Source organism: Ailuropoda melanoleuca, chromosome 7 (genome assembly GCF_002007445.2).
Source record: "Ailuropoda melanoleuca isolate Jingjing chromosome 7, ASM200744v2, whole genome shotgun sequence".
Taxonomy (NCBI): domain Eukaryota; kingdom Metazoa; phylum Chordata; class Mammalia; order Carnivora; family Ursidae; genus Ailuropoda; species Ailuropoda melanoleuca.
The window spans coordinates 41,662,896-41,733,474 of record NC_048224.1 but is presented as its reverse complement, the minus strand read 5'-3'; the positions used below and the strand labels follow the sequence as shown (position 1 = coordinate 41,733,474).

At 49.0% G+C, this 70,579-nt stretch overlaps 2 protein-coding genes across 10 annotated transcripts; both read right to left on the bottom strand.

Moving 5' to 3' along the window:
* Positions 1-10,320: 10,320 nt before the first annotated feature.
* TMEM268 (transmembrane protein 268) lies at positions 10,321-44,358 on the bottom strand. 9 transcript variants are annotated; one of them, XM_034664383.1, is made up of 11 exons: positions 41,886-44,358; positions 41,669-41,776; positions 37,946-41,057; positions 32,187-32,374; positions 27,295-27,404; positions 24,489-24,596; positions 23,247-23,396; positions 19,562-19,672; positions 17,415-17,495; positions 16,299-16,484; positions 10,321-13,291 (listed from the first exon to the last, which is right to left on the bottom strand). In XM_034664383.1, the coding sequence occupies exons 3-11, from the start codon at positions 38,005-38,007 to the stop codon at positions 13,112-13,114; spliced, it is 1,176 nt and encodes a 391-aa protein (XP_034520274.1). In that variant the 5' UTR covers positions 38,008-41,057; positions 41,669-41,776; positions 41,886-44,358; the 3' UTR covers positions 10,321-13,111. The 9 variants fall into 9 exon arrangements, with proteins under 9 accessions (XP_034520274.1, XP_034520272.1, XP_034520270.1 ...); XM_034664381.1 differs by having other exon boundaries at positions 37,946-38,968; positions 39,127-44,358; XM_034664379.1 differs by having other exon boundaries at positions 41,669-44,358.
* Positions 44,359-44,508: 150 nt separating this feature from the next.
* ATP6V1G1 (ATPase H+ transporting V1 subunit G1) lies at positions 44,509-52,435 on the bottom strand. The gene is made up of 3 exons (XM_002915775.4): positions 52,252-52,435; positions 48,463-48,563; positions 44,509-45,329 (listed from the first exon to the last, which is right to left on the bottom strand). The coding sequence occupies exons 1-3, from the start codon at positions 52,331-52,333 to the stop codon at positions 45,156-45,158; spliced, it is 357 nt and encodes a 118-aa protein (XP_002915821.1). The 5' UTR covers positions 52,334-52,435; the 3' UTR covers positions 44,509-45,155.
* Between the last annotated feature and the right edge of the window lie 18,144 nt (positions 52,436-70,579).

The window sequence follows — 70,579 nt, the reverse complement described above, 5'->3', positions numbered from 1 at the left end:
GGTCGGTGTCCTGGACATTCTGACTGTTTCTCTTGCCCTGTTAACTTCCAAGACTGAAGTCACTGGAGACAATGAGGTAAGTATAAAACCAGGATATTTCTATCCACTCCTATGAGCAGGGAGTAAGACGTCTGTCAATGGAAGGGAGAGCAGGGATAATAGTGTGTATATTGTCCAACAGTCAGAGGGGGCTCGAGTGTTTCTCAGGCCACACTAAGAGGGCACCTAAATCCGTGCAAAGCCCTGTGCCCAGCGCTGGGGTCAAAAAGTGAATTGGGAGCGCCTGAGTGGCTCAGTCGTTAAGCATCTGCCTTCAGTTCAGGGCTTGATCCCAGCATTCTGGGTTCAAGCCCCACATCAGGCTCCTTTGCTGGGAGCCTGCTTCTTCCTCTCCCCCTCCCCCTGCTTGTGTTCCCTCTCTCTCTGGCTGTCTCTCTCTCTCTGTGTGTGTGTCAAATAAATAAATAAAATCTTTAAAAAAAAAGAAAAGTGAATTGGACACATCCCTCCTCTTTGAGAGGGGGAATCTCTCACTCATGTTCGCTGCTATACCCCTCACCTAGGGTCTGGCACCAGCAGTCCTCAATAAATATACGCGGAACAAATTTTTAGAATCACAGATTGGAGTCTAGATGCTCGCAACTAAGCAGGCAGGGAAAATAGCGTCCATTCAACAAATATTTATTGAGCACCTGCTATGGTGTTATGCAAAGATAGACAATGGCCATGACCCAGGGAAGCCCAGGGGTCTGTGGGAACACAAGAGAAGCCCCTAATTCCTCCCAGGTGGAAGAGAAGGCTTCCAGGAGGGAGCAGCCCCTGGACTGAGTCTCCAGTCGGAGGGGTGAGGGAATGAGAACATGGAGGTGGGAGAACAGCATGTGCAAAGGCACAGTGGTGACACACTGAGAGCAAGGGGCGAGGCTGGGAGGGAATGAGGCTGGCAGAGATGGCAGGGCCAGACCACCAAGTATTTCCAAGTGGTAGAACAGGGAGGGCTCAAGGAAGAGGATGATGATGGGATTGGCAGTGGAGGCAGATCGGCTTGCAGGTGAGCCGGGGGCCAGCGGGGAAGCTGTGGTCGTTGGGGTCCCAGCAAGGGCAGGGGCTGGAGGGTGGCAGGCAGTGCAGGAGATATTTGAGGTAGAATCACAATGCCTTGATGAATGACAGAATGTGGAAGGAAGGGGAGGCAGGCCCCAGAAGGAGAGGAGGATCCCCTCCTCTGACTCCAGACACAAAATGAACACTGGGACTTCATCCCAGTATAGGGGACATGGGAGGAAAAGAAATAGTTTCTTTAGGGGGAATAGGGGAATAAATAGGGAGAGTTAAATAGGGGAGACAGGCTTAAATAGGGGGAGAAGGCCTCACAAGAAAAGGTGACCTTTAGGCCAAGCTTTGGAGGAGGGGAGGGATGAGTTCATGGATCTCCAGGAAGAGCATCCCAGGCCGAAGGTGCAGCTGGAACAGAGGGAAGGGGAGGGTGGGAGGAGACGGCAAGGGAGGGGTGGGTGAAGGTAGTGCTGAGATTATGGATTTTTTCAAGGGAGGCCCAGGGAAGGACTTCAGCTTTGATTCTACGTGATATGGCACGGGGAGACTCTGAGCAGAGGTATGACATGACGTGACTTACATGCTAAGAGGATTCTGCTGTGTTGACAGTAACGAAGACCAGGGTGGAGGGAGCATGGAGACCAGTTCGGAGGCCATTCCAATGACCCGGTGAAACATGGTGGTGGCTGGGAGAGGTGGGAAGCCAGTGCCCAAGGGGGATGCCCTGCAGTGAACCCAATGTGCAGGGAGTGAAGAGAGCCGCCATGATGGAAATTCCCCAGCGTGGGGTTTTGGCCCCAGGGAAAGGGCAATGAGAGCAGGAGAGGGCCAGAGGCCTAGGAAAGAGAAAGAAGTTTGGGAGTAAGACAAGGATGTACAACCTTGGGTCATCAGAGCTTGGAAGTATCCTTGGAAAAATGGTGCAGCCCAACCACTGCCTGTTAGATGGGAGCCTAGGTCCAAAGACAGACATGGATAAGCCCAAAGCCACACAGCAAATTAGTGGCAGAGCCAGGACTTGAACCAACAAGGTTGAGCTGAGTTATCAGCCGATCTGCTGACTCAACAAGGCACCCCTACAGGTAAAGACTGGCAGAGCAGAGGCTTCCAAGTCCTTTCCATGGGTAAGACAACTGTGGACAGAAGAGGAAGCCCTGGTCAGAAGCAGGCTCACGTAGGCGGGTCTGGACGTGCTGGCCACAGGGAGCTACAGGAGGTTTGGGAGGGGAAGGGGCATGATAGCTTGGGAGAGGCTGGCCCTGTATGACGCAGCGCTTAAATAACAATGGGCTTCTGGGATTGGGGCTGCAGAGCCAGACGCCCCAATGCCCTTTCCTCTTCCCACGGCCCACCAAGACATGGCGTCAAAGATCTTCTGTTGTTGCTGCCAGGCTGGCGAGGCGTCCTCTACTACTGTTGTCTCACGTAGTCCAAGGATATCCCAGCAGTATCCACCACGGTCCTTCAGTAGGTAGCTGGCAAGAACGCTGGAATTCCCCCTCCGGGCTCCGGTCTCCCCAGCCACCCCCGGCTGGGACACATCAGATTTCTTTCCCTCTTTTGGGGGTGTGGGACGAGTCGCTCAAGCCCATAGCAGTGTAGCCTAATGATTATTTATTCGATATGAGACATTAGTTAAGATCACTGGTATTAGTCCTACATCCTAAATTCTGCCTCGGCCACTTCCCGAACTCGAGCATGTCACTGAACCTCACTTTCTGAGCTCCCGCATCCTTCTTTACAAACTGGGGGATAACGATAGTTCATTACCTACCTTTCAGGTCATAGGGAGGACAAGATGAGGCAACCTATAGACGTGCCTAGAGTATGGCCCCGCGTGGAGAAGGCATTCAGCAGACGCGGACTATAAATGCGTTCTGGTCAGGACTAGCGAGGCTATGCTGATGTAACAAGTAAACTACAAAATCTCATTTGCTTAACCCAGTTTGGGGTATCTTTCTGAACTTTTTTTTTAAAGCCACCAATAACATGAGCAGTCCCCACGTGGGATGTGACCGAGACTGTTTATTCCCATGTACCTTTTTTGAGGATCAACATTGTCCTTCACTCTTTCAGATCTGAATGCAGATTCTCGCAAGAATGGTTTCCAAAAGAGATGCGCACAGCACCCCGCCAACAACCGGATGCTGAAAGCATGCACTCTTGGGAGACCCTGAGCATTCTAGTCGGCAGCCCCCGTGCTGTGCGGCTGCCGAGCAGCTCCCCCGGGAGGAAGAGCGCTGTGAGCAGGAGCTATGAAGGCGGATTCAGAAACTCCCCTGGCGGAGGAGAAGACGTCTGAGCCACCCTGTGCCACCAGTAAGAGTCACTGCAGCCACACTGCGGGAGGGGCTGCATCCAATTAAAGTCTCTGGTTGCATCACAGGACTGTGTCCTTCCTCCTTCCCTTCCCCGCCCCCGCCCTGCTTCTGAGATTCCTTTGAATGTGGAGCCATTAGAACCTGGGATCTCTCGTAAAGAAATGTGGTTTAATCATTCTCAGGCGTTCTCAGTCACCCCTAACCAACCTAACGAGGACGTGCTTAGGAGAGGCTGGCGAGTGTGACAGGTGGCTCTAAAGGGATGCTGTAATAAATGGCAAGAGCTTGAGGGCACAATCCTCATCTGCTGTGGGACACCACTTGGTGCTCAGGGCCACAGTGAACCGTGGGGCGGGTTGTGCACGACTCTGCGACCAACCAGGAGCCCTACACTGATGCAACACACCGCCGGTGGAGAGGGACAGGGATGTTTGCGGAAACATGAGTCATACGCCGGAGACCCCACGTGGCTCCAGCTTTAGCCCGTGAACCAGGCACGGAGGCATATCAGCTCAACATAATAGGACAATGTGGGGGAGCAAAAGAACGGGACGCACATGGCAACCAACATGGGGGCTTGGGGAAGGCTTCCTGGAAGAGGTGGGTGCTTGAGTTTTCTGAGTGTTGAAAGGGAAGTCAGCAAGCAGACAGGAGAGGGAATGGTATTCCAGGAGGCAAAGCAAAAGCAACGAAGTTGGAAAACAGAGGCACAACGTGGTGGGGGGAGTGAGGGTAGTGAACTTCCACGTTTGGAATGACTAAAGTGAAAATGCAAGCCAGGGTGTGGTGAGAGGTGAGCGGGGCAGAGGATTGTGAAAAGCTCCAGATCCTGGGAAGGCAGTTGGACCGTACCCTGAAGGTGATGGGGGCAACACAGATGAGTTTCAGGCAACAAAATGACATCGCCCTACTTCTGATTTTTGCAATATGAACCCACAGAGTTGTTAAGAAGGCAACTTCTCCTACTGTGCCGGCCCTTACCACAGAAAAGAGAGGAAGAAAGAAAAAGGATGTCTTATGTCATAGCAGTGTCAAATAAAACTCACACCTGCAACAGAAAGCCCATCCTGGCTGCGATTTGAAGGATGTGGAATTTGAAGGAGGGTGTAAATTCTGGTATGTCGCTGATTCTTCTAAGTGCTTTATAAAGATCCACTCACGTAGCATAACCCAGCAAAGTTAGTACAATTACGGCGCTGGTTTTAGAGTGGGAAACCGAGACACAGAGAGCTTCTAGAAGTCTCTGAAGCTTACACTAAAAGCAGTGGCTGAGCTGAACCTTGAACCCAGGAAGCCTGATTCTGGAGTTTACACCCCATAACCAACCAGTTATGCTGCCCTTCACAATGATGGGAGAGGGACATCCGGTTATTGCTCTTGGCTCCCAAATGGACAATTTATTGCCTGCCCTTCAAACAGGGAGCTGGGCCCTGGAAATCTTTTTCCTTTGGCAACTGGTGCAATGTTAAGGTTTGTCAGTAGGAGGCGCTGGAGACACCGGGGGAAGAGGGCTTTCCCTCCTGGTTCTGGTGCACTCATCTTAGCAGGCTCCTGCAGCCCATGCAGTTCCTCCAATCAACTGATTTTGGTAGTGCACATGGCTTCCCGAGCACCCAGTTCCCGCTGTGCAGAAGCTTCTCCAACATCAGGCTCCTGCAGTGTAGACAACTTTCCAGCACCCAGATCCTGCATGGTGGTAGGTAGTACTTGGCAGGCCAACGGCTTCTCCCAGTGCCCATCAACAAACTGGGAAGGACCTCCATCTCTCTGTGATAGCTTTCCCTGGCACCTTAAAGTGCAGATTTCTACAACATTCTATCAACACGGCAGCTCAGAGATTTCTCTGCATCCAATAAACCACAGCTATGTCCATCCCAACAAGGTCCAGATTTCAGCTGGGGATGGGGTGTGGAGGGATCGTCCTTGGGGGGTTCTATCTCCACCCGAGGGGTGGTGTCTGCTCCTTCCATGTGTTCTTCCATACTCTTTGGCATCTCTTTACTTCTTACTTACCAATCCATTATTCAACTTCCCTGTTACACTTAATCATTCTTTCTATCAAACTTCTCATATTCAAATGACCACGTAGTTTTTGCCTTCTGATTGGACCTGGACTGACACAAACAGCTCAGGAGAGGCGGCCGGGGTCTGAACTACGACAGCAGCCCAGGGACGGAGAGGAGAGCCCCGCGTTATAGTAGCTTTCTCAGGCAAAGTCAGCCAGTTCCTAACTCAGAACCACACAGAGAAGAAGATTCTGGGAAAGGAGGTTCTTGATTTCTTCTGCCACTCGGAGAACCGAGAAGGGGGGTGGGCTTGGGGCCAAGTTGACAACACACAGAAGATCATTTCATCTTGGGCTAGGTCGAGCTGCTGGAGCATATGGGATGTCTAGGGGGCCAGCACCAGAAGGAGGCTGGAAATATGTAGCCAGAAAGGGTAAAGGAACAATGGCTGAAAGGAAGCAAGAGGGCTTGCTAATTGCATGTGCGTTATCAATTCACAGGCTCAAGTGCCTCTTCCACTCAGGGGACCCCTCCCCAGCAGCGTCGGTCAGGTGGAGAGAAAATACGTTCCCCTGGGGCCTCTTTATCCTCGGTCCTCATCTGCTGCCAGCTGTCACATTGCACGCCCGGGACCCCCCGCTCCCACCCAGATTCTTCTCATCCTATGCCTTCCTCCCCACCTCCCATGCCAAGGGCCCACCTTCCTTCCCCAGGGAGCCCCCATGTTCCTGATGTGCTGGAACCGCTTCCCATAAGCACTTCCTGTAGCAGGTGCTCTGCACGTAAAAGATGCTCCTGAAATGTCACTTCCTGCTTTGATCATTTAGCAGCCTCTCCGCAGAGGGATGAGAAGAGGCTCACTTCTTACGAATTTGTCAGAGGGTTCTTGGCCTCGAGGTGATCTCTTTCTTTGAAGGATTTTCAAATAATAACAGTAAAAATAATAACAGAAGCCACAGTTGGACTTGACCTCTGACTAAGGCAGACTAGTTTTTATCAGACCAAGCCTCCTACTAAGAGCAGTTTAAAAAGCTGTAGTTTGGGGTTTTTTGTTGTTGTGCTTTTGGGGAGTTTTCTTAAATCTGTTTGAATGCATCTGAAAGCTCCTAGTGCAGTGAGGACTTGGACCAACATCCTGGAGAGAAGAAGTGCACAGGGATGAAATGCACATTGAGGTCTGACCGCCTCGAGGCACCTGCCAATTCCTAAGCAGGGTCTAAGAGGCTGAAAAACTGGAGGGAACTTTCAACAGACACAGCACGGGGTAACAAAAATTGGAAGTTGAGGGCTCACCCTGAAGGAGGAATTCACAGTCCTGGATTTAAAAAGTTCAAAACAACAACAACAAAAAACAAAAAAACAAAAACAGATTTTCCATTAAAACCCCTGAAAGGGGAAGTCAGAGCTATCCAGAAATAGACCGGTCCTCACTAAGGACTGAAACCCAGAGTCAAATCTATCCCAACCCTTCTTTTCTCAGAAGCAAAAGCAAATCCACTCTAAAGGAATATCTAGAGTTTTGTATATCTCTTCAATTGTTCACTTTTTGAAAAGAGCCTAACATTCAATCAAAAGATACCAAGAACACTGGAAGATAAGAAAGACCAACTGACCGAAAAGCAAAAGAAATACATCTAACGGAAGGACCAGAAACTGGAGTCGGCAAACATGCCCTTTAACATATTGAAGAAAACAGGCGATGAGACAGGTAAATTTCATCCGAACACTGTAACCTGTATTAAAAAGTCAACTAAACATTTTAGGACTGGATCCCAGGCAAGCTGAAATGAAGAACTCAATCGAAAGGATTAACAACCGATTGTAACACAACGGAGGGCAGGAGGAATGAAGTAGAATGTATCAGTAGCAAACGTTCAGACTGAATCATGAAGAACCAAAAAGCAGGGGAAACGCAAAGAGCCAACGAGATGCAGAGAAAGGGTGTTCGACACAAGGCATGAGAGCCTCAGAGGGAGACGAGGGAGAAGGGGGTAGAAGCTGTGTCAGGGATTCTGGATGCGCCGAGGAGCCCAAGCAGGAGAAGCGGAAAGGAAGGTACACCTAGATTCAGGAACCACACCTGCCGAAGCCCCCCGCAGACAGCAGATCCAAACAGCAAACACCAACAAGAAAAGCCAAGGACATCTTCCAAAGTCGGTGTGGTTGTGAGGTTTTTTTGCCCCAAAGTTTTAAAGAAGATAGCTGTAGTGCCCTAGAATTCTTGACGCACCAAAAATATCTTGCAAAATTCGAGAAAAAACAGAGGCTTTTCGGCAAACAAAAATTCCACCTGTCACCTGAGGGTCTGTATGGGAAGGAAAATACCAAAGGTAGTTCCAAATGTACTGAATGCTCTCCTGCACGAAAGAAAACTTCCAAAGATAGTTCCAGGAAAAGGAGAATCGTCACGGATAAACGTGTGGAGATGCAGGAAGAAACAAAAAGTAAGACAAAGGTAACAGAGTAACAAAAAGTAAACATGGGGATGAATCTAAATGAGTGCTGGCTATAGAAAGCACGGATAATAATGTCTGTTGTGGTTTAGGACAGAGAATTGAGGGGTGACTGGGTGGCTCAGTTGGTTAAGCGTCTGCCTTCAGCTCAGGTCACGATCCCAGGGTCCTGGGATGGAGTCCTACATCTGGCTCCCTGCTCAGCGGGGAGCCTGCTTCTCCCTCTCCCTCTGCTGCTCCCCCTGCTTGGGCTCTCTTGCTCTCTCTGTCAAATAAATAAATAAAATCTTTAAAAAAAAGAGAGAGGGGCGCCTGGGTGGCACAGCGGTTAAGTGTCTGCCTTCGGCTCAGGGCGTGATCCCAGCGTTATGGGACTGAGCCCCACATCAGGCTCTTCTGCTGTGAGCCTGCTTCTTCCTCTCCCACTCCCCCTGCTTGTGTTCCCTCTCTCGCTGGCTGTCTCTATCTCTTTTGAAAAATAAATAAAATCTTTAAAAAAATAAAAAAATAAAAATAAAAAAAGAGAGAGAGAGAATTAAAACCCATGATAACTGTACAACAGGCAGATGGTGAAAGGGTTCGAAGGTCTTTGGATTGTCCAGAAGGCGGTAGATGTGCTGTTTTGGACTTAAGTAAGTCAAGGATGCACGCCTAATCTGGGGTGACCACTAAACGTGAAGAATACATACCTCCTATGCTACCAGAGGAGAGGCTGCAAAAAGCAAACAAAAAATCTCAATGCAAAAGAAGGAAAAAAAAGGGGGGGGGACAGAAAAGGAGAACCAATGGGAAACTAAGATGGTACGTGTAAACCCAAATCTATCTAATTATCTGCAAATGCACTCAACATAGCCTAAGGAATATTCCAGTTAAAAAGCAGAGAATTGGGGCACCTGGGTAGCTCAGTCGGTTGGGCGTCTGCCTTCAGCCCAGGTCATGACGCCAGAGTCCTGGGAACGAGCCCCACATCGGGCTCCCTGCTTGGTGGGGAGTCTGCTTCTCCCTCCCCCTCTGCTCCTCCACCCCCCCCATTTATGCTCTCTCTTTCGCTCACTTGTTCTCTCTCTCAAATAAATAAATAAAATCTTAAAAAAAAAAAAGCAGAGAACTGATTCTTTTTAATTCCACATGTCCACAGGAGGGGAGTCTTAAATACAAAAACACAGATAAACTGAACGTAAAAAGAGGAACAAATATATACTGTATAATCCCTAATCCAAAGAAAGCTAATGTGTCAGACAGAGTAGATTTTAAGGCAATAATCTAATAGAGATAAGGAGAGACATTTCATAAAGTTGAAAGGGCCAACCTACTGGGAAGTTTTAACAATTCTAAGTTTGTCTGCATGTGACAACAGAGGGAAATTGTCAGAAGTGAACTAAGAGATACGTTCACACAACTCACAGAAGCCAAAAAGTAGAAACAACCCAGCTGAAGAAGGATAAACAAAATGGGATATATCCACATAATGGAATATTATTCAGGACTAATAAGGAATTAATAATTAATCATAAGGAATAATAATACATGCTGCAACATAGAGGCATCTTGAAAATATTGTTACTGCTAGAAAAACCTGACACAAAAGGACATATACTGTATCATTCCATTTATAGGAAATGTCCAGAAGGGGAAAATCCAGAGATAGTAGGCAGATCAGGGGTTGTCAGGCCTGGGGAGAGGGGAGACAGGTTGACTGCTAATAGGTATGGGGTTTGGGGGGGAAGGGAGAAGGTGATGAAAATGTTCTAGAATTAAATAGTTGTGATGGTCATGAAATCCTGTGAATATACTGAAAACCACTGACTGCATACTTTAAAATGGTGAGTTTTGGGGGTTGCCTGGGTGGCTTAGTCAGTTAAGTGTCAGACTCTTGGTTAAGGCTCAGGTGGTGATCTCAGGGCCATGAGCTCAAGCCCTGCATTGGGCTCCTTGCTCAGCATGGAGTCTGCTTGGGATTCTTTCCCTCTGCCCCTCCCCTCACTCACATGCACACAGGCTCTCTTTCTCTTCTGGAATAAATAAATAAATCTTTAAAACAGCGAGCTTTATGCTATGTGAATTACGTCTCAATTTTTTTTAAACAATGTAATAAAAAAATATGTCAGAAGTAAAAGGCAAAACAGAACATCTACAATCATACTTGGAGATTTTCCTCCCTCAGTCACTGATAGAACAAACAACCCGAAATGGGTAAGGATGCAGATTTGACAACGCAGGTCTAAGCCGGCACTAACAGACACCGGGAGCAAACAGCACGCAGCAGCTGCAGAGAAATGCGGTCATGGATGGAGCCCTGCCTTTGGACCATACTATGGACCAGACCGTGTACTTCCCAAGCAACACCTCAGTGAATCCCGTATTCTCATACCCTCCCTTATGGGTGGGAAAATGGAGGCACAGGAGGAATGGAGAGGGGGAGCTTCTGGCCCAAAGTCACCAGCTTGCTGCAACACTGTCTCCCGGTACTGAATTTCAGAGAGATTGCACTAGAAGCTTTATTCACATAAACACACCCCACGGTGCTGGAGTAACTGAGGTCTGATGCAGACCGAATAAACATTAACTGTTAATGACCTACTGCATCAATAAATATATATCCTGGGCATCTGTGGTATACAAGACATAGTGAGAGATTAAAATATATATATATATATATATATATATGTATATATATGTGTGTGTGTGTATATATATATATATATATATATACACATAAATATACATCAACAATTTATTGTGCTCTTACTCAAGCTTGCAACTCAAAGTTGCAAGTGCTTTACATTTAATCTTCACAGTACCTGCCAAGGGGGTACTCTTATCCTCATTCCACATGTGAGGAGTGACACCTGAGGATGGGAAGGACGCTGCTCCAAGGTGCAGAACCTGGATCTGAGTCAGTCTAGATTCCAAGCTCTTAGCCACGCCCTCCACTCCCACGTCAAGACACAGCAGGGCACGCACCGCCCCGTGCCTGTCCTGGGCACACAGCCTTCAAGCAGAGCGCGTGTCCATTTATGGATTCCGATCCTCACACAACCCTGGGAGGTAGGCAAGGCAGCGATCACAGAATTTTCTAAATGAAAAACCGAGGGGCAGATGCAGAGGAAGCAGGTGGGGGCGCACCTGAATGCTCTGCCCACCAGGTGAGACCAGCAGAAACTCTGGAGAGGAAAGGCAGGAAAGAACACCTCCAGGAGGGTCTGTAAGTAAGCCCTGAAATGGAAGAAGAGCTGCTCTGTCATTTAACAGACACATTTTTATTCTCTTACAAGACTTAGCAGGGTTTTACGGGGGGATGATAAAGACCGGCTTCTGCAGACCCCGTTCCCAGCCCGCATCTCCCCTGCAGCAGTGAGAAGGGCACGACTGCCTCCATGGGTTACTCCTACTGCACAGAGCTGCCCGCAGAGAAATGGCTACAGAGAAACATCGTAAGGTGCCCATTCCCAAGGGTGGGTCTACGGGCACCATTTCTCTTCTCTGGCTCAGAGAAAGCAAACGGTCAGACTGGTCTCTTACACAGCAAGTCACCCACACGATTACCTTTCATGTTCACCAGATCCGTTCGTAAAGGAGTAAACTGGCCCTCGGACAGGGTGAGTGGCGTAGCCAATGGTCGTGCTTCTAGGAAGCAGCGTATCTGGGATGAGAAGCCAGGTCTCCCGCTCCCTAGACCCGTGTTCTGTCCAAAGGCCCATCAGGTCTGGGACACCTCGGTCACGCAAGGCTAGAGGACCTTCTGCACGTAGATACAAACGTAACAGATAGGCCAAGGGCTAGACTGAAACAGAAAAAGCCAGAACTTTGGCTTTGGAAGGGCAATCAAGAATCATCCAACCCGTCTACTATATACCCATTAACATAGAGAGGAGTAAACTGAGGACTGACCAAAAGCTGTGCAGCTGGAAATGTCAGTCAGGACCAGAACCCAGGTCTGGGCCAACCTCATCATTCAACTGATAGAGAGGGCAATCTGCAAATGTTACTATGTAGATGACAAAGCACTCAATCTACCGGGTTTTTTTTTCCTTAGCAGGTCCAGGCCATGCACAAAAATTATACGGTGAGATCTTTGTCCTTCAGGAGTTTAGTCTAGCTGAAAAAACACACGTGTGCACAGGAAAACAGAATAACATAAAAATTCAATAAAGGCAGCAGCTACGTTAAGAATTTAAAGGAGGCAGAGAAGCAGGGCATGTTCTATGTGGAAAGGCTTCCTGAAGGAGGGCAAGTAACGCTGGGCTTTGAAGCATGCACAGGAGTTCAACAGATGCAACGGAATAGACATGTTAGTCCAGGAAAGAGTTTCAACTTAGCAAGAAGTTTTGTGGGAGATGAAGCTAAAACTACAGATAAGGGCTGGATCCTGGAGGCTGGGGAAGCCTCTGCCTGCCAGGGCAGGTCTTCTGGATTTGGGCCTATGGAATAATTGGTCTTCAAACTTGGCTCAGGAGCAGAGAACCCAGAAGCCCCCGAGCTCTTCATGGAACGCCACGAGTGACAGATCGCTTCATTGCAGGACAGTGTTAGTGTCAAGAAACAGAGGACTGTGGCTCTAGGCCTGAAGGAAGAAACCACAACCACGAGCATGCATGCCTTTAAACAAAACACATCCCCGGAACAGACAGACCGATCTTTTCCAAAGAGTTCCATCGTCAGTGACATGCTGTTGGTCTCGTTCTTCTGTCCCCTGGAAGTCTGTGTGCCAGCAAACAACACGGAGTTTTTCATAGGATACAGGGCAGGAGAAACTTAAAAGTGGAGAACATTCTGAGAATTGACTTCCTTCCCTCAGATTAGGACTCCAAGAGGCCCAAGGCAATGCTACAGAGAGCAGAGTCCTCTCCAAGGCTCAGTTTCCCCATCTGACATGAAGCAGTTGAGGACGCGAGCATCACCTGAGACCAAGCTTTGGACACTTGGGTTGGCCCAGTAGGGTCCTCTTCACATTTCCTGGTTTCTCCAAACCATGAAAGGCATACGAGTGCGGCCTTCTATCCACGCCCCGGTTCTAAACAACACTGGGAGTACCAGCTCGGCAAGCAGCAGCTTCTGAAAAGGCCAGGGGTCAGCATGGGATGTCAACAGACATTTCGGGGCAGAGTCCTGGAGTGAGCACAATACCCCTGCTGCTGACATGACTGACACTCTTCAGAGCGCTCCCAGATGCTTCTCTCCTCACCTGGGGCTCGCCTTCAGCCGGCTGGGGCTCCTAGCCTTCCGGATGTCTCACCTTGAGTCTTGCAGGAAGCCGGGTGCCTTCCTCCCGAGGTCACCTGGCCAGGAAGGGGCAGCACCCAGTACCCAAGATATGGGCTTCTATGAGCTGGCAGGGGCAGGGAATCCCCGCAGAGTCTGTGTGTCGTGTCCCCACTGCCTGGGGGAGCTGCGAGGTCACCAGGAGCCGGATGTAGTAGCCGCCAAATACCGCCAGCAGTTGCTGGGCCATCTCCTGGAAGAGGCAGGGGGCAGAGTGAGGGCCACCGAGAAGCATCGAATGCATGAGGGCAAAGCCAAGCGGTCCTCACAGCCTTGGACCAGCAGTGAGGCTCACCGGGAAGAACCCTGCCAGCTCCTCACCTGGGGCTCTTGGGAGACGCCTGGACTGGTCGGGACCCCCAGCTCCGCTACTCACCCGGTGGGGTGCCTGCAGCCTCAGCTTCCCCACCTCCAAGGTGGGTGACCTACCTGATCAGAAGCAATAAGAATAACCATAAAAAAGCTACGGAGCCTCAAACACCAGAGAAGTGACCACTGACTTATACCAACCAATCACACGCATACACGCACTGTTTCCAGCTTCAAATGACTGTGAGACTTTCAAGTGCATGGGGGGGGAAGCGCCTGGGTGGCTCAGTTGTTAAGCGTCTGCCTTCGGCTCAGGGTGTGATCCTGGATCCCTGGGATCCCTGGGATCGAGCCCCACATCAGGCTCCTCCACTGGGAGCCCACTTCTTCCTCTCCCACTCCCCCTGCTTGTGTTCCCTCTCTCACTGGCTGTCTCTCTGTCAAATAAATAAATAAAATCTCTAAAAAATAAATAAAGTGCATGGGGTCAAAGTAATGCACTTGAAGAAAATCATTAGTAAATAGGGGTGGGGTGAGCAGATCATCCCCATGATGGCAGGATCCCTCAAGTCATACCAGGCACCTGCTGGATTTCTCGAGACAAGTACTCCGACCGTAGTAAAGAGTCTGCTTTTAAAAAGCAGATCTTTCACAAGAAAGACAAATATTGCATATATATCTACTTATACGAAGCAGGTAGTAGTAAATTCAGAGAGACGGAAAGTAGAATGGGGCTGGGGGAAGAGGAAAAGGGGGATCGTGTTTCGTGGGTATGGAGTTTCGGTTTGGGAAAATGAAAAGATCCTGGGGATGTCTGATGCGGATGGTCGCAAAGCAATGCAAAGGCACTTCAGGGCCCTGAATTGTGCATTTATTTAGAAATGGTCACGGTGGCAAATTTTCTATTATATCTATTTTACTGTAATGAAAAAAATTTTAACAGTAAAAAAAAGAATTTAAAAAATTGGATTTAATGCATGCTTTTATTAACACATTTGGTCTCTAAAGTTCTATTTGTTGGACTGGCAGTTGGGATTCCAGACGAAATGGTCCCGTCGGCGTGGCACTGAGCCTTTTTCACAATCCCGGTGTCCATGTGAATGTAATAAAGTTAGGTGTGGGCCACATGAGGCTGTTCACGTCAGGGGAGTCAGTGATTGAGAACAGGCTTCCAAATCCAAGGGGCAGAGTGGGCACTTCCGCTGGGCACCCTATGACACCCCCTGACAAGTCACTCCCCCTTGCTGTACCCTTTTCATCAACAGTAAAAGAGAGAAAATCACAGCACCTAGCTGGTCTAGCTGGAGGGAGGACTAAAGGAACTAATCGATAGAAAGCCCCCCACCCCGTGCTCAGTGTCCCTGATACCATCATCATTATCATTATTCTAGAAAGCAGACACTCCACCTAGCTCTGGAGGGTTGGTGCTCCCTTTGAGTCACCCCTGGTGCTAGAAAAATACTGAAAACCTCAAGCAGTCTCCTACTCCCTAACTCAGATTGGTCTCCTGGCCAATCTACTCTAAAATCAAGCGTGTAAGAAGCAAAGAACTATGGCAAGAAAATTGTATTTAGAATTCGCAGGGCTGGCTTCCGCCTGTGGCTAGGCTATATTCTCCCTTGCTCTGTGACCTGGGGCAGGTCAGCTGACCTCTTGGAAGCTTATTTCACCCGACCAGGAAGAAGGAAAAATAATCCATACCCAGGAGGGTATGCTGACGGATTTTATGTATGATAAGAAATCTGTTCCAGGGTACGAGGTGATGATAACTATTTCTCTGTCTTGCACAGGCGCTGGTTTCCTATTGAAATATGACCATCTGTCTGGCCCATGCTGAGACTCGGGCACTGAGTATATCTTCTCTGTTCTTTAAAAAAAAGTCAGTGGGGGCACCTGGGTGGCTCAGTCAGGTAAGCGTCTGCCTTTGGCTCAGGTCATGATCTCAGGGTCCTGGGATCGAGCCCCCACATCAGGCTCCCTGCTCAGTGGGCAGTCTGGTTCTCCCTCTCCCTCTGCCCCTCCCGCTGCTTGTGCGCTCGATGTCTCTCTCTCAAATAAATAAACAAAATCTTAAAAAAAAAAATAAATTAAATTAAATAAATACAATTAAAATAAAGTGTGGGATTCAAGTGAAGAGATTAATATATTTATCATTTTCTCTTTTGATGAGTCCCATTTGCCGGACCCCCTACTCCCCACCAAGGCAAAAGGGAAAATCTGAGCTGGTTTGGGCCTTTAATCCCCAAATCTTTCGGCTGAAAAGAAAATGCAGGTGTGTCCCCGCATCACAGAATGCCTGAGGTCACCCCCTGGGTGCATGTCTCCCAGACAGTGAGTCTGTCCTCATGAAGGACACAAGCTGAAAAAGCACATTATCAGATATCTGGTCTACCAGCACTTAGTCATCCCCAAAAGAGAGCTTGGGTGGCAGGACGGGACAGAGCTCTGGGGCTGGGGGCACTGGAATTCAACAGAAATGCATGTAAGATTTATATATCCAACCACGGTTTAAGTAGATGGATGGAAAGATGATAGAATGATTGAAAAACAATTTTAAAAATGACCCAAATATTCATGAACATGTTTATGGGTAGGTAGACTATGACCCATCAACACGCAACTAGATATCCCATGGAACTACCAAAAAGAATATCCAAGATATTAAGAAATGGGGGAGAAAAACCAGGAAGTAGAAACTATTCCTATAAACTGTTTTTTGAAGTGCTAGAGTATGGGAAAAAAATATCGAAAACTAGTAGGCTAGATTTGTACGGCCTCGACCTACTCAGTGAAGTCATGGCCCCTGGGATTTACAGCCCGAGGCCCCACATGGACTCCACACAAACGTCCTGGGAGGGAGGGCGGCCCCGACCAGCCCCGGAGCCCCTTACCTCTGGCTCAGCCTCAGGAACAAGCTGGCGAAGCTCGGTCTGCATTAGGGGCCTCTCCTCGGAGTCAGGGCCGCCGGGCAGGAGAGGGGCTTCCTCCAACAGGTCCTCAGGCCCCTCGGCTGTCTCGGGGCTCACCCCGGTTTCCATGACAACACAGAGCTGGCTCAATCTGCTTCTCAGCAAGGACTGCAAGAGACAGAGGGGACGTGGATGGTGTCCCGAGTTGGGTGTCCAGTTGGAGGCTGAGTCACTGTCTGAGCTGTAGACTCACAGAGGGCGGAGGGGTCCACCTAGAGTCTCAGATGCTGACCTCAGGAGAATCTGGAACCACATTCGAGAGGTCCGATGACTGCCTACAAAATCCTCTACGGTCTCTGAGAGCTTCCAAAACACTTTTCCTCCCACGCTCTCATTTGCTCTTCAAAGCAGCCTGGGTCATGGGCATCTTGAGCTCCACCTTGTAGATGAGCAAAGCGCAGCTCAGAGGCCTTGCCCAAAGCCACACAGGATGAATGAGCTGGGATCGGGCTCAACCACAGTCCTGACCTCAAGACCCACGACAGCACTTTCAGGGCCCAGGGAAAGGCTGATCCCAGGGAAGGAGCCCAGGGCTCAGAGACAGGAGGGCTGCGCTCCAAACCCGGCGTCGCCAACTGGCCCCGTGGCTGCCTTCGGGGGGGGGGGGGGGGGGGGGGGGCGGAGCACAGGACTTCTCAGAGGCTCAGTGTCCTGCTGTGTGGGTGTGTGAGATCAGAGCAAAAGCACCCCGATCATACAGGGTAGGAAGGCATTTCTAACAAGTGAAAGTCGTCTAAAGATCCGGTACTCCCCTCTGCCAGATTCTTTATTAGTAGTATTGTTATTAATTGTTAATATAATTGTTATCAATAAATTACATGCACACTCTAGGAAACGTGGAAAATGTAATTAGTTGAAAAGGAGACTAATTGAAATCTAGTTAAGAAGTAACAATTCCCTAGGCAGAAACAACCACTGATTCCACGTAGGCATTCTTCTTTCCTTTCCGTAGACATTTTCCAACCTTAAGGAAATACAATCTGTACAATTTGGCCTCCTGGATTATTTTTGTTTGTTTTTCCACTTATGCTGTCTTACCTCTTGGCTCGTCTTCATCTCTTGAATGTGGTCACACAGAAACCGCACACAGTCCTCCAGGTCGAAGTACACAAACCAGAGCTGGGGAGAGAAGCCATGACGGTGGAGGCTCAAGGCCAGCCCGACCTTGAACTCTCGGGCCCTGACACTACCTTCCACCTCCTGCCTCCTCGCGGGAGGTCCGCCCTTCCGGGGATGAGCAAATTTATGCCGGTCTCTGGTGGAACCGTGCCACCGCCCTCTCTCCCGGAGTCCTCATACGCGGCAGAGACTCCCTTGTACGGCTGGCAGAAACATGGCTTCGCGTGCACATTTGGAAAATGCCAAACGCTGTTCCAAACGGCTGCAGCCTACTTGCTGCAAGTCACTGAGCATCCCAGGGAAACGCCAAACCGTCCTGGACATCATGTGTCCATCTGGGGCGATCACCTTCCTCCTCAGGGACTGGAGTGCCCTGCGGTCTGGAACCCCGCAGGCAGATGAGTGAAACCCTCAGTCACCCACCCCCACTGCTCACGGCCAGGCGGGAGGAGATGCAACTTGGGTGATCCGGGAGGAGGGGAGTGGGGTAAATTTTTACCTCACCATTACCCCCCTTCCTCCTCAACCTCAACAGGTCCCCAGAAGGTCAGGTGAAGCGCAGCCAGGCGGGAACCCTCCTCGTTCACGCATTACATCTTGTTGGGTCCATACCTGCCACACGTCACGGCTGAAGTTCTGTGAGGACCTGGTGGCCCACGCCTCATGCCTCCAGCCACGGACCAGTTCCTCTGGATCCCAGACCTCCGCGCTCCCAGTGACTGACCCATGAGACCCAGGGTGGCACCCCTCTTGCTGCCCAGTCTCTCCCATTGTCTCAGCCCCAAGGGAAGCTTTTTAAGATGAATTTCTTTTCTGCTTTTTATTACGAAATTTTCCAAACACATACAAAGTAGAGCAAATGAAGTCACTGACTTCCGGCTTCCCGTCAGCCTGGGTCAGTGGTTCTCAGGTCATGGCTACTCTTGTTTCATCATGACTCACCCCGGACACCTCCACCCCCACCCTACCCATCCCCGATGCTGCGAAAGAAAATCCGAGATACTCTATCAGCTCATCCTAGGACACTGCTCCGAAACTGAAGTTATATTTTTAGTTATTTACCTTAAAAGAGAGCCCCAATTATTTTAAAGGATGCGTCTGTTCATTAATGATCCATCTGTCCATGCATTCAGCTAACACTGGCCAAGGCACGCCCATGTGCCAATCCAGAAAAAGGATTTGGGAAAATATGACGCTCAAAGGACCCCCAGATTCCAGGAGCTCCCAGTCTGTGACGTCACACTTGAACACCACAAATCTCGTGATGTCACTGAGTTCAATGCACACATACACACACGGTGTCAGGCAAGATCCCCTTGTGCCCTCCCTCATCTCAGGTGTGCTAGACCCGTAGCACAGGGGTCCACGCATGTCTGTACCCTGCTGCTGCCTCAGGACCTGGAACAGGGCCTGGCACATACGAGGCTCTCGGGAACTATTTGTAGGATGAACAGGTCACGTGCACAAGGAGGTTCTTCCCAGGCCCCACCCACATGCCCACCCCTGGGCTCCAACCAGGCGAGGGGGGCCAGTGAGATGGCAGATGTGGCGCTGAGATCCAGCAATCCCACCCGGCAGAGGCCAGCCAGGATCAGGAGACCTATGACCTGTGTCCCAGACCCCCTGTGTGACCTCATACTTGTTACTTCAGATCTCCCCAGTGCACTTGGAACAAAGAAAATGACTGAGCCAGGTGGACAAAGCCTCAGGGTCTGACCTGCCTCTCCAGGAAACTTGCGTGGGCCCCTTAGTGCCCTTGGAAGGAGGGCCTGGCCCAGAGGAGGCCCCCTCTGCTGAATAAATGCTGAACGAGGGGCCTGGCTTAGACGGTCTCCAAGCTTCCTTCCAGCCCTTGCCCTGTGTAGCTTCTAGGCTGCGGGTCACCACCCAGAGATGGGTCTCCAGGAAGAAATGCTGGATCAGGGAGAAAGGGCAGGGCTGTCCACGCTTGCCTCATTAGCAGACCCCAAGAGAACATGCAGACTGGGGGAATCTGGGGCTCCCTCGACCCATCAACCCAGCCCTAATGCGGGCCCCCAAGCCGAGCTCACTCCCAGACACAGTACCTGAATCACGCTCTGGCAGCCCTCCACCGTGTCCGTCACCCCCAGCAGCACCCGGTGTCTCAGGAGCGCTCCGTTGGCAGCCGCCAGCCTAAGGTCCGTGTTGCTGTTGGCCTGTAAGACAAACACCAGTCTCGTGGCCAGATCTCCACGCTGCCAGGAAGCTTCTGGGCCCTGAGCAATACCCACTCTCTGTCCCGCCTCCAGACACCATGGGGCAATCCTGGTCTTCGAGACATAGCCATCACCTCCCCTATAAAACGGGATTGCGAGGCTTTGGGGACAATAAATTCAATAGTGTCAGATAGAACTGGGTTGAAGCCCAGCCCTGCTACCTCCCAGCCGTGTGGCCCCGGACTAGTGATGCTCCTTCCCCGAGTCTTGCTTTCTTCAGCTGTAGAATAAGGAGAAAGGGTGACCCTGCTTCCTAAGAACGTGGTGAACTTGAACTTGACTGTGTGTGTGAAGCTCTCAACCCAGTGACCGGGGCACAGTCCAGTGCGCTGAGAGACATCTGCAGGAGGGGGGTGGACGGGTTTGAGAGCTGCTTATTTAATGTAAATGAAGCACCTACTTTCCAAAGCACCGAGCACAGCGCCTGGCCCTCGGAAGGGGACTCTGGGAATCCATCTCCCCTCTTTCCTACCCAAACCAACCAGACACCATGGATCGAGTTGGCTAAGTACATGCTAACTAAGCAGGCCGGGGGCAGGGGGTGGGGGGTGTCGGGACCCAAAGTGCTGGTTTGGGGTAGAGGCCCCATAAGGATTTAGAGTCACAACTAGATGACAACCCCATCAAGGACAATCAGTCCCCAGGAGGGCAGGACTCCTGCAGGGAGCTTCTGAGAATGCGAGAAGGCCCTGTGGTTGGCACAGGGATGGGACGGGCAATGCGGCACTTAGGGACAGGGACTAGGGATGCCTTCCCCTGAAGGCCATGTCCCACGAGAGACGATCCCGCAATCAGAAGAGCAGTCTTCCACCCTACCCGGACTCCACGTTCCCCACCAGGTGTGAACACAGGTGAAAAATCTACTTACGATTCTGAGCGGCCAACCCAGCTCCATTGGACGTGGAAACCTAAAGTGTTTTTTTTATTTTTTAAATGGGTCTAAAATATACAGAATTTTCCAGGGATACCACGACTATGAAAACATGGGGTGAGTACATTATGTTTTGCCTGGAGCCTTAGCGAGGGTCGGGCACCCTTTCCGAAACCTGTGCCACCAGGAGTTCAGGCCCTGGCTCTGCCTCTCACCACCTGATAACCTTGGCCGAATTACCCCCACCTCTCCGTCTCCATGTCCCCGTCTCTGAAAGGGGAGAAAAACGCCCTCACAATAAGGATGAAATGAGCCAACCCATGTAGAATGCCTGGAAGAATGAACATGCAATGCCCATCAGCTCATGATATCAGTTCAACGATGATACTGAGTCGAAAATATCATTTTCCCCCGTACCTCGTTGGCTACAAATGAGTATTTTTAGGAACTTCCCACATGCTATAGCAACGTGCTTTTACACCATCCGCGATACAAGGCAGGGTCTTGTGTGCCTTCACAGACCTTCCAATCTTGAGGAGGGCTAATGACACCCCGAACAAGGGGAAAACAAGGCAGTGCGTGCAAAATGCTGAGGTTCTCAAGGATGCTATGGTACAAGTAGGACAGGAAGAGGGACAATGGTGGTCAGGAAGGGGGTGCTGCAAGTTCCCGAGTGATGAAGGATTCAAGCAGGAAGAAATCCTTGAGCTGAGGCAAGACCCCAGAAGGCTGTGTGACCACAGGCTGGTCACTTAACCTCTCTGAGCTTTGGCTTCCCCACTGGCAAACAGAGTCAATAACCCTAACAGTTAATACTTACTGAGCATTTACATTATACCAGGTACTATTATAAGTACTTTGCACATATTAAGTCATTTGATTCTCCCAATAATCTTATGAGCAAGCTACAATTTTTTTTTTAAATGTAATAAGTTCTATGCCCAAAGTGGGGCTTGAACTCACAACCACGAGATCAAGAGTCACATGCTCTATCTGACGGAGCCAGCCAGGCGCCCTGTGGGAGCTACTATTACTACCCCATTTCACAGATGAGGAAACGAAGGCCCCAAGGGGTGAAGTAATAACTTACCCCAGCTTACAGAGCTAGCCAACAGCAGAAGTATTCTGCCTTCTTGTCTGGTTGGGGGCCATAGGCCGCAGGTGCCAAACACAGAGCACACAGTAGGTGCTCGTTAAATGGTGGTCATTATTAGGAGTGAAAGAGCCTCAGGTTCCCTGAACGAGCAAACACTGATGACAGGAGGACCGCTGCACACCCGGGGCCTCCGTGCTGCACCTACGAGTAAAGACACGGGGTCTCCATCTCTGTGCCATGAATACCAGCTGAACGAGGGAGGCAGAGAAGAGGGCGGATGGCCACCGCGGGCATTCTTGGAACTGCGTTCATGACATCTGCAGCCTTGAAGCCCCCGACAAGCGCCAGGTAGTTCCCTGGCCCCCGCTAAGGCAGGATATTTCGCTTTTCCCCCTCGCGGAGAGAAGTTTCTTGCTGCAGGGGCAGTCAGCTTAATTTATTTTTTATATGCCAAGCACAAGAGCCAGGAAAGTTTCAGCCGAGCCCCGGGGCAGCATTCTTTCGTCAGCCTTGTCGCAAAGCCCAACAAAGATCTTTTCAGGATGATTAAGCCATAAAGTTCCTAGCTGTCCCTGCGAGCGCAGGAACTAAGCAGAATTCCTACGCCAAACTCTGACCACATTTCCCAGCATCCCTCTCCTCCCGAATGGGGCAAGAAGGGATCTCCAAGCCCAACTCTGGGCCAGGGGCTAGGGGAGTTCCTAAGCAGCTGGGATGACAGCAAAGGTATGGCAGGCGGAGTAACAGCCCCCAAAGGGGCCTGAGTCCTATGCCCCAGAACGTGTGACCATTCGTGGTACACGGCAAAGGGGAATAAAGGTTGTAGGTAGAATTCACGTGGCTAATTAGCTGACCTTAAAAAAGGGGAGTTTGTCCCAGATGATCCTGGCAGCTCAGCGCAATCACAAGAGGCCTTAAAAGTGGAAGAAGGAGCCAAAGAGTCAGAGTCAAAGATGTGGGAAGAACGAGACCCTCCATTTCTGGCTCAGAAGATGGACAAAGGAGTCATTAGCCAGAGAATGCAGAGGGGGCCTCCAGGCACTGGAAGAGGCAGGGAACACATTCTCCCCCAGAGGTTTCAGAAAGGACGCAGCCCTGAAGTACAGAACTCCAAGATAATACATGGCGTTGTTTTAAGCCACTATGTTTCTGAGACGTTGTCGTCGGAGACAGCGGCCATCTGCAGACCGCCAATGCAGTCGACTATTGACTGAGAACATGGCCTGGGATCTAAGTGCCAGCTCGGCCATTCTTAGCGTGAAAGGGCTCGGTAAACCCCAAGTGCCCTCCTCCCCCGTCCCAGACTCTCTCAAAACACAGCTCGCTTCCAGAAAAACAACCCCCAGGGATTAGACAAGGAAAAACAGAGAGGAATTAATCACACATGTGATTCCATTTCTTTTAGTCACTGGGCACAAGGGCCCGCATGAATTGTCATGGTTCAGGAAATTCTCTGAGGCAGGGAAAAGAGAAAGATGGGATCTGGGATTCTCCTGCCAGCGCACCCTTTCTGGAGGGAAAATGGCTGGGGTCTCCGGGCAGCTCACCTTCCTCTGGTGTCTCTCGAAGATGAGTACGAGGGTCAGGGTCAGGCTCATGGCCGCCAGGGTCACGAGGAGCACACCCACCCAGTGGTTCCCCAGGGCAAACATCTGGCTGGTGGAGTAGATGTTGGCCCACACCACCACATAGAAAACCTGCAAGAAACAGAGAAAGAGCACGATCAGGAATGCCGGTGCTCGAACGAAGCCGCTCCATTCAAGGGGAGACACCCTTCGGACACGTCTGACGCCCTCCTCGGAGACCAAGAGCTCACAGGGCCAGGAACGGACAGATCGGGGTCTGCGAGGAGCAGCCCTTGTTCCTTGTCCATAAGCAACAGTAGAGGAAAGGGGCCAGGAGAGTTCCTCCGAATCCTTGCTTACCCTGAATTTAGATAAAGCAGAAGAGGGCAGGGGGCCCGGGAGCGAGATAAATTTGAGACAGAAACCCACAATGATCCTTCAACAGCTATGTGTGGCCTTGGACAAGTTATTAACAACACCGTGAGCCTCAGTTTCCTCATCTGTAAAATGGGGATGATACCTGCTTCACAGGTTGTTATATGGGTTAATCGGATGGGTGTAACAGCCTAGCACTTGCTAGAGAATTAACAAACGCCAGCGGCCATTCCTTTCCCTTCCCTGGCAGCAGACATGGGAGTCAAGAGTGCTACTGGGCCCTGGGTACGTACAGAGAAGCGGCAGATCAGAGTGGGTAAGAGCACAGGTGCTAAAACCTGACTGCCTGGGTTCAAATACTGGCCCTGCCATATGTACTTACGTATGTATGTGTATGTGTGTATGTATATATATGTGGATACGGGTGTTTATATGCATGTACCTTCTTACAGATACATACACACACATACACATATATGTTTATACACACTCATGTATGTATGATTAGAGCTGAAATGGACCCATCTGTTGAACAGATGAAGGAACCAAGTCCCAGAGAGAAGACAAGTCTTAACCAAAGCCAGACATTGAGTTCAAAGTCTCAATGGTGGCTCCTTCGATTCCCAATCCCAAGCTCTGTCCTTAATAAGCTCGGCCTCTCATCCTTTACACGGGGATCTGGTTACGACTCTCTCTCGTCGATTTCCTTACCCCGCATCCAGGCCCGTGGGTAGTGCTCCATCCCAGGCAGCTGGACCACCAGCCGCGGGCTCCAGAACACAATGCCAAATTCAGCCGCACCACAGAGGGCCGCGGCAGGGTCTGCGCGCAGCCCCCCTCCCTCCTTACCACAGCAAAGGCCAGCCGCATGGGCCTGGAGTTGTAGATGATGTATCTTCTCACTTGGGGCTCCAAGAGGGCGCTCTCGGCCAAGCTCCTGTACTGGTCGGCAGGGACCTGCTTGGCCGTTCGAGGGAAAGAGACCAATCAGCCAAGGAGAACCACTCCCACCTCCTTCCTGCACGCAAGCAAGTCACTTCCAGTTCATGTGACCGTCAGGTGGAAGGGGGATCAGGCTCAGTCCAGGCTACCCCGGGAGGCAGAATGAGGAGCTCGGAGCACTCAGACTGACGAACACAGGATGCAGCCCTCAGCTCGGGGAAGGCTGGGTGCCACTGGGGAGGTGGGACAACTCGAGATCCAGGAGGACAGCCTTGGGGGGATCCTGCAGGCTCAGAGCCTCATGGCAGATTCATGATAGCCTAACGGTTAAGGCACAGGCCCTAGAATGGCAAAAATTGACAAGGCAAGAAACAACAATTGCTGGAGAGGATGTGGAGAAAGGGGATCCCTCCTACATTGGTTGGTGGGAATGCAAGTTGGTACAGCCACTCTGGAAAACAGTGTGGAGGTCCCTTAAAAAGTTAAAAATTGAACTACCCTATGACCCAGCCATTGCACTACTGGGTGTTTACCCCAAAGATACAGACGTAGTAAAGAGAAGGGCCATATGCACCCCAATGTTCATAGCTGCATTGTCCACAATAGCCAAATCATGGAAGGAGCCGAGATGCCCTTCAACAGATGACTGGATTAAGAAGCTGTGGTCCATATATACAATGGAATATTACTCAGCTATCAGAAAGAACGAATTCTCAACATTTGCTGCAACATGGACGGCACTGGAGGAGATAATGCTAAGTGAAATAAGTCAAGCAGAGAAAGACAATTATCATATGATTTCTCTCATCTATGGAACATAAGAACTAGGAAGATCGGTAGGGGAAGAAAGGGATAAAGAAAGGGGGGGTAATCAGAAGGGGGAATGAAGCATGAGAGACTATGGACTCTGAGAAACAAACTGAGGGCTTCAGAGGGGAGGGGGTGGGGGAATGGGATAGACCGGTGATGGGTAGTAAGGAGGGCACGTATTGCATGGTGCACTGGGTGTTATACGCAAAATGAATCATCGAACTTTACGTCAGAAACCAGGGATGTACTGTATGGTGACTAACATAATATAATAAAAAAACATTTAAAAAAAAAAAAAAGAAAAGAAAAAAAGGCACAGGCCCTAGAGTCGGTAGCCTGGGTCCGAACCTTGGCCCTTCTATTCATGGGCCATGTGACCTGGAGCAAGGAACCCCACTTCTCTGAGCCTCACGGTCCTCCTCTGCATAATGAGGGTAATAAGAATACCTACCTCGTAGGGGTGGTTTGCGTATTAAATACCATACCACAGATACAAGTCTAACACGTAGATTATAAAGTAAGCGTACGTATAACGTGTACATACATATGGACATTTGGGGGGAACTTTGTTCTGCCTACCCCAGCGGTTATGTGTTACTATGACAGATGTGTGTATAGAAAACTGGCATCTTCCTGCCCCAGAAAAAATGGCATAGCCCATAAAGACCCTACGAGAGTGGACTGCGAAAGAAAACAGAATCTAACCATTAAAGAGAATGTTCAGGAACATGGTAGAATAATATGTAAATTGTTCCCCACGTAAGAAAACCCCATCTGCAGGCAACAGTTGAAGAAAAATGTTCTTTTGGACAAAGGCTGAAAGGGACTGCGGGATGATAAACCAGCCACTGTTGCTGGTGTGGGGTTAGGACCGTCGATTTGCAAAGTTTCCCTTTAAATGGTGAGATGTTGATTGAAACAGGAATGCAATTCCGTTTGGAAGAAGTAAACTCTACAATCTTCAGAGTCACATTAGCAGGGTCTTTCCGCTCCATAACTGGTCCCCCCAGGCGGTGCAGGGGAGGGCCTGGCGACGCGGGGGGCTTCGGGAACAGAGACCACCACCCCTAGCGCTACTCTATGACCACAGCAACACCTACACTGCATAGAACGTGTCCCACGTGCCAGACAGATGCAACTACTCCTCAAGCATTTTTCCCGTCCCCTTCCCAAACCCCTAGGTTATAGGTGTGAGTAGTGCCCTCATTTATAAAGGCCGGTGCTGCCGCTCAGAGAGGTGAAGTCACCTGCTGAAAGTCCCACAGGCGGGAAGCAGGGCTGAGAAGCCTGTGCCTCAAATCACTATGCTTGAAAGCACGGCATTACCATCGAATGAATTCAGGGGCGCCTTTCCTGTGAATATACAGTTCCCTCTCCTGGAATGCCCTTCCTCCTGTCTACCCAGCAAACTCCTATTTTCCCTTCAAGACCCCAGATTAAGCATCTGCTCCTCCGTGACGCTTTCCGAACCAGTGCTCCCCCGGGCGAGTTCATCATTTTCTCCCGTGAACTGCTTCAGCGCCTTGTGCCGTCCTCTACGGCGGCGTTGAGGTCCTGCCGTCCCGATTTACGCGGCGAGAGGCCATCTCCCGCGCTCTATGGGCTCTATGAGCAGCGTGCGCACCTGTGCCGGGTCCTGGTCATCCCCATGGTAACTAGCGCCCAGCTCAGAGCCTGGCAAAGGATGGGTGCCCCGGAACATGTGTCTGTTCGGTGAAGTAACTGAGAGGAGGGGATCTCTGTGATGTGTCTTCCTTCCCGGCCCCTACCCTAGGGAGCCCAGAGTCGGTGTTGAATGAGTATTTTGTGAACAACTGGATGAAAGGATGGATGGACGGGCAGACGGGCGGGTGGACGGAAGGAAGGCAAACTGGCAGAGGGTCTCAGTGAAATCAGCACTCACCTGAATGCCCCAGGTCTGCAGTTGCTCCTCGGCAGCGCCCAGATCGAAGGAGATGGGGGCACAGGTATTGTCGATCCGGAGAACCGTGAGGACCTGGCCATTGCGGAGCTCTGAAAGCACACCAGAAGCCTCACCTGGCTGGTGAGAACTGCTGTGGATGAGCCCCCAGCCTGACGGCATCCCCTCCTCTGGCCGTGAGACCCTTCTCAGGGCAAGGAGGGGCATGGTGGCCCCTCTCATGGCAAGGAGGGGCACGGTGGCGGCCCCCGAATCCCTGTGCGGGAAGCGCTGAACTTGACAAGAAACCCCTGCAGAGGCAGGACTGGGATCAGAGCGTGGAGGCCATCCGACACAAGGCCAGACCAGAGAAGGAAGAACTTGCCAAGAAGGAGAGCTGTCTACACGCAGAGCGGGAGGTAGCGAGCTCCCCGTCACGCAAGAGACCTAAACAGAGACTGGACAACTAACTACATGGAGAAGGTGACGGATCAGACACTTGTATGATCACCGCAAAGGAAGCTCACCCAAATATTACACTCCCGGTGGGCTCAGTTCGACTGGGGTAGGCAGAACGATGAACCCCCAAAGATGTCCCCACCGTGCTCCCCAGAGCCTGCGACCATGTTACCTTACACGGCAAAGGACAACGGAGGTTACAGATGGAGTCCAGGTTGCTAATCAGCTGGCCTGAAATTGGGAGATTCTCCTGGATTGTCGGGGGTGGGGGCGATGTAATCACAAGGGTCTTTAAAAACGCAAGAGGAAGGCGGCCAGAGCAGGCGGCGGGAGCAACGTGATGGGGAGAAGCAAAGCACAGCGATGGCGCCCTGCTGCCTCGGGAGGTGGAGGAAGGTTCACGGGCAAGGAGCGAGCGCGGCCTCCAGAAGCTGGAAAAGGAAACAGACTCTCCCTGGGCTCCTGTAGGAGAGCAGCCCTGCCGACAGGCCGACCAGGGTTATAGCTCAGGGATGCGAGTCATACTGCCAACCTCCAGAACTGTGAGAAGACGGATTTGTGTTTCAGGGGCCACGATGTGGCTGGCAATTTGTTACAACAGCCACACAAAACGAATACACGGGTTTACTGGTCACCCCGGCCCCAGGGTATCTGCAACTCACTCAACATTTCAAAAGCACCAATTGAATGAGGCTTAACCTCCACAAACAGGCCACATCCACAGAGCCCCGCCACAATGGCTATCAAAACTCTCCCCACAGGACCAAGAGAAGGCAAGAGGCCAGACCAGCGAGGTCAGCTGGGGTGAAAGCCCTGGACTGAAACCCCCTCAGGCCCAGGAAGGACCAGCCACGGAATGAAGCCACATCTACCTTCCGTTCTGAATAGAGACACTCTGAACAGAAGGATGGAGATCTCCTTCCACCACAGCCTGAGGCCCCAGGAGCCACGCCTCAGGTCAGCAGCCACGGGGCTAGGGGTGGGCGGAGGTGGGGGGAAGCCAGTGCTCGGCCCTGCAAGGCTGGGGACTGGCTGTGCTGGCACATTTTCTGTGGGCAAGGCTCAGAAGATAAAGCAGTGCGGAAAAGATCAACCATAAATGTGTTATCTGCTGGCCCAAACCTGTCCCCTCAGAGGCTAGCTCTCAGCAATACCTGGGTCTTTAAAACAAAATGATTAGTCCTACCTTCCTGGGAATTCCTGGCCCACCCACACTCCCAACCCCTTCACGCAGCCCCTCTCTGGGCCCTGCCAACGGGGGGCATCTCTCAATACCACGTACCTCTTGGCATGTCCACCACAAGCCCAGGCCAGGCTACCTTCTCCTTCCCCTTGAGCCCTTGTGGTGGCCTCCTCATTGGTGTCTCCACACGTACTCCTCCCGCCTACAATGCACTCTGCACACAGCAGCCAGCACGAAAACTAGAGGACATCAATCCTCTGAGTAAAGAACTTCCAATAGCTTTTTAGGGCTCTACGGACAAAAACCAACCTCCTTACCACACTCTCCCAGCCCTAAGGACAACCGGCCTCCTGCTAAACTCATCTTGGGCCATTCAGTTCTGTGTCTTACCACACCAGCCTCCTTTGTTCTGGGAACATGCAGTGCTCTCTCCTACCCCGGGGCCTTTGCATATGCCATTCCCTTTCCCTAGAACACTTCCACTGGACTTCACACACTGAAATCCTACTCTTCATGGGTATCCCAACTCATTAACCGCTTCCTCGAAACTGCTCGTCTCATTAGAGATAAGTACGTATATATGCAATTACTGGCTTACATATGCATTTAATTCATTGATTAAAGTCTATCTTCCCCACCAGACTATGTATTCCCATACTGGTTCTACTCATCGCCTTATCCCCTGAGCCGGGTTGCATACAGTAGGCACTAAATAAATGTCTGACGCATAAATGAATTGATAGGACAGAACTCTGGTCCCCAACTCCAATAGGGTTCTTTTTTTATGCCCCGGGGTATCGCCTATGAGCTCAAGGGTGACAAAGCATTCGACCCCAAAAAGAACTTTATTTGCTTTCCTCTTTTTTTTTTTTTTTTTGAAAGGTCTTTGCAAGAGGTGAGGGGTGTGGAGGCAAGGTGGCAAAGCAGGGAAAGCACAAGGTAGCTTTAGGATTCGAAGTGTAGCCCAGCCTCTCACTCACTCAGGAGCCTTGAAGTAGTGAGCTGAATCTCTGGCCAGCCTCCTCACTTGGACGGGGGTCATATCCACCACAGAGGACTTTACAGAGAAGTAAGAGGATGAAAATAGAGGCTTGGCGCAACGTACCTGGTCACTATTGCTGCCAATTTAAAAAGCCAGCTTGTCAGGACTCAAAAGTTGCAAGAAAGCAACGATGTGCGTGAATTTAGTCGCATGGATTTAGTTGTTTGTTCTTACCCTCCCACACCTGCTCCAGGAAGGATCTAAGGGGACTTCGTCAAAGTAAAATAGAACAACATTATAAAATGAGATTTAAAAAGAAGCAAATGAGAGAAACGGGACAAAAAGAAAATAAAGGCAGAAAGAAGACAGAATCAGCTAAAAGAAGAAGAGCTTCCAGGTGTTGAGCCCTCCCCAGGCTCCGGGCACGGGGCTTGGGCTGCATGGGCCCCATCTCATTTCATCCTCTGAGAGCCCTCAAAGCTGGACGCCAGTATCGTGGAAAAGGAAACACAGCCTCTGAAAGGCGAACAGACCTGCCCAAAGTTGCCAGGGGAAATGAAAGTCAGAAAGAGAAGCAGCTGGAGCCCAGGCCGTGCCCAAAACGCAGGCAGTCAGGCCAGGCGGGGCCCCAGATGAGTTCTGCATTTCACGGCACAGAACAGAAAACCCACATGGACCAGGGAGGGTACCAGGACTGCGAAACATCAACTGCTCCCCTAGCCTGGCTCTTTGCACCCCGAGAAACATGCCTGCCCCAGCAATGCGAAGACTTTTTGCCTGGTCTTTATTTGCCTTTTAAACCAGGCTCCTGGATTCTTGACAATAATCTCTTTCATCTGTTCCTTAGAGTGGGAACAGCAAGTCTCTACTTAGAGATACTTTTTTTACACCTAGATAAGAAAAAGAACTTGAGAAGCTACCAAAGAAGTGGGCACGCACACAAGCGTGTACACATGTGCATGTGTGTGCTTGTGTGCGTGTGCGCACACGTGCCTGCGTGTGTGTGTGTGTGTGTGTGTGTGTGTGTGTGTGTGTGGCAGGGAGCAATTTTCTACAAAGGAGCAAGAACTGGCTTGCCAAAAACCAGTGGAGCAGTGTCTTCAAGTTCTAAAGCAAATTATTTCATCCCATTTTGTGTGTGTGCACACGCATGTGCGTGGGTGTGCATGTGCACGTGTGTGGGTATGTAAACTGCTTCCCCAATACCAGCAGTAGTAAAAGAAACCCTTGTTTTTTTGACAGAGAGAGACACTGAAAGAGAGCACAAGCAGGGGCAGTGGGAGAGGGAGAAGCAGGCCTCCCCCCCACAAGCAGGGAGCCCGCTGCGGGGCTCGATCTCAGGACCCTGGGATCACGACCCAAGCCGAGGGTAGACGCTTAATGACTGAGCCACCCAGGCACCCCAAAATCCTTGTTTTTGGGTAGTCAAGTTTCAAATCATCTAAGTAACCAGCCACAATTCGATATGCCTACACCCAGCCTCCCATTCATTCTGTTCACTCAACAAAATATTTACTGAGCGTCTACTATGGGCCAAGCCTGTGCCAGGAGCTGCAGATGCAGGGATGAACAAGACAACAGAGCCCCTGCTCTCACGGAGCTGACAATCTAGTGGGGAAGCTGGACATTCAACACTTTATGACACAGGTCGTTATTTCATTACAGACTACAATAAGTGCTGTGGGGAGAAGCAGGAATATATCAGAGTCCTGACTTAGGATTCCCCAAGGAACGGATATCTGAACTGAGCTCTGAAGCAGGACTAGAAACTAATCAGAGGAATGGAGGCAAGGAAAGAGCATGACAAGCAGAAGAAACAGCAGATGCAAAGGCCCTGAGGCAGGACAGCATGCCAGGAACAGAGAAGAGGGGCAGCAGGAGCCGCTAAGGCAGCCCTCGCAAGTTGGTGATTGACAGATCTTCACACTAAGCCTTGTGGGAAACACTGAAGCAGAAAGCGACATGGTTTGTTCTGCATTTTTAAAAGCTTTCTCTAAATGCCATATAAATGGAAGAGGCAAGGAGGCGAGATCAGCTAGGAAGATTCCGTGGCAGGGGTCCAAGCAGAAGGTGACAGAGACTAGGTCTAACAAGATGGGGATAGAGAGAATGGGTAGAAATGACAGACTGGCCTGCAAGTGTATCCCAAAATGCCCATCCTTAGCCAAAGGCCGTTCTGTGCCCTCCACTCCCCTCCCTTCCATTGTGTTGTGTGAGTCCAGCTCCCCATCCTGGGGAGAGGGGAAGGGGAAAAAGGGGTCATGACCTTACCTTGCCCCCAGCCCGGAGGACTCCCTCCAGGCAAGGCACTCCAGCCAGGAGAGGAGGTGGACAACGGGCTGGGTGCCCCGCTGGGGCCCACTTGTGGTTCACAGGCCATAGCAGAGAGCCAGCTGGGCTCTACTTCCCCTTCTTGGAGCTGTGGTTCATTCTGGAGCGGCCAACGCAGCTTTGCTTGCCTTCGGAAAACAGCACAAGAAAGAACTTCAGGCCTGGGCAGGCTGGGCTCCTTGGCCTCTCCAAGGCCAAAGTCCTCCCAAGGCCAGAGAGAGCCACAGAGCGTCCTTCCACTGCCTTTGCTCTTTCCGTCATGCTGAGGGACATTCTTAGGAGTGAAGAAGAAAGAAAACCCTCCTCCAAGGGCGAACTGAAAACTTCCCTCTGGTCTTGGGTCTTCTCCAGCTCAGACACATCCACGTACTCACCAGGAACTCATGAACTGAGCAGGCCCTTCTCCCAGGCATCTGGGATTTCCGTTCCCTTACCGAGAGCGCCCCACGCACCCCAGGCAACCAGGTGCAGGACCAGTATATTCATCACGGGAAGCCTTGTTTATGCAAAGGATCTCAAAGAGCTTCCCAGAAGACATTACAGAATACAAATGAAAAACAATCAGCATGGTGGGGAATACAGATTACAAAAACAATAATAATAACAACAACAACCATGAAAGACAAAAATACTCAACTATTCAGGCAATCAGGGTCCCTAGCAGAGGCAGCGAAGTCTCTGCTGAAGAGCATGGGCTCCAGGTTTGGACTAATCAGCGTAAACAACACTTCTACTAGCTACTAGTTATGTAAACTTGGGCAAGTGGTTTAGCTTCCACGAGATTTAGCTCCCTATTCTCAAACGATGGCATCTTCCCCACAAGGCGGCTACATACAAAGCACAGACAAGGGCAAGTGCAACAAAGGAGGCATCCTGCAAATACTGGCTCTTGCTGTTTAGAGGTTTGGCACAGTGGCCATGCCTGAGCCAAGAATTTGGTTTGGAGCTTCCAGGCGGCCAAAGCAAAAAGAGAAATACTGTCAGTGACGCAGAAGTGGTTCCTGTTATTTATAAGGAGACAAGAAACAGGGGGGTGAGGAAAGCAATGCATCTTGCCGGCATCTAGCTCCGAAAGACCTTGGAAATGCTTTTTCCAAAGCCCTGGGAGCTGGGTCAGTGACAGCGCAGTGGACGTGATCAGGACCCTGAGACATTCGTCCGTAAAGCGGAAATGTCCTTCATGGGGATTTTCTTGAGGCCCAAGCGGAGTCTCCAGTGCCACACAGTCTGGCTGGAGCCTGCACACTTATTCCTTCTGTTACGTGTCCACCTAGGGCCCTGAGAATCACCCGTCGCCAAGGAAAACCACGCCTGAGCCCCTGGGACGACACGCCAGCCTGGCTGACCGTCTTGGTGGAAAGTGCAGTGGAATTGGGTTTTGCTGCCGTGGTTCCCGATGCTGGTTGAAAACAAGTGTCCAGTCGGCCCACATCTGCTCCCAAGCTGGCCCGAGGGCTGACCACCACTGCGCCGGTCCCCTAACAAGGGGAGCCTGACTCCCATTCCCCCACTGCCCTCCATTTCTCCCTTAAAAAGGACAGGCTACACAATTTGTGGGGCCCAGTACATAATGAAAATGTGGGGTCCCTTGTTCAAAAATGTGGAGAATTTCAAGATGGTGACAGCAGAGCATTCCACCAGGGGAGGGGGTGGCTTTCTAAGTGGGGAGCCCGTGTGACCGAGCAGCTGCAGGCACCTGGAGCCCGCTGTGACTTTAAGCTCCAGAAGATTGCTTGGGAGCCCCCGCCACCAACCACGAACACACAAAAATGAGCCGTTGGCTACCAAGTATCGCACGCCTGCCCCCGTACCCAGCTCTGGGGCCAGAAAGCAACAAAATGTCATGAAAAAGCAAGGACTCAAACACCAAAGAGCCTGGATCTGAATCCCTGCTCAGCCCTCCACACGCTCTGTGGCAAGGTACTTAACTCCCTGAGCCTTGCTGTCTGTAAAACAGCTTCAGGGAGTCCCACCCAGCACAGGGGTCGCAGGGATAACGGAAGGAGACACAGGGACGACATCCAGGACCCTGCTCACCCAACAGGCTTCTTGCCTCAGAAGGAGAGAAAACTGAGAGGCAAAGATGTAAAGAAACCAGCCCATGGTGGGGTGGCTGGGAGCTATAGGTCTAAGAGGGGAACCCAGGCCAAGTGGCTCCAGAGTCCAAGTCCATAATTCCTAGACCCTGAGCCTCGGGACCCAAGTCTGGCTGTCTCTGAGCCTGTTCTTTAAGCCACCTTTAAAAAAGAAAGAAAGAAGAAAAAGAAAGAAAGAAAGAAAGAAAAGAAAGAAAGAAAGAAAGAAAGAAAGAAAGAAAGAAAGAAAGGAAGGAAGGAAGAAAGAAGAGTGGGTTGAGGGAGGCCACCTCTTCCAGGTGCCACATACAACAAACCCCTGCTGGCTTCTGAGATCCCCTCTCCCCCTCCCCTGGCCCAAGGCCTGCCCAAAGCAGGCATTCCCAAATACTGCTGAACATTCACCAGTCAACTGCACCACCCCTTACTTCCTTCCTCTTAGCTTGCACCCCCAAGAGGCATAAAAGCAACAACAACAGCCCAAGAAAGGCTGCCCTGCAGTTGGCAATCTCAACAATCTCAGAAGCCCTTCCCTGCCTCCTCTGCTCGCCTCCTGGGCCCACAAGGCAAATATAATCCTTAGGCCCATTTCCCAGACAAGAAAACCCAGTTTTCCCAGACATCCCAGGGGTGTCATAGCTAGCAGCCTGCAGCCCAGAGAAGCTGTACTGGAGTCTCAGAGAGGCCCGTGGAACCCAAGAGCCCACCCTCCCTCCCCTCCTCCAGGCAGGAGGGACCACCCACAAGTTGGAGCTGCCCAGATATCCGACCCCCGTGAAAGTTTCCATGAACTGCAAAATCCCACAACTAGGCATCATCTTGGAGAAGAAATCCCAGCACCCCAGTTGGCCCAAGTAGCCTCCTGCAAAGTCTCGACCGGAATTCATTCATTCATCTGAAATAACGAGTCATGGTTAAAAAGCACCTGTACAGTCCTGCACTTTCCCACCCGTGTCATCTGGAGCAAGTTACTTAACTCTCTCTGCCTTGGTTTCTTTACATGTAAAGGGAGATAATACGGTAACCGAGGCTAAAACAGTTCACGCATGTAAATCACTCAGAGCAGCACTGGACAAACAGGAATCACCCAAGGAATACAGTTGTTACTCTTTTTACTCCACAAACATTCCCTTAGAACCTTGAAGTGCTAGGCCCTGTGCTTTCTCAACTCAAACGCCAAAAATAAAATCTAAAGTCCTCAGTCAAAAAATAAATAAACAATAAAGTCCTTGGTCAGCCCTCCCTGCCGGGGATCCCATCTGGTGGGAAAGATGAACTCAGAAAAAAGAGAAAAAAGAGACAATGACCAAACAAGGCAGTAGGAGGGAGCAGGCAGTACCCTGGGGTGGGAGAAAGGCTTTGCAAAGGTGGCAGTGAGAGAAGGGACTGCCAAGTAGAGAGAGGTACAGACCAGAGGCGAGGATGGGCCCGGGGAGGGCCCTCTGCACTCACCCTGCAGCCCCTGGTCCAACCTGGAGGCTGCAAAGGGTGGAAGGGGCGTTGGCAACACTGGCCTTGGGCGGACGTGGACCCATCACCCTCCAGTGTGTCCTGGGCCCGCCATTCTGCTCAGCCCTGCACCAGCCCCAGGGGACTTGGGAGACAGAACCAGACACCGGGGTGGAGGCAGAGCCAGCAAGTGAGCACAGCCCTGAGGCTCCTGCAACTAACTGGTCATCCACTCCCCGGTTTCCTTAGTTTCCTTTGCTGATTCTGCATTTTAACCAGACCTTCCAGTCATGCTTCTTTTTTAATTAGCTGGTGAGCCCCTGCAAAGGAAGATATCCATAAGGCCCTGAGCAAAGGTCTCCATTTCTGGAGACAGAACGCCCGATCTCCCCAGGAACCGTGTGCCTCACTGGGATGGACGTGCGAGAGAGAGCAAGAAAGATCTTACAGTTTTCACAAATCAGGTTTTGTTTTTGTTCAATTGGAAAGCCCCAACAAAAAGCCATACAAGGGCCGGTCACAGAAGTTTTAGGGAGGAAAAGCCTTGAAAGACAATGGGTCCTAGCTCTCCATTTTGCAGATGAGGAAATTAAGACCCAGAAATGAAAGTGAACTATCCAAGGTCAAAGAGCCAGCCCAGGACGGAGTCCGAGCGGAACAGGGTTCATTCGGGATGTCCCACCACACCTGGCCTTGGCCTTGGGCAGCTGTCTCACCCCAGTCTCTGCCTTCAAGTCCTCTCCGGAGTCTGCTGCCCCGGGGCTCCTTCTCCCCGGAAATCCCCGCCCCCGGCCCCCGGCCCCGGCGCCCCAGGAGCCGCCCGAGAGCCGCTCCCACGCCCGACACGCACGGAAACACGGCCCCAGGCGCACGGACAGCCGGGCTGCGCCGTCGCCGCCGACCCCAGGCCGGGAGGGGACGCCCAGGGGGCCGCGCCGCTCCAATCTGGGNGCTCCTGGGGCCCAGAGGGAAACCTGCTCCCTTGCATCAGCCGGGCGCCCTCGGGGCCGCCGGGAAGCGCCTCCGCGCCCGCCGACCACGTGCACGCCCCTGGGGCCCGCGGGGACCCGGGCAGCCCCTCCCGAGCCTCCGCACCTGGGGTCTCCCGCCCGTCTAACACAGGCGGGGCAGCCGGCGGAGGCGGCGGGCTGGGGACCAGAAACTTCTCAGGGACTTGGTCGTTAATGAAAAATCCTCCGTGCATCACGATAAAGAGCGTCAGGCTACCTGAGCTCCAAGCCAATTCTGACCGCTTTTCAGATCCCCAATCAAGTCGTTCACCTCTCGGTGTCAACAGAACCATTTCACGGGACTGTGTAAAGCTCTGATGTATGTCTGTATGACGTGCTCACAACCGCCAGACACAGGATAGCTGCACCCGCGACATTGGCTGACGCGCCCACCTGCACCACTTGGGACTCAGAGGGGTCTACGGGGAAAAGTGCCCCTCTCCACCCACGCCCCGGGAACACGCGAACCTAGTGAATTTTTCCATGGTTTCCTGGCATTCACCTCATGCGAGAACACTCCGCTCTGCCTCCCTTCCAAGGGGTCCATAAACCTCCACGTATTGTAGGAAGGCGCTTTCTTTCCTGGAGGACACACAGCGTTCCCGCTGGCTCCCAGGCCTGGCTAGGATGGTCAGAACCACAGTGCTGCTACATGCCACAGCCTGCGTTTCTGCAAGTGGACTTGCTGAGTCAGAATGGGTGCATTTTTAATTTCAATGGATGTTGCCAAATTGCTGGGGGCCTCTGAGGCCACAGGACTTGGTTGGCTGTGGCCCAGCCAGAGGCAGAGGTGACGTGCTTGGGGGCAGCGAGCAGGGATTGAGGAACAGAGCGGCGGATCCTGTCCAGGTGCCCTCATTCACCAGGCAAGTGAGGATCCAGGCAGGAGGTAACTAGAGATGAAGTTCATTCGTTTATTCAGCAACAGAGGACACTGGGTGCCTGTTAAGTGCCAGGCATTGTACTGGGCAGCAGCGAACATGTGACGAAAGATCCCTATTTAATGTGTCTGATTTCCTAAAACATGATTTGGGGGCATGGGAGCAAGAGCCCTGTGGGATACTGAAGCTTTACTAACTGCTGATGGGACACCGAAAGGGATCTTTTGACGGGTGTGTGGCCCTGTCGGCACCCATCCAAATCCCACCTCTCCAGCAAGGCCCACCTATTCCATGAAGCTGGATAGCGTCCTCCTGCCTCTCCTGCCAGGCGACCTTGACTCCGCATTCTCACTGCATCAGTCCCTTAAGAACTTCCGTGCAGACACATCCGTCTTCTTTGCTGGGGAGGCACAGCAGACGTGGGCCTTTGGAACTGGCCATCCAGGCTCCATCACTTACTGGCACGTGAACTTGCACAGGTGGGCTCACCCCTCTGAGCTTCTGTTCCTTCCTTTACGGAAGGAGAACGCTATCTCCTCAACCGAGTGATGGGAAGACTTAGAGGATGAAGTACAGGACAGAAAGTCTTCGGTGAATTGAGCTGCACCCTGGGACAGCCAGGCAAAGTGCCTCTCACATCTCTGAGATTTCAGCACCAGGGAAGTCCTGGCACCAGGGCATGAAGGAGTAGGGGCCCCCCACAAACAGAGAAAGGTGAATAAAATCCAGGAAACGGCGAGTAAAATCTAGTCAAGCTCTCTGAGGAGCAGGCTTCAGTAGCAATATCTTGATGGGTTCTCTAGGCTCTATGTGGTGAGCCCACGCCGGGCCCTGCCCCAGCCTACCCTGGGCTCATGTTTACCCGCTCTCCCCCCAACCCCAAAACTCCCTAAGTTCCAAGAACACAGAGCACTTCTCAGTTCCTCCTAAACCCCATGCCCTCTCTCACTTCCAGTTCTCAGCAGTTGCCATCCCTCTCCATCTGGAAAGGAGCCCCAAACCCCAGTCCACCTCAACACCTGACTGGTGGACACATCCTCAGGTCTCAGGGGAAAGGGCCCTTCTTCTGGGAACCCGTTCCTGTCCCAGGCCCCGGCCAGTACCCTCCCCCACCCCCCGTTCTCATAGGCATCCTTGTTTAGCCTACAGACACACCAAGCACATGATGTAGTCATTGGTCAGTGTCCCCTTCCCCAGAAAAGAAGAAACCTTCGGCGCATAGGGCTGCTTCTGCCTCGGCTCCCAGCCGTCCCCCGGCGCCCGGCCCTCAGGATCTGCCACACGCATCTGAAGTAGTGAATGAAGAGCTGTGAATGAAATCATCAGGGCTTCAGCTACAGATAAATCCAAATAAGCACAGGCCCCAGCCAAAGCCACCATTACTCAGCAGTTGCACCATCTGTCTTGCCGTGTTTGCAAGGGTTACAGACGCGTGTCTGAGGGCTGCTGCCGACTCTCTGCCAACCTGGATGCAGCGAGAAGGAATGAAGCTCTTCCCAGCCTGGCAGAATCTTCCAGTGTGGCAGCAGATGGACCCAGGGGGCCTCAGAGCCGCTGGGTGAGTGTGAGTGAAAAAACAAAGCAGAGGAATTAGATCTTGTTTTTGAAACTGGGCTGCATGTTATATAGATTCACCGACTTCCTGACTCTTGAAGCACTTAAGATGATGCCATGGCCTGAACAGTTTGAACTAAATCACACAGAGATTCGGGTCGGGAAGCCAGACAGACCCGGGTTCAAGTCCAGGTTGTGCCACTAATTGGTTCTGTGACCTTGGGCAAGCGACTTTATCGCTGCGCGCCTCAGTCTCCTAATGTGTAACTGGGAATAATAATACCTGATCTCAGAGAGACGGTGGGAGAATTCGATTGTGTATACAAAACGCCTGGAATTTTTCCTGGTATAAAATTGACGTTCGTAAATGTGAGCTATTTTTAAAATTATTTCCAAAGCATGCCTGACAGAATTTTCCTTGGCTAACGACTCCATTACGTTGATTTGAAATCTTGGATGCCGCGTTGCACAGTGAGCTCTCCACTACGAGACCTACACAATATAGGTCAACAGCATGTGGGTGCTTAGACGAAACACACAGCTGTCCTTGTCAGGAGGTGTGCGGCCAATAAGACCAGTCACATGCTGTTTGTCGGGAAACTGGGTCAAAACCAGAAGAAATACTCTGAATTCCTGTCAGGAAGGCCTGGGGTGTCAGGCATCTGTTTTCTACAACGCGCAGGAAAGCAAAAGCCGTGGATGGGTACAAAGAGAATAAAAGAGGGCGAGCTCACATCTGGTTGGGAGAGAGGGGAGCAGTTGCAAGTACTCAGGCTTTAAACTAGAGAGCTCCACCCTCTCGTCTTTTTACCCTTGAAAACCTCACAACGGTAGCCAACCCAGTCACGTTCTTGGAACAACCAGCCTGGCTTCGCCCTTAATCTTATCTTCAGCTGCGGCCACATGTTCCAGAATGCTGCCACTATACCCTTGGTAAGTTACTTTCAAGTAGGAGGAAAGGGGGGGCTGTGTGCCCCCGGCCCTCCAAGCTCAGCCACCCCCCTCACTCATCCCCTCCAAACACAGGGAGCTATGGCCTTGAACTGACATTTGACCCACAAGCCAGTGTCATTTGAAGTTTTTCAAAAGCCAGAGATGATAGATGTTGACATGATCTGGCAGCTTCCTCTCCCGGAACCACTGGCCAAATCTTTCAGTAAAGACTGTGCCTCTCCTGCCTCTTAAGAGCAGCCTCCACAGGGGAAGGGGAGTGGGAGGGAGCAAAACTGGAGCCGCCTGCCTGTGTGGAAGCTCTTTCAGTAATTTCAGGGCCACTGAAGTGGTAGATCAGTTGACAGGAGAAAAACACTGAGACCTGCCAGATTGTCCCTGAAGGAGAGAAAAAGTACAAAAGGTGAAAGATGAGGAGCAAGCCAGACTCATCCAAGCAGGTCCTTTTCTTCGAGCGGCTCCCATTGACCTCTGGTAGCATCAGTCTCCTGGCGTGGAAAACCAAATGTGCCAAGAACGTTAGATACAGGCTTTGAAGCTTTGGGAGGCTGAGTACTCCACCCACCATAGTCTTGGGAAAGAGACTGGGGCAGAGCAGGGGTTTTCCCTTGCAGCCTTCAAGGCTGATCCCACTGGACTTGATGCCCACTCTGTCACTTCCTTGCTCTGTGACCTTGAAGCCTTCTAGAAGCCTCTCTGGGCCTCAGCTTTCCCATGCATGGAAGTGGGATCCACAGCCTAAACTGCAGGGCTGTTGTATGTTGACCTAAGGACCTGGAACACAGGCTCCCTCTCTTGAAGCACACAGAGATTCCACACAACATACTGCCTCACCTTTCAGAAACTCAGTGGGAGGGAGCAGAACGTGGGAATGGCACATCTTCAGGGAATCTGTAGATATTACACATAAGGTCTGACTTTCTAGAAGCCATTTTACACTTTTTTTTTTAAGATTTTATTTATTTATTTGACAGAGATAGAGACAGCCAGCAAGAGAGGGAACACAAGCAGGGGGAGTGGGAGAAGCAGGCTCATAGCGGAGGAGCCTGATGTGGGGCTCAATCCCACAATGCCGGGATCATGCTCTGAGCCGAAGGCAGACGCTTAACCGCTGTGCCACCCAGGCGCCCCTCGTGCCACCCAGGCGCCCCCATTTTACGCCTTCTATCAAGAACTTAAGTGGGTCTGAGCTGTGGCACCAGACAGAATGGTCAGAGTTTCTGTGCTTGTAATGGACAATGCTGAGGGCATCCTTCTCTCTAGACAATGGGTTCACATGACACGAAATTGCCCGGAGGAGGGGCGCCTGGCTGGCTCAGTCAGTAGAGCATGCGACTTTTGACCTCAGGGTCATGATTTCAAGCCTCATGCTGAGCAGGGGGCCTACTTAAAACTTAAAAAAAAAAAAAAAGAAATTGCCCAGAGGAGCAATTAATCCAGGATGTGAGAGATGTAAAGGGAAAAGGATTACATAGGTGAGAAGCGTCAAAGGGGAGACCCACCTGCTCGGCGCCAAGCGCAGGCAGTGGTGAAACAGATGCTGGGCTAGACCGCCCGTCGCAGTCTTGGCTCCAGCTCTGCTCATCCTTGCAACCTCCCTGCGTCGTAGCCTGCAAAACGAAGTCGCTATGAGGATTAGTTAACAGCCGTGCAGTTCTCAGAACATCAGCCAGCACGGAGAACGCTGTTAACAACCGCAGCAGACATTTTTTGACTCACCGAATATCCGAATATCCCTGGGCTCTCCCTTCTTAGACTCCTTGCAGTTAGGTCGGTTCATGTGACCCACGCTGGTCAATGGGCTCAGAACAAATGTCACACGTCATTTCAGGACTGAAGCGTGTAAGAGCTGGTGCCTGTTTGCCAACCTGTCCTTTCCCTGCCTCTGCCATCGTGGAAACCACGTGCTAAGATGGTAGAGCGGCAAAGTGGAAGTAAACTGAGTCACTGACACTGCAGGAGGACACCTGCCTGCAGTCACCAAACTTGTATCCAACATTCTAAGAAATAAACCTTTGTTACGCCACTGGGATTTCAGTGTATTCTATCCTGACCAATAACAGCTAGTATTAGACATGTAAATCAAGGATGATTAAGAGGGGAAAAGGACAAGTTTTAGAAAATTAGGAAACATCTGCAGAGTACCTGGAATGTTCCAGGAATCATGGGTGGTACTTTCGTTTTTAAGAATTCTGTTGTTGCTGCAGGAGAGTGGTTCCTAACTGGGGAGTGGTCTGGGCCCCCAAGGCACATCTGACAATGGAGGTATTTTTGGTTGTCACAGCTGAAGGGATACTACTGGCATCCAGTGGGTAGAGGCCGGGGACACTGCTGAAGGACCCTGTAAAGAGCACAAAAAGCAACCCTCCATTGCAGCCCAGACTCCGTCTTCTGAGATTAAAGACCAGTACCAGTTTCTTATGACTTCTGTATATACAAGTACAGGCACGTGAATACCCTTTTCTTAGGCTCCATGGGAACAAGTCGCACACTCTTCTACATACATACGTACCTTGGAGTTCGTTCCATGTCAGAACCAACATCATCTGCCTTAGTGGTCGAAGAAGCAAACAGAAGCTAGCTTCTCGTGTCAGGCCATAATGGAAGGGCCTCCCCAAGGGAGATTTTAAAACATTATAGTCCTGGCCGCACTTCCAGAGATGGATTCAACTGGCCTAGGACACAAACACCCACTATTTTCCCTGAGGACCCATCAAGCTTGAAGGCTAGAGCTAATCCCCCCATTTGTGCTCTGGCTCCTGCAGCCTCCAGACCCCTCAGGGATCTCATTCCACCCAGGTGTTCTCCGGTCTCACTCCCTCTATTCCCTCCCCTACCCACATTCTCACCCCCCCTTAAACCACCTCCACCATCCGCCACTACTGCCACTCTTCCCGCCTTCTCTTCACAGGCAAGTCTCTCCATTCGCTCGACATTCCATTTACTCTTCAGACCATTTAGCTTCCTCTCCCCCAGATCACCAAGCTCTTTTCAGGCCTTATCTTTCCTCTCAACTGACCCTAGATCACACTTCTGAAGTACTTCCTTATGTCGCTTCTTCAACTTTACCACCATCAGCTGGTTGGCTGGAAGTGAACAATCAGGCAGAATGTATGTAAGTACAGCCCTATGCACCCAGGATAAAAACACTGGTGGCAAACAAGTTAGATGCCGAGGCTAAACTGGTGAATGCAGGTGTTGCTTCTTCATGGTCCTCCAGTTTGGGAAATCCGTATTTGCAGTAGGCAGAGATGGGAGTTTGCTGCACTCAGCAACACCAGGAGTCAAGTCCTAACAAAACTGGGTACAGTGTGGAACACTTTAAGGGGGAGAGGTTTATTAGATAGCCAAACCAAAATAGTAAATACGCAATTGAAAACATCATCTATAGAGCTCAGGAGAGAGAAGCTGATATAAACTTGGGTCTTTGACAGAGATGGTATTTAAAGCCATGAAAAGAATGTGGGTTTCAGTAAGGGAATGAGCGTAAAGAAGTCCAAGAACAAATCCCTGGGAAAAGGTTAGAACTAAAGCAAGAGACAGAGGCGCAAGGTAGCACATCACTGCAGAACGAAGCTAAGAAAGTGGTTCAAGAAGAATGGTCAACCCTGTCAAACAGGACTGAAAGTCAAGTGGGAAGATTGGACCTCTCGATCTGGCCATCACTGCTAACCTTGACAGGCGCTTCAGTGGAGTGGCAAGCCCGACTGGAGTGCTTTCACAGTCAAAACTGGAAAAGCTCATATGGAAAACTCTTTTGAGGAATCATACTATAAAAAGGAACAGTAACTAGAGACAGACATGGCCTGAAAATAAAAAGGAACAGTAACTAGAGACAGACATGGCCTGAGACCCATCCTGAGTCTCATAAAACGTGATTTTTTTGAAGGGCATCTAATACTCTCATACTTTTTCAGAACAAGCAAGGAAATCCCAGTGTTCTCTTGCAACTGTTTCTATCTACTATTTTTCAGACTTTCGGCTAATAGTCACAAAGCATTTAACTCTTAAGAGCTAGTGTGAAGTTCCTATAGGTATTACACATACCATTTAGCCCACCAGGGAGGAAATATGCTCGGTAAACTTGCACAAGGCTGCCCCAGTCCAGGGTGCTCTAGAGAAAAGGCAAACTGCAGACTTACTACTGGCTGGATGCTGTTGAGTGAAATCACAAGTGATTTCCTTCCTGCTAAGATACATACCACAAATATTTTCTAACTATGTACGCGCAAATGCATATGTGCTACATGTGCTAATTTAATTTCCTAAGTAAAGTTCTGCAAAACAACTGGGTCAAAGTGCACTCTGCATTATCAAAAAGGATGAACCAGAGCAGGGGAAATGCATGACAAAGTCTTTACTTTTAAATGATTATCAGTACACCAAGTAATAACATGTAACAAGTTCTTGAATTCTATCATCTAATAATTTTGATTAAGAGTAACTAAAAGCAGCCTGAACAATATATACTAGTATTTGTTGTTTTACCCTTAGCCAAAAAGGACTATTTTAAGGCTGGCTGCTGCCTCACACAAGTTACAAGTAACTATTTACTACTTTTTCATAGATAAAGCCCCTGACCTTCAAGAAAGCTTTAGGGAAAAAAAATATTTAATCCCTTTCTTTCTTTAAACAAAATGTTTTGTTCTTGGTTTTTGTGTGGTTTTTTTTTTTTTTTTTTTACTACATCTAAGAAAGAAAAAGTACTGATATGTTGCTTGAGCTAAAAGGCATGGGAAAACAGAGAACGTATACACATTAAATTTCTAAGAAATATGAGGTAAAAGGAGAAAATCTTTGGGTAAGCTCTACGTTTGTACAAAGCAGCTAGATTTGCTACTCTCCAAAAGTGAAGGCTCTACTACATAATATACAGAAATAATTTAATGCCTTTTCACAAGGATGTAACTACTCAAGCTTTGCTGAAGCTTCGTATTCCACGAAGGCATCTAAAATGCCAATCTGCACGCAGAGCCGCTCCTTCCTCCCCTACCCACTTATGCGGTAGTTTTCATGGATTTCCGGCCGGATGTCACAGACAAAGGCCAGGAGGTTATCCAGGACTTCATCCCTGTTCTGCTGGAAGTACTTCTGGAGGACGGTCATCTTCTCCTGGGTCTCCTTCTCCACTTCAGTGCTGCAGCTGCCATGGGATCCCAGAGCCTGGAGTCGGGGGCAAGGACACACAGGGAAGGTCAGGTCGGCACTCCGGCTGGCCAGCTTCCCTAGTTCTGGAGAAACCCAGTCTCATCGGTGAATACAAATAATCAGCAACTGGCAATGCAACCTTGCGATTGAAGAGCATGTGGGAAGGTGGTGTTCCCGGTTAACGGGAACAAAAACTGAGGCAAATGCTTTGGTGACCAACCTTCAACCATCCATCAAAAGGTAAATTGCACAGCATTTCCATGACTCAGAAATTACCCCGGAGAGCAATATATTCGCTCTCTCTGGAGTCTAATGTATAGCCTTACCGAAGACTGGAATGAATGCAAAAAGCCAACACCGAGGACTGGCTAAACAAATTATGGTGCATCTATACCAGAGAACATTCTCAGCTGTAAAGAAAGATAAAGTAGATGTGTGCAGCAAGACGGAATGAACTGTAAAATATGCAGTTTAAGGGGAAAAAAGCAAGATATAAAATGGTGTCAGTGTGGTTAGTAAATGTGTTTCCTTGTGTGGTTTTAAAAAGGAGAGATAAATGGTGGTATATATTTAAAAAAAAAAAAAACCTCTTAAAAAAATAAACACAAAGGATGCAGGAGGAACACACAGTTTCACCACTACTGGTCCATGTTCTAGCTCTTACATTCAGCAGCAGATTCACCAGTATTATGAATACAGGCATCTATTCTTTCAAATATAAATATTCTAGCAGAATATGCAGCAACTATTAATAGCGACAGTTTCTGCGGAGGACTGCAGGTCTGGGTGGGAGGGAGACTAACTTCACTGTTGCCCTATTTTACTGCTTGAATTTTTTGCCATATTCATGTCTTACCCTTTCAATCTCCATTCACAATTTAACACACACCGACAGATAAATTTTATTTTTATCCTCAGTCTTCACAGTATGGCCAGCTCTCTGTCAAGTTTATGCCTACTTCGTTAGAATGATTTTTTTTTTTTTAAATAACTGTAAGCCCTTTATTAACAAGTCAATAACAAAGGGAGAAAGCTGTAAAAATATTTTTCTTGGAGGCCCCGGAGGGGCAGGCACTGTCAGAACTTACCAGGCCAGGGAAGGAAATCCAGCCAGGGGCTGAACGGAGGTCAGGGCCCTTCTAGGGAGCAGCTGGCCCAGGGCGCTGAGAGGGGGGATGGCTTGGACCTCAGGCAGGGACTGTGCAAATGCTGAGGCCACTCAGCGAGTGATGGGGTGAGGGGTTCCCGGAGGAAGCCCAGAGCACCCTGTTCCCCTACATGGCACACACTTGTGTCCTCGTGAGAGCCAGCCAGCGCCTACATGCAGCTTACAGACAGACAGCAGAAGGAGGGGTCCCCCAGCAGGAATGGGGGAGGGGAGGGCTCATCCCAGAGCCTGAGGAAAGAGCTTAGGGAAGTCCTCCTATCAGGGTCTTGAAGACAAAACTTTTGTGTGTCTGACCCCCTCTATCTTCTAACCTGCTCTTGCCTCTTTACGGATGTATTAACTATATCCCTTCCTAGCTGTCCACACACAACAGCGCGCAAGAAGAAAGCCCTCTCTCACAGGTCACCTAGTCCTCCATAACCGGTACGGAGGCCACCACTCCCCTTGGGGAACATGCAAAGATTCTAACCCACGTTTCCTCAATTCAACCTTAGGACTCTTCATACTTTATTGTAACTGTTCATATTGGCAAAATAGAGGGGCACGTTAGCTCAGTTGCTAATTCTTATTTTTAAAGGTTCAAAACCCTACTGGGAGTGAGGGGTAGGGGAAGAGGGACACTACCTCTGTTCTGTGAATATAAACTGTATACCAGGCCTCAGTCAGTTGTGTCCAAGCTGAAGGGGTTACACTGAACACTGCTAGGAAACCTCAGAGCTCATGCTTGCACCCACAGCACCGCTCCCATCTCTACAAGCAACTGCAGCATCGACATACAAATAAGCCGAGGCAACTGCCCTGACGAGAGGGCTTCCACACTGTTTTGTGGGCAATCTGACGGTTGACGGCACCAATCTCCCCAGTTCAAGAGTCAGAGACATTTCAAGTTTTAATAGCACCGGGACAGTCCAGTGCAAAGATGAAGGACACTTTTGCTACTTACTGCAACGAGGGAGGCATGTGCCTTTAATCACAGGACTTGGGCCTGGGAGGGCGTGTGCCCGGAACCAGTGAAGGCTACAAGGGAGAACTTGAGAATGAAGCCCACAAAGACAGGGGCAGAGTTGAGAGATGGAAATAATGTCCTGAGAGCATTACTGAAGCTCCTAGATCAAAATAAAGTTAGCCTTTCACCTGGGTCTTTAATTACATAAGCCAATGAATTCCATTCTGTGTAAAACCAGTTTGAATTGGTTTCTGTCACCTGTATCCAAGAGTCCTGCTAGAGTTTCTTTTCTCTGTGAAGCCCTCCTCCATCCTTTCCCCTTTCCAGAATTCCTGCTTCGTGATCTGTTGTTGCACTCTTATTGCACACATCTGCTGCAAAGTGTCTCCACCATACTGGGTGGGCTCCTGCTGATGGAGGTTATGACCACCACAGCCCTTCTCACGGCTGTGGGTCTGCATGACTATCCTTTTATTACTGAGTCTCCCTGACCATCAGACTATTTAAGCTAAGCTCCATAAGGCAGGGACCGTGTCTATTTCTGTTCACAGCTGATCCCCTGGCATCTGGCACAGGTTAACAAGTTCAATACACATTTGTGAAATGACTGAGTAAGTGAAGACTAGGACTCAAAGTTAGTTAAAAACTGATTATCTAGGGGCGCCTGGGTGGCACAGGGGTTAAGCGTCTGCCTTTGGCTCAGGGCATAATCCCGACGTTATGGAATCGAGCCCCACATCAGGCTCCTCCGAAATGAGCCTGCTTCTTCCTCTCTCAGTCCCCCTGCTTGCATTCCCTCTCTCGCTGGCTGTCTCTATCCCTGTCAAATAAATAAATAAAATCTTTAAAAAAAAAAAACAAAACAAAACTGATTATCTAGGAGACTCAGCCTGGACATCCAATAGCCAAATTTTCAAATTTCAACCAGAATCATAACCTCCAAGCTCTGTTGTATATTTTGAGAGCCTGGGGAAACGGGAAGAAGAGGAAAGCCTCAGGAAACTAAAGCAGTAATGAATATAAACCGGGCCCACCGCAGCTTCCTTGGCCTTGAACTCCTTCTCTCTTTGCAGGCGGTATTGTTCAATTTCAGCCTGAGCTTCTTCTTTGGCCTGCTTCAGCCTCCGGTTCTTTCCTGTTTTCAAAGGAAAAAGCTACATCAAAAAGTGGTTAAAAGACAAGGAGAAGAGGAAGCAGAGACTCAGATGGTAAATTCTAACAGTAAACAAGAAAAAAAAAGTTTTAAAGGTACAGTCCCAAGAGACACACACAGGAAAGAGGGAATTCAGAGCTAACGGACAATATAGGTTCCTGCCTCCTCCAGGCTGTACTTAATTAGGAAATGACTTGGTAAAGAGGACCATCTTCCATAACTACAGAACGTAAATGATAGACACATTCTGGAATGTGTCAGAATATTCTCTCTCTCTCCACTATAAGAACCAAGACAAAATGGGGGACATTAGCCATCTGGAGAACTCTTCCTCCTAAGAAGTAAACAGCTAGTGGAGCTCTGCTTAGGAGCTGAGCAAGGAGACTAATATGCTCCTAAGAGACATCAACCTAAAATGTAACTAATGAAACAGATGATGTAATATTGGAAACTAAAAACCATGCCTGTGCACAAGAAAGTAAGTAATGAAAGGGTTCTGGGAAGGAATCCTGAATGGGGAGCACTGGATGGTTAAGACTGCACAAGCATCTAAGAAGTGAGGAGAGGTCCTCTGGTTTCTTGAAGAGAATAAACATACAGCTGAAAAAACTCTCTAGGTGCCATCAGAGCCTGTATGAAAACAGACCACGAGACCAATCAGCACATATTCTTTTCTTTGAATCTTTGCTCACTGATCAAACCTCTCAGATACCCACATTGCGGGGGGAGAGGGGGAAGAGTCTTAGATGGCCCAACCTGGGCATTTATTTAATTTAGAGCATAAGACATCCTGCATCTAAAAGTAAGCTTTGTTAGACATCACTGTTTATCAATTTCCCAAATCCCACTCAACCCACGGGGATGAATGAAACTGAATCTAACCTCCCACTTCCTAATGCAGAACAGGATCTGGATGTATAATGACCCCACGACATCAACACTCCATGATGTCTCTGGTAAGGCAATCAACAGCTCTCTCTCTAAGCACCCAGAGACTATTTCTGCAAGTGTATTTTACTCCAGTCTTATTCAGGGCCTACTGCTCCACGTGAGCCTACTTCTACCCCTGTCCTCCACATGCCATCCTCCTCACCATCTATATTCAAAGCTGTATTTCAAAGCCAAAGATCTTTTCCAAACCAACAATATACAAATGATATTTATGGCTCAAATATTATGCTAGCCCCACATAATTTCACAATACCACTCTCCTCGTCACTCCCAATTCCCACAGGTCTCTGAATTAAGATAAAATCACTCTTTGCCCGTCAGATATCTTCAAAGTTCAATTCTGACAGACTTCTCTGAAAACCAAAAATATATATTTGAACAGAAAATCATGTTTCTTTTAAACCTTATTTTTCAGGGAGTCAATATTTTGTTTTACTCCATTGAAACAAACTAACACAATTAAGTTTTACGGTCCAAAACAATGATTTCATGAAAAACGTAGGTTGGACCATTTTGTCACATCATGCACTGCCTCTTCCCAATTCTTAATGGGCAAGTTAACCATAACCACAGATCAAGAAAAGCAGTGATTCTTTTCAAACTGTAGTTCTTGTCAATACTTCTGTTCCTAATTTCTGCAAATTCTGAAATGTATACCAGCCATAAACTCACTCCTTTAAAACAGATTCATTCAGTAAATATGGAATAGCTATCTGAGATATACAAGACCACGCACCAAGCTTGATGAGACAAGGAAAAATGTAAAACGTGATCCCTACCTCCAAGACACTCAGAATTATTTTCTTTTAAATAATGTCAGTTCCTTTTTTTTTTAAGGATTTTATTTATTTATTCGAAAGAGAGAGCAAAGCAGGGAGAGTAGCAGGCAAAGGGAGAGGGAGAAGCAGGCTCCCCGCTGAGCAGGGAGCCCAATGTGGGGCTCGATCCCAGGGTCCTGGGATCATAACCTGAGATGAAGGCAGATGCTTAACGACTGAGCCACCCAGGCGCCCCACTCAGAATTATTCTCACCATATTCCAAGTGTTTGTTCCTGCACCTCCCCCAAATAATCTCACATGGTTCCCAAACGGACACAACTTCTGTTACTAATGAGCCATCACAGGACAAACTCTGACAAGTCATTCTGGAAATACTTTATCAAGAGCATGGAGAGAAATAGTCTGTGAAGAACACAGAAATTTCCAGTCACCAGAGCAAGAATAAAAGGCTTGTTCCCATCTCCAGCTCCCTCAAAGAAAGTTTTTCCTATGAAACACAGAGCATCACACAGCCCCTAATCCAGAAAGTACAAGAGCCATGCTTGAAATCTACTTGGGTGTGGGATGAAAGTATAAGACTTAAAACAGGAGAAGCACCAAGGAATCACTAAGATTAATAGTTCTTGCTATTTTATCCTTGCATGGACAAAGAGACCACTAGGCCACTGTGCTGCTTCCCAGGGTATGGTCAAATCATTTCTCTAAGCCTCACTTCACCCATCTGTATAATAGGGATAGAAATACCTATCTCGCCAGATGGGAAAATGAATACATACAGCTGAATTACACACAGTCCCTGTAATCCAGGAGTTTAGTCTAGTGACTGCGCCATATAAAGAAACAAGTTATTGCACAGCGATGACAGAAATAAGCTCTTAGGAAGGACTCCTGGCTTAGCCCGAGAGGACAAGGCAGGGAAGGCTTCCTGGAAGAACTGCTTGCTGCCTACATTTTGAGATCTGAAGGGCGACTAAGTGTTAGAGAAAAGACAGTGGAAACTAGGGAAAAGCACTTCCAAGCAGAGAAAAGAGCTGTGCAAAGCCCTGCAGGTGAAATAAGGCATCACTATGAAGGAATCTGGCCTTCATTCTGCGGGCACTAAACGTTTGTTGACTGTAAAGGCGGTGGGGGAGTCCTACTTGCATCCCGGGGGGGGGGGGGCTCTGACTGAAGTGGGGAGAATGGACTTGAAGGAGGAGGCGATCTTCTCCCACTCACCAGTCTAGATTAGATCCACCTGTGAAGTTCTTGAGCAACCTTACATTTCTCAACTCTAGCCCTCCTGTCACCTGCAACTAACCCACCCAGTATCTGCCTCCTTCACTGGGATCTAAATACCGTGCTGATGGAGACACTGGTGCAAGGCGTCTGGCACATATTAACCGCATTTAAAGAAAATTTTTTTTTAAAGAAACTAACGAATCGGGCTGGTACCGGAGCTTCAGAAAATCTAGTGTCCCGGACTAAGATGCTAGCTGTAGGGATGGGGGAAAGTGAACAGCCATAAACACCTTGGCGACCGACTAAACGTGACGAACAAGAGAAGGAGACGTGGCAAAGAGAACTCTGTTTCTAGACTGAGCAACAGCGTGGATGGTAGCTCTGTACACTGAGAGCAACCCAAAGGAGCAAGCGACGGGGAAAGACGACGAGTTCCGTTTGAACAGCCCACGTCACACGCCTCCCAGGCCCCAAGAAGGTCATCCACGTACTATTGTTTCCTCGCCCTATCTACTACCCCGCATCGCAGCTTCCAGACGACCTAAAAGCCTTCCGGAGCCTCAGATCCAGAGAGCTTCCAGACACACAAGCTTCCGCGACTGTCACCACCCTCTCCACACGGCAGTTTTGGGGGCCTCATCCACCTCCCACCTCCCGCGCGGCCTGGCCGCGTTCTCCGCACCCGCGCCACGCCTGGTCGCCCCATCCCGAAACTCACGCTTGCGGGCCTCCGACACCTTCTCGGCGGCCCGCTTCTCGGCCTGCAGGAGCTGCTGGATGCCCTGCGACTGGCTGGCCATGGCGGCGGCGACTCTGAGGCCGAGAGAAGCGGCCTAAATCGGTTCGAGCGGGTGCCTCGGGTCAGCTGACCCAGACGCCCAGGATCTGCGCCTGCGCCCTGCGCCTGCGCCCCGCCCACCGTCACGTGACGAACGCAGCGCCGCGTCAGCTGATTGCACTGGGCGTCTGGTGACAAGAGCGGGAAGGGGAGGGACGGGGATGGAGGGGCAGAGCGCCGCGGCTGCGCCTGCGCAGGACCTGGCTTCTGTCTTCCACCCCACCCCACTCAGCCGCGTTCTCCTTGAATGGCGCCCGTACCTTGGCTGGTTCTGTTGCTGTGGCCGCGCTGCCATGTCGTTATTGCTATAATCCCTCATTTTGCAACATGGTCGCATTAAGGTCGGGAGTGAAGGAGTCAGGCCAAAACACAAATAGCTTCCCCGATTTTGCACTCTGTTTTACTCTATCTCCCCTTTCTGGAATGTTCCTTGACGCTTAAATGTATTAGGAGGCACGTTAGGAAAATTCTTACAGGCGCGGGGGATAGAGGTGGATTGGGAATAAGGTACGTGGAGACAGATCTGCCATTAATCTGCCGTGTCATTTGGGGGAGGATGCTTTCCCTCTCTCTACTCCAGTTCAGGGTCGAGTTGGACTATTTTCCATAAATATTTGATGAATGCCTGCTATGATCCTACACCACTGTTGATAGTGAGGAAATAGCAGAGAGCAAGACAAAGTCCCTGGTAGAGTGCATGGTTGATGGACCAAAAAAAAAAAAAAAAAATTGCAAACTGAAAAAGTAATGAAGGAAAAATGCAGAGCACTTTAAGAAAAGGGGGATGTGGAGGTGCTTGTGAAGGCTTTTCCACAGAAGTGGCATTTAAAATGACATCAATAGAGTAAGAAGTTAGCCAGGAAAAGATAGTGTGGGATAGTGGGGAGTTAGGGTTGATTAGTGGAAAAGGACCAGCACGTGTGGATTTGGGGGAAGCAATTTGGCACAGAGATATCCCCTAGCACACCAGGGAGATAGGAAGCCAGTAGTAAAGTTTACAATAGGACAGGTACTGCCCTAAACACTTGACTTGCTCCTGACAGCAACTCTAAGTCATGTTATTAACTCCTTTCTATAATAACCAAACTGAAGTTCAGGGAGGTTAAGTTAACTTGCCCAAAGTCACTCCCCTATTAACTGTTAGATGGAGTCTTTGAATGGAGCCAGGCTTGCAAAGTGAAACATCTGATCCACTGTGCCCTTCTGCAAGAATCTCGTGGACTATGGGAAGGACCAGATGGTCTCCTGGAGTCTGCCAAGCACTCCAGGGAACAAAGTAAAGCCAGACCTTTTTGAAAGAAATATCTCTGCCGTCAAGGAGAAGCCTCATTCAGGGCTCAGGACATTTTCCTTTGATGGATGTTGGAGGTGGGGGTTGGTAAGAAGGCTGAAATCCAGAACACCTATTCTTTCCTTATAAAAGAACCAGTGCTTGACTAGTCTCCGGGACTTTAAGCTCAGTCAAGGATTTCCTGGGAAGATTTGTCATTTTCAGTATTCTATGAAAATGTAATTCATCCAATCAATCAACAGAGGACAACACGTACTTCTAAGAGTGGCAAAAGAATCAAGAGATGATGGTAGCTAAAAAGTGGAAATAGCCCAAACGCCTATCAACTGATGAGTGGATAAACAAAATGTGGCATATCCACACAATGGAATATTATTTGATCACACACAGGAGTAAAGTCCTGACACATGCGGCAGTATGGATGGTAACATTATGCTAAGTGGAAAAATGCAGGCATATGTTGTGCCATTCCACTGAGGCAAAATGTTCAGAATAGGCAAATCTATACACACAGAAAGTAAGTTTGTGGCTAGCCAGGAGCTGGGGGAGAGGGAACGAGGAGTGATGACTAACTGGTATGGGGTTTCTTTTTGGGATCATGGAAATGTGACGGAATGAGGTAGCGATGATGGTTGCACATCTTGTCAATGAATATACTTAAAATACCAAATTGCCAACTTTAAAAGGGTGGTTGGCACAGTATATGAACTATGTCACTTATGAAAAGAGAGAGATGAGGAGGAGGATGGATGTGAAGCCCTAGCGCAGTTTCTAGTGTGTAGTAAATGCCAGGAAATGGAAGCGGCTGTTTTTATCTGGCTGGGGGGTAATTGTTTAATTTACGAATGTGGTCCTCCATTTAACAAAAGCCTTCACATTAGGGTTCCTCTAACAGCCAGCTTCCTGAAAGCCTCGAAATATCTACACATTCCAGACTTTTTTCTCTTTTGTTTGTTTGTTTCTTTTTTTTTTTTTTTTTTTTGCAACATTTCAAGAGTTTATTGTATAAAGAGAGCAATACTAGACAATCCATCCCCTGAAATTTTCAGACTGGTTTGTATTTTCTGGTTATCTGAGTGGGTGTTAGTTGTCAGAACTTGGGTACTCTGGGGAAATGTCCCAAAATAATTAGGAAATGAGGTGAAGCAATTGCTCTTCAAGGGAAGCCTTGAAGTCTTGAGCCTGCAATCCAGAGCAAAGATTCATCAAGCCGTCTGAAGGATCCAAAGTGGATCCCAGCTTTGTACCCCTGATGAGTGAAAGTATTAGCACATCTAAGAAAAGACTGCCCATTTGAGGATGTGTGGCTTTTCAAACACAAGCCAGAAACAAGGTGAAGGAGCACTGGTGACCTTCACAGGTTCCAGGTCAGCAGTGACTCAGGGAGTTGGGGCCTCTCATCGTCTTGCGTAAAGAAACCAGGCAGCTGGGTTCAAACCCAGCTCTGTCCATTACTTGCTGGGTGACCTTGAGCAGATTGCTTCAGCTCTGTGAGCTTCAGACTCCTCATATGTTAAAAATGGAGTTAATAATCATGTAATAGGGGGCACCTGGGTGGCTCAGTCCTTAAGCGTCTGCCTTCGGCTCAGGGCGTGATCCCAAAGTCCTGGGATCGAGCCCCGCATCGGGCTCCCTGCTCTGCTGGGAGCCTGCTTCTTCCTCTCCCACTCCCCCTGCCTGTGTTCCCTCTCTTGCTGGCTGTCTCTCTCTGTCAAATAAATAAATAAAATCTTAAAAAAAAAATCACGTAATAGGCTAATTGTGAAGGTTAAATTAGTTAATACATGTGACTAGCTTAGCATATACTCACTACTCCTAATAGCATAGGCATCTCAATCCCTGTGATAGTTACTTCTCAAAGAAAAATAATCAATGGGCCTCTTACTTTTATCTGTCAACCTAGTGTACTTAGTGAATGAAAATTGCCTCAGACCAAGTGAGCCTGAGAGAGACTTTGCAGGGCCAGCTCTATGGCAGAACAGGTGGTTCACTGCACAAGGGAGTGAGACTACGCGAGAATCCAGCCCATGCTGCACCTACTCTACCCAGCGGAAGCACCTCTCATTCGAAGACTCCCTGTGGCCAAGTAATAGTACCCTTAACAAAATCCAGGGCAGGGCAGGGGGGGGGGGGGGGGCGTCTGACTTGCCCGATGGGAAATTCATAAAGGAAGTAAATGCCCCAGCCCCACTCCCAACCCCACCTAAGGCCTCCTATGAGACAGCTTCTTAGCCTCCGTATATACATTTTCCACATTGGAATGCTGATGATTAATAGTTAACCCTTACTCTTCCTTGATTTATACTGAAAATAATTCTAAAGCGACTAAGATTACATTCTCAAATCCTCCTGGTGTTACATAATATTTATCCTCCAATGAACCCAGTTATCTGTGTTGCTGTGATAGTGACAGGGTTCAGGATGGCACCTTGACATATTGAATATTTTAAACTGAAAGAATTTGAGAATCAGCAGGTGCAGGAAGGACTCTTTGACCCTCCCCTGAAGCAGGTCATGAGACCCTCATGTGAGAAATGCCCTCCCTATATCCAGAAGAAAGGAACATCCTTATCTCCAAGACCCCAAGAGGCTTCGAGAGGAGTCAGGACAAACAGGCCTCGCTAAGTTTCCTCCAGTTTCCTACTCTTAGCTTATACGTCTTTTGTCCTAACATATTTTGCATGACTTTCCACTCTTTAGCAAACCTAGTGTAAAAACACTCAGGTTTAAGTGGTGAGGGAACAGAAGGCAAGCTGAGGACAAAGCGGAAGCTGACACCCCACAACCCTCCCCCCCATCGGATATTCGTGACATTCTTTATGCTATTCCTGGCTGCCCTAAAGCTAAGGAAAGGAAAAACAATTAATTTACAGAGATCACAATCCGCCAAGACCTGAGTCTCCCTCAGCTTAGAAATGTCTTAGCAATTCACAAGAACAAAGCATTTCTATCAATAACCTAGCTTCCAGAAGGGAATGTCAATACAATTAAATGTCCTTACAATCTGCAGCGCATTGACAGATACTTGAAGCGGGCAAAGTGTAAAGTTCCTTCAGGAAGCTCCCAACTGTCTTCCTGTTAATGCCTTATTAGAAGGGAAAACAACCTTACCTTGACAATGGCAAGGCCTCCGGTATCCTGTGAGTCTTCTTTAACATATGAAAATCCTTTTGAAACCTCCCTTTTTCCTTACCTCCCCCAACCCCATAGTATATAATCAGCCACCCCTCACAACCCTGGGAAGCAGCTCTTTCTGACCACAGGTCCTGTCCCCGTGCTGTAATAAACCACCTTTTTGTACCAAAGACATCTCAAGAATTCTCTCGTGGCTTCGAACCATAACGTCTCTCCTACGTCATAAGCACTTCCTCTCGTCTTCGTTTCCTTATGAAGGCTCCCATGCCACACAGAATTTACCTTAAATAAATCTGGATGCTTTTCTCTTGTAAACCTGTCTTTTATTATAAAGACCCAGCCAAAAACCTAAGTTGGGTAGAAGGAAGATATTTTTTCTCCCTTACAATAGCATTTACTTGCTATTTCCAGCTCTTCACAGACACAGATCTAGAATCTGCCTGGGTAACATTTATTCCTCTGCTTTTCTGAAGCTAAGAAGCATGTCTAGAAAGTGGATCAAGGAACAAAACATCGCAAATTATTCCTAGAAATTAATTACAAATGAGTCCGAACAAAATCATGAGCAAAGAGATATGAATCGTGACACTTCATCCATTCATTCATTTGAAAATGTTTATTGAGCACCTGGTCTGTGCCAGCCTTCAGCAAGCTACTGAATATGAGCCAAACAGACACATTCCTTGTCCTTCTGGAGCTTGGACTTCACGGGGAAGACGGCCAAACAGAAATGCCCACCAATGAATACATAATATTTAACTGAGTTCAATGTTCTGCAGTTGGGCTCTCCAATATGGGAGCCACCAGCCACATGTGGCTCTTGAGAAATTGAAATGTGGCTAGTTTTAATTGAAATGTGTTCTCAGTATAAAATACATACCAGATTTCAAAGGCTTTGTATCACAACAATGTAAAGCATCTCATTAATTATTTTTATTGATTATAAGCAGATGATAATATTTTAGATACACTGGGATGAATAAAATGTCTTCTTAAAATTAATTTGACCACCTCCTACCCTTTAGGATGGCTACTCTAAAAAATAACGAGTGTTAGCAAAGATGAGAAGAAATGAGAACACTTGTGTGTTGTTGGTGGGAAGAAAAAAATGGTGCAGGTGGTGTGGACAAATGTCCAGCAGCTTGTCCAAAAAGTGAAAAGTGAACTTACCATATGATCCAGCAATCCTATGTCTGGGTATATATCCCACAGGAACGGAAAGCAGGGTCTTGAAGAAATATTTGTACATCCACTTTCATAGGAGCGTTATTCGTAATAGTCAAAATGGGGAAGCAACTCAAAGGTCCCGGCATAGATAAACAAACCGTACCATGGAATGTTCTTTAGCCTTACAAAGAAGGAAATGCTGCTCCGCTACAACAAGGAGGACACTTGAGGACCTTATTCAGTGAAATGAGTCAGTAAAAAAGACAAATACTCTGTGATTCCACTTACCTGAGGTGCTTGGTGCTTAGAGTCTCAAACTCCTAGAGACAGAAAGTAGGATGGTGTTTGCCAGAGGCTGGCGGAGAGGGGAATGGGGAGTTGTTTAATGGGGAGAGAGTTTTGGTTTTGCAAAATGGAAAAGTTCTGGAGATGTTTGAGCCACGATGTGGATGGGCTCAACGCTACTGAGCTGTGCACTTGACAATGGCTCAGGTGGTACGTTTTATGTTATGTACATTTCACCACAGTTAAGAATTACAGAATTAAAACACAAAAATCTTGAATTTTTTTTTAACTGTTTTCAAATATGCCAATAGGAAAGTTTAGTATACCCATGTGGCTCGCGTTGTATTTCTATTGGTGCTGCTCGAAAGGAAAAGAATTTTGATCTCCATGGATTTTTGTTTTTAGGAAAAAGAATAATCATTCATTAAAGTAGTTATAGAACACTTATTTGCTCAAAATTTAATAGTGTTTCACATATCGTGTTTGTGAAACAATTTCTATTATAATGTCTATAAGCCAAAATTTCAACAGGTCACAGATTTATGTAACAGTCACTTGTCAAACACACAGTTGGTAACCTTGAGGGGAAAATACATCAAAGGCATATGTTCAGTTATGTAAGTTCTTATTGTACATATATCATGGAAGATACATTTACTTATCACTTTTTGCATATTCTAGAAGAACTCAAATGAAGATAAGTCACTTCAAGGTAGTTGATAAACTTCTGGTGGTCGAGGGATCTCCAGGGGGTTTTAACTAAGGAATCTGATCTGTACCGAAAAGGAAGAAGTAACCAGACAAGCTTGAAGTGTCTATACTGGTGTGGGGTTGAGGTCAGGAGTGCTGGAGAGCTTTCAAGGTGGAGAAAACAACTCGACTAGGGCAACAGTTTTCGGGCAGAAGAGAGCGTAGAACATTCCAGAAAGAGCAATGAAAGCTGGAATGCATAGATGGAAAGGTAGAAGGCTCTGAGGTGAGGCCAGAGGAGCATGGAGGGCAGGAGACAGATCAGGTGGGGCCTGGAGGCCTTGCTCAGGACTTCAAACTTTATCTCAAAAACAGCAGAGAGGGGACAGGGATGCATCTGTCTTTGGAAAAGATTGCCCTTGCTGCATCTGTCTGTATATGTGTGAGTAGTTTTGTTTTTATTTATTTACTTATTTATTTTGAAGACTTTATTTTTCAGTAATCTCCACACCCAATGTGGGGCTTGCACTTACAACCCCATGACCAAGAGTTGCACCCTCCTCCAACTGAGCCAGCCAGGCACCCCTGTTTTTATTTTTTAAACAAATGAGGCATAATATGTAATTAAATGTAGTGTAATGTTTATATTTTTTCGTGAAATTGACAATGTTAAATAATGAGTCCTGTGGTCCTGGAAGACACCAGCCATTTGGAAATCTCCCTAACCTTTGTTTTCCAAAATTACCCCCCCTTGTGTATTCCTAGAAATGGCTCACCCAAAAGAACCACTCTTCCCCTTGTAATGTAGATAAGAGTCCCTGTACGCTCGTTGTCATGACTACCACAAATTCACAGATGACTCCCTCATTTACCTGTGACAAAACTGAACACAGACGACCCTCCCACTTTCCATTCTTTGTCTCACCAGTGATTAAGATTAGAATTGTTTGTCCCTCCAAAACCAGCCAGACACAAAGATAAACATTTCCTGTTCAGCTGGCTGAGACTTCCTCTGATTGCAAAACAATTCTAGCTCGACATCACCCTACCTGGAACCTGTCTACTCATCCCTTCAGGTCTAAGGTAAAGCCACCCTGCCAAGACACTTTGATCTTCACACCTGGATGGCTCTCTCTGTTGTGATAACTTGAACAAAAATATCTTCTTAATTCCCCTGTGCATTTTGTCTCTGACCAGATCTTTCCGATAAACCTTCATCGACCAGAACTTCTTGGTTTGGAAACTATGGTCTTATGTACCCTTCTGTACAATGCAGCAAGGATGGATTCGTCTCAGGTGAACGCACCATTCATTGAGCATCTTCTATGTGCAAAGCACTTTGTGAGGCTCTGGATTGTGGGATGAATAAACCTGCCAGGAGCAATATACAATTACCTCGTAAGTAGATAGTTATCACCACAATTTTCATTGAGCACTTCCAACGACCTTTCGAAAATGATACCCTCAAGGGATGTCTGGGTGGCTCAGTTGGTTAAGTGGTTGCCTGCAGCTCAGGTCATGATCTCAGGGTCCTAGGATCGAGCCCCGCATCAGGCTCCCTACTCAGTGAGGAGTCTGCCTGGCCCTCTGCCTGGCCCTCCGTTTGTATGCGCATGCTCTCTCTCTCTCAAATAAATAAATAAAACCTTTTTTTAAAAGACTTCTCGTTTTAAAAAAGATTTTATTTATTTGTCAGAGTAGAGAGAGAGCGCACAAGCAGAGGGAGAAGCAGGCTCCTTGATGATCAAGGAGCCTGATGTGGGACCCCATCCTAGGACTCTGGGATCATGACCTGAGCCAAAGGCAGATGCTTAACCAACTGAGCCACCCAGACTCCCATAAATAAAATCTTAAAAAAAAAAAAAAAAAGGAAAATTATATCCTCAGATAGGCATTATTAACTGTTTTCTTAGCCTCTGTTTTCTCTTCAGTGAAATGAAAATAACAGCGCAATCCTACAGGGATGTGGCAGGGGTGGGGTTGGGTGGTCAATGAGATAACACATGAAATGTTAGCCTGTTATTATGGACTATGCTGGAAAACAGTTTTGTCCTCTGGCAGGAGAAGTCATTGTCTACAAGAGGAACCTAGATCACATTCAGTGTCTGTCACTCTTGAATATGAGCCAGTGGCCAGAGGCAGATCCTTGCCCACAGGTCATCATGGCTTTGCTCATATAACCCTGCAACCCTGGTCTAGCAGAAGCTGTCATTGCCCCACCCAGTTCCCCGTGACCTTTAAGGGGGGCTCTGGCTCATTTCCAGCAGTCAGTATCTGCATCTCTCCGCCTGAAGATCTTTGTCTTTTCCAGAATTGAGGAATATGGCTCTTCCCAGCTGAAAGTGACCAGGAATTGACATCCCCAGGGAGCAGCCCTCACCCAGTGACGCTGGGGAGCTGGTGTATAAATACCACCTATTCCTTGACCTTCGAGAGGAATAATTCTGAGGCAAATGCTTTGTGTTGGGTTTTCCCAGGGAATTAACTCCAGTCTCCCACTGCGGTAGCCAGCTCAATAATGCACTTCCCCTTCCTTGGGTCCCTTCTGCCCTTCCCTACCAGTCTGCCCTGTACCTTCCCAATGAAATCTTGTGCTCCAATCATTGCTTCAGGGTCTGCTTGCCAGAGGACCCACACTAACCATTAGGTTCAACTGATGAGACAAAGATTGAGCCTTGATCCTAAACAGCCACCGATCTTTGGCCAGAATGCCACTCTGCACATGATTGTGATTTAGTAAAGCCACCTGATTCTTTTTCTCAGGGAGCAGAGAAGAAAGAAGCTACAGCAACAGATGGTAACAGTGGCCTGTGGCATCCTGAGAGAGGCTGGTGGCGGCTCTGCCACCCCCAGTGATGCACTTCCCTGGGTTTGTGCATGTCTCTGCGCAGTTTTATGCCAACTTCCACCACCTGAGTCAAAGTGTGGTGCTCCTCACAGTTCCAAGAAGTCCGATTCAAGTAGACCTCAGGGTCAGATGGACCCGAGTTCAGATCTGTTCTGTGTGGTCTTCAGCAAATGGACTAGGGCCTCTGAGCCTCAGTTTCCTTAGTTTTGCCTAGGATGATACTAGCCCTCTTGCAGGTTTTCATGAGGGTTAGAGAAACAGATGCGAAGCAAGCTGGTACATAGTTCATTGTCGGTAAACACAGCTTCGCCCCTTACCTGAGATCTACAGGTACTGGCAGCTACAAATAGTTCCTGTCCTCTGGTCACCATGGCGACCCTAGACAAGCTCATGAATTTCCTCTAATGAAGCTGAGATATTTTCACTTTTCCCTGCTGTGCCTGTCTGTGTCTTGGATAGATTAAGAACTCCCAGAGGAGTCACATTTTAGAATATGCAGTCTGGCCATTTATAATCCACATCATCTATTGTGATATGGGCAAAACAGTCAAATAGGAAAAGTAGAAAAGGTTTGATTTAGTCTTCCCTGAGCACGAAGGGGCCTCTGTATTTTAGATGGTTCAGGAACATCTAGAAGGTGGGAATGAGAACAATTGTTGGTTGGTTTTAGAAAGAAAAGCAGCCTTTAGCCAGTTGGTGTCATTCAAGAGGCCACTAAGATAGCTGCCTGCCTTGACACCTTTCACTCTACCTTTCCTTGGGGTTTATAATTCATTTCGGTTCCTCTTGAGTACCTGATCGTAGCAGGTCCTGAGCTAAGCAGGAGGATCCCAGATATGAAACTGGCCCGGACCTGCCCCGAGGAGCTCACCACCCGCGACATCATTTTCCTTCTTGTTAAGATAAAGGCATTGGACCAAGTGATTTTTTTTTAAAGATTTTATTTATTTATTTATTTATTTGACAGAGATAGAGACAGCCAGCGAGAGAGGGAACACAAGCAGGGGGAGTGGGAGAGGAAGAAGCAGGCTCCCAGCAGAGGAGCCCGATGTGGGACTCGATCCCAGAACGCCGGTATCACGCCCTGAGCCGAAGGCAGATGCTTAACGACTGCGCTACCCAGGCGCCCCGGACCGAGTGATTTTTAAATCCCTTCTCATCTTAAAATTTTGTGATTTTTTATGACTCTGAGGGCAGTTCGAGGAGGAAGCCCTGTGAAGAGAGGCTTTACTGGAAGATAAAGAGAAGGGTGGGAAATAACGGAAATATCAGGGGTTTGCGAAGAATCTAAAATATTACCAGAATCTTTCCCTAAGTTCAAAAGACTATCACATTAGTGGAACCCTAGCATGTGAATAAGCTGCCTGCACTGCTGAGATTCAGAATGTCCGGCTAGACATCCGTAGTCAGCTCGGCTTTAACCTTTGTTTTGAAATGTGAATTTGTCCCAATGCCAGTGAGACATTGGAGAATAATTTGAGCATAATACAAATATTTATTTCATCCACAAGAAACACTAGGTGAAGGCAGAACTCTGCACCCTCCTGAACCAATTTTGTGGCATCAAATAAAACACAAATCTGGACCGAGACAAGGCGACACTCTATTTGAAGCGTTTTTGCAAGAGTGAAGGAGGAACAATTGCACTAGGGAAGACACTCCCACTGTGAGGCCTGCAAGGCTTTCAAAGATTTAAGCGAAAGGATTTTTCTTTTATGGAGAGAAGTAATCAAGGCCCGAAAGAACCAAGCATGGGCAGAAGGATGAATGGCCGGCGTGATCACTCAGAGTAGCCCAGAGGATGTCAGCCTACACTCAGGAGGACCCAGAGGAGGGGCTGTATGCTGGTTCAGGTTGAGAGTGGGCCAATAAGGCTCGGGGACCGGGGGAAGGAGAGAAAGCTTAACCAAAGTTTGGTTAACAAGCATTGTGTTCCGACTGATCGGTGGGACAAAACAACTCAGCTAACCATTTTCAAGGTGAAAAAAGGGAATTCGGAGGGTCTGTGTCTGGCCTTACCATAGGTCAACAAGGGGTCATCTGTGAGTCTTACCTAAGTCACAGGGGAAGGTGGTTCTCTGCAGTGTGCTGTTTCTGGAACACAAAAAGGAGAACCTTTTCTAGTCTTCCCTGTTTTCCAGGATCATAGGACTCTAGTTAAATTCGACATTGTCAGTAGGATTACCCAAAATGCACGCATACGTACACCTCAAATGTCACCAGCTGCCTGAGTTCTTCCCCGGATCTGGGGTTACAGCTGTCTCTCTGACTTCAGATAACCCCCTCCCACCACTTCACCATAACTCACAAGCTGTAACCTTCCCCCACTTGTACAAGCAAACCTGAGGTCTTTCTCAAGGTAAGGGGCCACGTGTATTGTGCTATTGATTCTTAACCATTTAATATGTGCAAGATTGTGACGTCATTTTATTAGGTTCCTTTCTTTTCTTTCTTTTCTTTTTTTTTAGTATGTTACTGAAAAGTTCTTGAGTGTGGTGCCCTAAGCCCGTTTTCCCCATCAGCCCTGTGGTTCGTCATTGCACAATTTCACATCACACAAAGATTTTTCAAGAGCTCACGTCGTGTTAGAGCAGAACGGACTGTATTGGCAATGGGTCCAAGGAGCTTCCTAGGAGGGTAAGCACCCAGAGCAATGCTCTGGAGTGAATGAAGCACATTCCAGGGAACGCGGTTCTCGCACATTCTCTGTGGGCAGACTCAGTGGTGCTGCACTCCACCCGGGGCTGTGAAGCTTGTCTTGACCCAAGACAGTTGGGTCAGGTGGGGGCTGAGATCCAGAGTTTGTTCTGCCGGCCAAGCCCAGGGCTCTGTCTGCTCAGAGGGAGTTCCCTGAAGAAGCAGGAAGGAGAGTGTGAAAAAGCAGGAGGAGTTTTTAATTGCATTTGGAATTGGAGTGAGTTAATTAAATGAACACAATTGTATCTTAAGCACCAAAATGAGACCCTACTAATAATGTAAAGAAGGGCTTCCAAACCCATGGAGTTAATTCTTAGCGTTCTCAAACTGTTCCCAAGAAGATGATATTTATTCATCACTCGTGGCCCCCAAGCAACTGGCCAGGAGCTCTGACTGCCCCAGACCCCACCCAGCCTGCTCTGACGGTTCAGGGGACCCAGTGTCCCTGCACCTTCCGAGCCCAGTGTGCCACGGACAGCTTTGACCCAAAGAGAAGGTAAAATTGAAGAATCTCACTACGGCATAATCATAGGACCATGACTAGATGGGATAGAGGGAGGATGGGGGGAAGGAGAGGTGTGGGACAGCTGAAGCACCTACTCAAAGGAATAAATCTCTTTCTGTGTTAAGGTAACCACGCATCCCAATGCAGCCAGGAAAGTCCTGGTTAATGTGACCCCTTTCATTCTCTAAAGGGTTCCACTCACTCTATTTATATTCCCAAAATGTTGAGACTCCTTAAAAATATTTGCCGAAACTGTGGTATAATGAGAAATATATGTTTGGTCTTTGTCCCTGGTTTCTGGCATAGAGATCCTAAACCCCTTGCAATTTCCTGAGTGACAGGACCATCTTTCATTATTCATAATGACCCTGTTTCAACCAGACCTGAGTTTATGCTAATAAGGTGAGTCTTTGGTGGGCCCCTAGAGGCTTCAAAGGGAGACGGGTCCCTAGAGATACCAACCAGGTGATGATACGGTTGGAACTTTTAGCCAGGGAACTGTCGGGTTGGAACACTCCCCCTGGGAAAGGGAAAGGGGCGGTCTATTATGTTCAATCACCAATGGCCAATGATTAATCAATCATGCCTACAAAGGGCAACTTCCATTAAAACCCCCAAACCATGGGATTTGGTAGCTTCTGGGTTGGTGAACATATTTAAGTGCCGAGAGGGTGACACACCCCATCTACTTGGGGACAGAGGCTCCTGCACTCTGGGGCCTTCAGAACTTCACGTATATACCTCTTCATCGGCTGTTTCTTTGTGTCCTCTATAAGAAACAGCAGTAACATTAAGGATAGCATTTTCTGGAGTTTTGTGAGTCATTCTAGCGAATTAAAAAACCCGAAGGGGAAGAACTTGTGAGAAAGAGTTCCTGAATTTGTAGCCAAGCCAAACAAAAGGGGGGGGTAACCTGGGGCCCCCAGACTTGTCACTGGTGTCTGAAGTGAGGCAATCTCATGGGACTGAACGCTGAAAACTATGGGGTGTAGCTCTGGGTAGTTCGTGTCAGGATAAGATTGAAACGTTGGACACCCAGTTGCTGTCTGCGGAGCAGACACAGCCATTTCAAGGTTTAATTTTAGCCCCCTCTAGAAGACCTCCAGTCTCAGACAAATGGTTTGGGACAGATTTGAGTGACAAATGCCAAAGTGAAAATTGCCCCGTCCCCCTCAACAATAGCGGCAGTGATCCTGGGCCACGTGCTTCCCTGATAGGCATCAGAGCTGCCATATTGTACCCCTCCTCGGGCACCATTCACCGTGTTTCATGGGAAGGTGTGGACCCCCTCTTCTTTAGCTCCTAGGAAGGAGGAACTCAGGACCACATTTCTGGCCCCCTCTCTGTCTGATCACTCCCGACTCTGCATCTCTTAACGATTTTCTTTTCCCCTGCTCCGGTAGTAGATGAGAAGTTTTGCACACCAGCTGGTTAAGTAGATGTCTAACTGTGCAACAAAACGCCAGTGTCCTTTGTTGCAAACATCCCGGCTGGAGTCCTGTGCTTGTCTTAATCTTCAGGCAGGAACGAGAGGGTCTCCCTGCCTGAATGCTACATTATTCACAAGGCCAACCACCTCCCTCGGTCCCCTTCTTCTCTCTCGCGGGGAGGGTGTGGATCAATCCCATCTTTTCTCAGTAATATTTGTGGGGCCTTGCACGCTCTGAGGAGGACATGTATCAACTATCATGGCGAGTGACATGATTAACACATCTGCCCGAGAACCCTGCTGCTCCCAGGGAAGAGGGCTGAAGCTAACCAGGTCTGTGTTCCTAAGCACGTGTGAGACTCCACAGGGGCCTCCAAGAAACATTAGCTGAGATGTCAGTGGGCGCTGGGGCCCTGCATTAAAAATTGAATTACCCATTCATTCATACACATAGTTGTGTGTTCCATCAACAACTATTTATGGAGCACGTGACTGTGTTAGGCACTGGTGATTTCAATCTACTCTAATGAAAGAGAAGGAAGAGGCAGTCTTTTTGACCTGGCCCAAGGGTACTGCCTACTTTGAGCCTTTCTCCATCCCTCCCTCACCTCCGGCTAGAGTAGATCAGCTCCTCCTCTGAGCCCTGGTGGTAGTCCAGATTCATACCCCTAATAGAGACCTAAGACTTCAGGACTTCACTTTCAGCCTTTAGGAATGTTTTTTGGCTACAAGTAATAGAAAACCCATCCAGCAGTGGTGAAAGGAATGCAGACGCTGCCTACTGTACCTAATAAGACAAGGAGTGTGAGAATCCAGGGCAGGTCAGAGGCCCAGCGAAATCCTTCAAGACCCCAGTCTCTTCCTAACTTTTAGTTCCTCCTTCTTAAGTTGTTAGAGGTTTTTTTGTTTGTTTGTTTGTTAGTTCTTCATTTTCACGTTCATCATCTCAAGGTCACACTATGGCCATTACAAGTGTAAGTCCTCATACCAACGTCCCAAAGAAGAAGGAAAGGACACAAGCAAAAATCCTTTTCCTTCTGAGTCTCTGCCTTTTTTCTAGGAAATGAGGGCCACAAGCAGACCTTCCCTCTGGTCTCTTTGGCCAGAAACATTCAGAAAGAGGGATGGGATTGCCATGGCTCCCTTAGACCTGTGGAGACTCACCCTGGGGCTAGGGAGCGATATCTCCCCAGGGAAGGAGACAGAGGATAGGGAATGGCCACTGGGCTCTGAAGCCAGCCAACCGTGACCATGTATTTTCCCTTGCGGGTCATTCCTTCAGGGCCCGTGCCTCCATAATGCCAGCACCCTTCTTGCAGACATCCAAAATGGTGGACCCTCCTCCCTTCTGTCTCCCAGGAATACTGCACTTCCCATAAGGAGCTGGATAGTACTTGATTAATGTTTGTAAGTAAATGACAACCAAAAAGAAAAAAAGAAAGTTTGGTTTTATGGAGGGTATGGGAAGAAGAATTTGGAAGGAATGTGTTTCATAGACTTGGTGAACGAATAGAACCCATAAACCAGGAGTGCTTTGCCAGGAGACCGTGACTGAGTGTCAGGGGGTTCCATGAACCCCTGATGCTGTATGACGCATTTGCATAAATGTGTATATGAATTTTGGGTGGGGTGTGTCCACGATTTCTATGGAATCCTGAAAGCTTCTGCAACCACCAAAAGACTTGGAAGCCCCACCTTCAACGGCCTATGACGACACTCTCCAATCCCCCCTGGGCCTACCAGGAGCCAGTGTCCTATGGTGAACTGGAACCTGACTGGAAAGAGCAGCCAGGACGCCCCTGGATTCCTACAACCTCTTCTCCCAGGTCACAGACTCCATCTGCTCTATTTTTAAGAGGCCAGTCCAAATGATGCTATTATCCTGTCTTCTAGCACAGCCTGGAAAGAGTCTCTCACCGTGACTCACCACCGTCCTCCCCTGAACAATGGTCTGTGAGCTCCATCACTCACTCTTGCTGACACATTGGACTGGAAAGAGCAGACTCTAAGTGAGTGGCTGTGCGGTATACAGCAGACAGAGGGCAGGGGCAGAGGGAGGAAGGTGGGGTGGAGATAGAGCCAGTACCCACCCTGCAGATTTACCCTCCCTGTTCGCAGGGAATGGACATTTCGAGCTTCTGGAGGCTGGTGAGCTACCTGTTAAGTTCCAAGCAGCCTCTGCATGGCCCAAAGCTTGTATGCAGGAGTGGGGAACTAAGAGAAGCCCCTCTCCTCCCCTCCCTCTGTGGGCAGCTCCTTCCCACCGATCAGGACAGAGAACAGGCCGTTGCTGAGTCTGGTTTGGGAGGCTGGTGAGCTAACTGGAGGATAGCACCCCACCCCCGTAATTCAGAGTAAGACCAGACCCGGGAGAGTTTCCCCTGTTCAGCTTCCCTGGTTTGCACGCTGGTTAAGCCCTGAACTTGTTATGTGATCCTGGGACACATGTCTGGTTCTTGGCTGGTTTCCTTAAAGAGAAAGTTACAGAGCTGGTTTGTACTGTTGTTTCCAACAGCCTCTGATCCCATGAGGTCACTCTGGGAGGGTTCCAGTGAGGATCCTGAGCGGTCAGGAGGAGATGCACCTTGGAGGACTAACAGGAGGCTCCCGGGGAAGAGGAAAGAGACAGACCCTGGCCTTTGGACTTCTCATTCCTATGGTTTTCCAACCAGGCTGCTCTTTCCAGTTGGAGAGCTTTGGGCATATCAGGATTGCTTACCCCTTACCTACTGACTCAGAATCTTGTGGAAGGGACCAGCACCTGGGCTTTTAGAAAGCTCTCCATGAAATTAAGAAGCAGTTGGTGTTGGAGATCCAAGATCTGAGCCAATCCCAATATACTGCTGACCGCCCCTTTCTAGCCACTCCACTGCCTGCACTGGAGATGCCCATTTGAGGGGCGGTCCCCACTTCGAAAGGAAAGAAAAAGCCTTCTGAAGCCAGGAATCTCTCAGAACAATGGGGTTCAGACCTCAGCCAGGTCCTCTGAGAGCCACACATCTCTTGCTTCCAGCTACTCCAAGCCCACCCAGCCCACGCACATCTCTTGCCCTGCACTGCCAGCCCCCCCCCGAGAGGCATCATTCCCAGACCCCCAAGTGTATCAAGACGAGGGGAAATGCTGGCGATAGACACAATACCAAGAACAGCGTACTTATTCTCACTGCAGATAGCAGACAGCTGAGATGGTGTGGGGAAGGGAAGGCTTCAGAAGCGGGCTGGGTGGTGGTTGCCTAGGGAAAAACCAGTATCAGCTGGAATTATTTAGTTATCATGCCAGAGTCTATGTGGTTTCAGGGAAAAAAAAAGAAAAGGTATTTATTAGCATTCATGGAACGGCCCAGAGTTCTATCTGATTCAATGTCATAAGGGATCTTTCTCCGGCTCCTGGTTCTGCTTTCCTTTACCAGGCCTTCGGTCTCGGCCAGGCCTGCCCAATATGGCGACAGGGATGGTCCCTGTGGCTCCAGGCGGAAGGGCTACCAGCTTAGCCACTCCAGGGAAAGAATTCCCCCTTGTCCTAGAACATCCAGCAACAGACTGAGAGTGGGATCTCATTGGCAGGTGTGTCATCCGGACACGTCAGAACAAAGCACAGTGGCCAGGCCTGGTGCCGAAAGGTGAGGTCAGCTCCACTCAAACCATGGGCAGAAGAGCAATGGCTTCTTAAAGGAAAACAGGGTGCTGTTATTAAAAAAGGGGGGGCCAGATGCTGGGAAGGCACTCAGGAGCAGGAACGAAGAGCGCATGCTCTGCCTTCTCTCACATGCAGAGCTCATTTCTACTATAGATTTTTCTAGATGGTTATTTCTTTACTCTTCCCCACTGGTAATGTGCTCTGGGTGTATCATCTTGACAGTAGTGACTCGACCCCTACTGTCTGGGAGGTGCTTAATAAATCCCAGTAGAATGGTGTAAATAACACAGAACCAGGATTTAAGAATCCTGGGGTTTTGTCTTGATCCTTCCCTAACTTGTGTGTAAACTTTGACCAGTGCCTTCTTCTCCTTGGGCCTCTTTCTGATACACCAGATGAGGGGTCAGCAAACTTTCTTTGTAGAGGACCAGAGAGTAAATATTTTAGGCTTTGTGGGCCACAGGGTTCCCAGCTACTCAGCCCTGCCATGAAAGCAAAAAAGCAGAAAAAGGCCATATGTGAGT

What these genes read in the sequence shown, in the direction of transcription:
- TMEM268 (XM_034664377.1), bottom strand. Translation starts at nt 38,007, where the DNA reads ATGCGGAGTCAAGGTCGCCTGGCAGGAGAGGCAGGAGGACGCTATCCA. An exon ending in TCGAGAGACACCAGAGGAAG is followed by an intron (nt 19,673 to 23,246) that starts GTGAGCTGCCCG and finishes TTTGTCTTACAG; the next exon opens with GCCAACAGCAACACGGACCT. An exon ending in TTCCTGAGGCTGAGCCAGAG is followed by an intron (nt 13,292 to 16,298) that starts GTAAGGGGCTCC and finishes TGCCTCTTCCAG; the next exon opens with GAGATGGCCCAGCAACTGCT.
- ATP6V1G1 (XM_002915775.4), bottom strand. Translation starts at nt 52,333, where the DNA reads ATGGCCAGCCAGTCGCAGGGCATCCAGCAGCTCCTGCAGGCCGAGAAG. An exon ending in GGTGTCGGAGGCCCGCAAGC is followed by an intron (nt 48,564 to 52,251) that starts GTGAGTTTCGGG and finishes CTTTGAAAACAG; the next exon opens with GAAAGAACCGGAGGCTGAAG. An exon ending in TCAAGGCCAAGGAAGCTGCG is followed by an intron (nt 45,330 to 48,462) that starts GTGGGCCCGGTT and finishes CCCCGACTCCAG; the next exon opens with GCTCTGGGATCCCATGGCAG.